At 35.7% G+C, this 71330-nt stretch overlaps 6 protein-coding genes and 2 non-coding genes across 10 annotated transcripts; 2 read left to right on the top strand and 6 right to left on the bottom strand.

Moving 5' to 3' along the window:
• The first annotated feature begins 22510 nt into the window (after positions 1 to 22510).
• On the top strand, positions 22511 to 25755 carry LOC109168563 (protein ABHD17B-like). The gene is made up of 5 exons (XM_019317622.1): positions 22511 to 23120; positions 23985 to 24021; positions 24507 to 24743; positions 24822 to 24869; positions 25025 to 25755. The coding sequence occupies exons 1-5, from the start codon at positions 22816 to 22818 to the stop codon at positions 25430 to 25432; spliced, it is 1035 nt and encodes a 344-aa protein (XP_019173167.1). The 5' UTR covers positions 22511 to 22815; the 3' UTR covers positions 25433 to 25755.
• An 843-nt stretch (positions 25756 to 26598) lies between these two features.
• TRNAD-GUC lies at positions 26599 to 26670 on the top strand. The gene has a single exon. It is a non-coding gene; the product is annotated as a tRNA-Asp (tRNA).
• Positions 26671 to 26732: 62 nt separating this feature from the next.
• Positions 26733 to 26826, bottom strand: TRNAY-GUA. Its single transcript has 2 exons — positions 26790 to 26826; positions 26733 to 26768 (listed from the first exon to the last, which is right to left on the bottom strand). It is a non-coding gene; the product is annotated as a tRNA-Tyr (tRNA).
• A 3378-nt stretch (positions 26827 to 30204) lies between these two features.
• Positions 30205 to 30864, bottom strand: LOC109168439 (putative Delta(7)-sterol-C5(6)-desaturase 2). Its single transcript, XM_019317463.1, has 2 exons — positions 30636 to 30864; positions 30205 to 30500 (listed from the first exon to the last, which is right to left on the bottom strand). Exons 1-2 carry the CDS (start codon positions 30862 to 30864, stop codon positions 30205 to 30207), a joined length of 525 nt encoding a protein of 174 aa, XP_019173008.1.
• Positions 30865 to 38796: 7932 nt separating this feature from the next.
• On the bottom strand, positions 38797 to 40110 carry LOC109168438. The gene is made up of 2 exons (XM_019317462.1): positions 39652 to 40110; positions 38797 to 39438 (listed from the first exon to the last, which is right to left on the bottom strand). Exons 1-2 carry the CDS (start codon positions 40108 to 40110, stop codon positions 38797 to 38799), a joined length of 1101 nt encoding a protein of 366 aa, XP_019173007.1.
• Positions 40111 to 44110: 4000 nt separating this feature from the next.
• Positions 44111 to 53284, bottom strand: LOC109168496 (plastidic glucose transporter 4). 3 transcript variants are annotated; one of them, XR_002052089.1, is made up of 15 exons: positions 53031 to 53284; positions 52423 to 52707; positions 51757 to 51871; positions 51424 to 51491; positions 51049 to 51181; positions 50856 to 50955; positions 50653 to 50765; positions 49778 to 49871; positions 49482 to 49635; positions 48964 to 49110; positions 48801 to 48874; positions 48255 to 48343; positions 48032 to 48146; positions 47361 to 47618; positions 44111 to 44143 (listed from the first exon to the last, which is right to left on the bottom strand). XR_002052089.1 is itself a non-coding variant. In XM_019317527.1 (14 exons), exons 1-14 carry the CDS (start codon positions 53065 to 53067, stop codon positions 47436 to 47438), a joined length of 1698 nt encoding a protein of 565 aa, XP_019173072.1. In that variant the 5' UTR covers positions 53068 to 53279; the 3' UTR covers positions 47203 to 47435. The 3 variants fall into 3 exon arrangements, 2 of the variants coding, with proteins under 2 accessions (XP_019173072.1, XP_019173071.1); XM_019317527.1 differs by lacking the exon at positions 44111 to 44143 and having other exon boundaries at positions 47203 to 47618; positions 52423 to 52698; positions 53031 to 53279; XM_019317526.1 differs by lacking the exon at positions 44111 to 44143 and having other exon boundaries at positions 47203 to 47618; positions 53031 to 53245.
• LOC109168497 lies at positions 45237 to 46643 on the bottom strand. The gene is made up of 2 exons (XM_019317528.1): positions 46104 to 46643; positions 45237 to 45991 (listed from the first exon to the last, which is right to left on the bottom strand). The coding sequence occupies exons 1-2, from the start codon at positions 46596 to 46598 to the stop codon at positions 45353 to 45355; spliced, it is 1134 nt and encodes a 377-aa protein (XP_019173073.1). The 5' UTR covers positions 46599 to 46643; the 3' UTR covers positions 45237 to 45352.
• A 4219-nt stretch (positions 53285 to 57503) lies between the features above and the next one.
• On the bottom strand, positions 57504 to 61530 carry LOC109168495. The gene is made up of 5 exons (XM_019317525.1): positions 60833 to 61530; positions 60528 to 60589; positions 58699 to 60447; positions 58478 to 58607; positions 57504 to 58390 (listed from the first exon to the last, which is right to left on the bottom strand). Exons 1-5 carry the CDS (start codon positions 60987 to 60989, stop codon positions 57717 to 57719), a joined length of 2772 nt encoding a protein of 923 aa, XP_019173070.1. The 5' UTR covers positions 60990 to 61530; the 3' UTR covers positions 57504 to 57716.
• Between the last annotated feature and the right edge of the window lie 9800 nt (positions 61531 to 71330).

Raw genomic sequence — 71330 nt, 5'->3', positions numbered from 1 at the left:
ATTATCTGAAATCTGAAAGGCGATTTAGCTGCATTATTGCTTATATACATCCTTCATACAAATGTGACATCCTATTTTAATTTGTTTTTACTGACAAAACAAGGTTGACTATTAGTTACTAGACTAGACTCGTAGCTTGTGTATTTTGGACTAAATATTTTCCTTAAGGATACTTTTATGGACGTCAAGATAGGCCCTAATCCTCCGGAGAAGTAATATGGCTAGTCAAGACCACCATTGTTAGCTCTAGTTTGATTTGGGACTTGTTCAATCATAGGACGACCACCAATTTAATTCTCAAAACCATTGTTAGCCTGGAGTATTAAGATTTATGGTTAGTCCTGGTTTGATTTCGAACTTGTTCAATGACTCAAAACCCCTGTTAACCCAGAGTATTAAGATTTATAGTTAGCCCTGGTTTGATTCGGGACCTGTTTATAGTTAGCTCTGATTTGATTCGGACCTGTTAAACAATAGGGACGTCAATTTAATTTTCAAAACCCCTGTTAGCTTGGAGTATGAAGATTTATGGTATTGGCGTGGTGATATTAGAGGGATTTACTCAGTTAAAAATGGGTATAGATTTTTATGCCACCCCTTTGGTGGACACCCAGATTTGGAGCCTGGTATGGAAGTGTCATATCCCCTAAGTGAAAGAATTTCGTATGGGAACTCTAAAAGCCATCCTCCCTACTACACTTAATCTGTCTAATAGAGATATGTAGGTGCAGCCATTATGCCCTTTATGGCTTTATGTATAGAGCTACCAAAAACCAAAGCCTCACCAAAGTGCATCCCAAAAATGAGAATTTTGGATCTAACTTTTGTGGCATAATTAGTGCTACTCATCATGGGACAGGACTGTAGATGGCTGGTTAGTGTCAAATCTAATAGAAATTTGAGATTTAGCTTTAATTAGTGACATAATTAGGATTGCAAATGGTGGATTAAATTAAAGTTAAACTTATGCTTATCAACAACTACGGAGTAACTTTTATAATATAATAATTAAGATATATGGTCTACTGATGCAGTAAGAAAAAAAAAAAATTGAAAGTAAAAACTACAATCTCCCCAAAGATCTGTTTCTTGTGAGTTGCTCCAAGAATGTGTCGGAATCAAGATATTGCATTTTGTCAGGAACGAGGAATGAAATCCAATCCCCCGAAAGCAAACAAGACAAATAGAAACCAAGATTTGCATTTTTATCATATTATTACAACTCTTTAATTACCAAGAACAGTACAGTGTTGGTCATTACCAGATCATGTGAAAAGACAAACGCAATGATGAATGTGGAGTTGATGATGTTGTGACTAATTGGTCGGATTTGAATCATTATAAACTCATCTCCTGCAGTCTTCCATTTGTTAGCTCTTGATTTGCACTTAATGACATATATTTATGGACAAATTTGAGAATTTGTACTGTAAAGTAAGCACAAGTCGGTTTCTTCTCATGTTTCTCTCTCCTCCCTCCGCAACTGTACTACCTATTAATCAATTAGAACCTTATCTGTTCTGTACTGCAAAGCTTTTGTATCATAATTCTATATATGTAAGATACTTGTGAATCTGGAATCTCAAATCATCAGATTTTGGCATTTATCAATATCTGAAAATCTAAATGCATGGCGTTTTAGCTGCATTATTGTTTATATATATTCTTCATACAAATGTGCATGCCATCCTAAGAAGTTCGGCAGGAGGGATCGGAGTTTAAAAATCTACTTGATTTTAATATGATTTTACTGGCAAAACAAGGTTGACAATTACTTACTAGACCAGACTCGTGGCTCGTGGCTCGTGTCCTAAAGATACTTTTATGGATGCCAAGCTACCATACTGAAGCTAGCCATAATCCAATTGATGTCCGGAGAAGTATCATGGCTAGTCAAAACATCATTAAGAGTGGTTGCAGGCGTAGGATTGGTAATGGCTCATCCACTTATATTTTGAGATACCCGTGACTTTTGGATAGTGACAATCCAAGGTTGGAATGTTGATTTGATTTGGGACATGTTCAACGATTGGGACGCAAATTTAATTCTCAAAATCCCTATTAGTCCAGAGTATGATAGAACAGGGACGGGTATGAATGAATAGGGACGTCAATTTAATTCTAGTTCGAGTATGATGATTTATGGTATTGGCATGACAAAGTATGAAGATTTATGGTATTGGCATGACGATATTACTGTTAGCCTGGAGTAACGCCCAATTTAATTCTCAAAAGCCCTGTTAGCCCGGAGTATGAAAGAACAGGGACGAGTATGAAGAATAGGGACGCCAATTTTATTCTCAAAATCCCTGTTAGTCCGGAGTAGGAAGTTTTTGGTATTGGCATGACTAAGTATGAAGATTTATGATATTGGCATAACGATATTACTGTTAGCCTAGAGTAACGTCAATTTAATTCTCAAAACCCCTATTAGCCCGGAGTATGAAAGAACAGGGACGAGTATGAAGAATAGGGACGCCAATTTAATTCTTAAAACTCCTGTTAGCGCGAAGTATTGAACCCTTACTAGCCCGGAGTATGGAGATTTATGGTATTAGCATGACGATATTAGAAAGATTTACTCAGTTAGAAATGGATATAGATTTTTACAGAACCCCTGTTAGGACTGACTGTAGATGGCTGGCTAGTGTAAAACCTAATAGAAATTTGAGATTTAGCTTTAATTAGTGACATAATTAGGATAAATGGTGGATTAAAGTCAAACTTATGCTTATCAACAACTACGGAGTAACTTTTATAATATAATTAAGATGGTCTACTATGCAGCAAGAAAAAAAAAAAAAAAAAAAAAAAAACAAAATTGAAAGCAAAAAAAAAAAAAAAAAAATACAATCTCCCCAAAGATCTGTTTCTTGTGAGTTGCTCCAAGAATGTGTAGGAATCAAGATACTGCATTTTGTCAAGAACAGGAATGAATTCCAATCCCCGGAAAGCAAACAAGACAAATAGAAACCATGATTTGCATTTTTACCAGATTATTACAACTTTTTACCAAGAACAGTACTGTTGGTCATTACCGGATCATGTGAAAAAACAAACGCAATAATGAATGTTGAGTTGATGTTGTGACTAATTGGTCGGACTTGAATCATTATAAAGTCATCTCCTGCAGTCTTCCATTTGTTAGCTCTTGAATTGCACTTAATGGCATATATTTATGGACAAAATTTGAAAATTTTAATGCCTATATCAATTATTATGTTGGTCCCGGCCTTCATCAATGGCCGCCCATCCTTGTACTTACCTCTCTTTGGATGGTTTTGTATGCTTGTTTTATTTTAGGGAGTTAATTTATGTTTTCATGTATGTAGGTGTAGCTATCAGTCATGCTAGAGGCAAACACAGATTAGGTGACTAATTAAGTAATTCTTGACTTTTTCAGCCATATATCTTCCATACAACTTTACAATTTTTTTTCTTTTTTTCTTTTTTTATTAATAGTAATTGAAAAAGATTGTTTCGTTGATCTTATTGATTGATTAAAAAGTTGATATGGTAATAAGATATTAGAGCTAATCATTTATGGAACTCTTAAACAGAGCTCTAGGTTGAGCTTTTTCCTAGTAAACGGGCTTGAGCAAAGGTGGTCACTTTGCGATATGGCTTGAGTAATGAAAATCACTTTTTGATATTGTGCAAATCTCAATTTTAAACTATAACAGACTTGTTTCATATCTCTGAATCGAGCTATAGACTCGACATAAGTGTTAGATACGCTGTCATTAATAGCAGGTTGAATTCCATGGTAATCGAGTTCTAAAGTTTCATACAAGTTTTTCCATTAGTAATAAGAATCACATTTGTAGAAATATAGGCAGATATGTCTCCCGCTCGTGTTGTCTAGTTTGATTATTAAGTTTCTTTCCGAGGGACAATAATTAAAGGAAAAATTAATATTTTGGTCCTTCAATTGTTGTTCAATTGTCAATGTATTTTTTAGTTTTCAATTCAACTAATTTGATCTTCGAATTGTTTAAAATTTTGACAATTAAACCTTTTCAGAGACCAAATTGATAAAATTTTAAAAATGTGAAAATCACTATTTTGGCTCCTAAAATGGTTTAATTGATAAAATTTTAAAAAATTTGGAAATCAAATTGGTTGAAATTAAAAATTAGAGATTAAATTAACAATTGGAAAACAATTGAAGTGATCAAAGTGGTGATTAACTCATAATTAAATGAAAACCATCTTTTGGGAAAGCTTCACGATCTCTAAAATGTTGAAAGACCAATTGTATAATTTGCATCATATTAAAAATTTACCTACCAAATCTTCTAACAACTATATAAATGTAACTCAAAAATGGATCTGGATTAATCTCACATATACATGAGAAAATTTATACTCTCTTCATCTCATTTTATGTGTCGGGTCGACGCAGGGTATTTACACGACACAGGGAAGGGCCACCGTAGGGGCTGTTTTGTTCGATGCGAACGGAGACTATTTAGCGGCCTTCAATGCACCGTTGCCAACTTGTTTGACACCTCTTATGGCCGAAGCTTTGGCATGCAAAGAGGCTTTATCGTGGTTGAAAGAGAGAGGGGAGCAGAGTATTGAGTTATACACGGATTGCTTGACATTGCAACATTATCTTGCTACACCAACTGCCGCGTTTCGCTCCTATGTGGGCTATGCTATTGACGGCTGCAGGCAAATTGCCACTTTATTTCAGTTTTGTTCATTTAATTTTATTCCTAGATCAGATAATTATTTAGCTCATGCATTAGCTACTACGGCCTATCAGCAACATTTTGCTATGTATTGGGATAGCCACCCACCAGACATTATATCAGCGTTTTTCTAATGAAGCACCCATATATTTTTCAAAAAAAAAAAATTTATGTGTCCGATTCAATGTTGCAAAAAACGTTAGGTGCCCCCTAGGCGTCAAGGGGGCCTAGGCGCCGATTTTTTATTTTTTATTTTTATTTTTTTAATTAAAAAAAATTTTAAAATTAAAAATTAGTACTAAAATATAAGGTTTCCATAGTTATTTCTTAGAAACTATTTACAAAAGTGGTTGTAAAATTGTTCAAAAGATTGTTTAAACCATCTAAATACATAAAAAAAAAAAAAAAAAAAAAACTAAAATTAAGAGCTAAAGAAGCATTTTTTTGAGAAATTAGTGGACCAAACCGCCTTCGAAAAAATACGCGATTTGAAAAAAAAAATTGTCCAAATCGGACAACCGAGTCAAAAGTTATGCCTTCCGAAAGTTTTCCGACATTTTCAAAAAAAAAAAAATCGCCGAACCGCCGAACCGGCCGGCTAGGCGGCCGACTGCGGAGGAGGCCGCCGAGGCCATTCCTCGCGGCGGCCTCCTACCGCCTAGCGCCTAGGCGCGATTTTTGCAACCTTGGTCTGATTCGATTAACGAGACTTGACTGAAACTATTTTTAATTTAATTTTTTATAACATTAAATTTAATATTATTATACAAAATTTATATATTTAGAAATTACATTAAAAATATTATTAAATACAAAAAGTCAAATTTAAAAATAAGTAAAAAATGCTAAAAAAAATAAATAAATAAAAAATTATTTTGAAGAATGAATAGTAAGTAAAACAGATGAAATGAGACAGAAAAAGTAATAACCAACAAACAAGATGTATAATATAGCTGTTGTGTTTGTCTCATATAAGGATTAGGAATATGAGTTTGTCTCATATAAGGAATAGGAGTGAAAGGGAGATTATATGCCTATAAATATAATCAATGTATCTCATCACCTGGATCACCATCACAAATAATAAGAGAATACTTTCACTCCCGTGGATGTAGGCACATTGCCGAACCACGTAAATCTTGTCTTCTTTATCCTTTACTGCCATTATTATTTTTCTTGTTCTTATTAATCTCAACAAATTGGTATCAGAGCTCTGTTGAGATGACCAGTTCAAGTACAAAATTCGAGGTATCAAAATTTGATGGTACATGGAATTTTGGGTTATGGCAATCTAGGGTAAAGGATTTGTTGGCACAACAGGGTCTTCTGAAAACTTTGAAGGCGGATAAGCCAGCTAATCTGGAAGATGATGATTGGAAGATTTGAAGGAGCGTGCGGCAGGAACCATTCGGTTATGCCTAGACGATGGAATTGTGTATCACGTTATGACCCTGGAAGCCCCAAAAGATATTTGGGATAAATTGGAAACTCAGTTCATGGAAAAATCTCTAACGAACAAACTGTATCTAAAGCAAAGACTTTATGGGCTTAAGATGCTGGAGGGTTCAGACTTGGTGCATCATATTAATGTCTTCAACTAGATAATCTCAGATCTGGCCAGGCTTGATGTCAAGATTGAAGATGAAGACAAGGCGATGATCTTGCTATGTTCATTACCTTTTTCCTTTGAACATCTGGTGACTACTCTAACATACGGGAAAAACACGATTAAATATAGCGAGATCTCTGCGGCCCTGCAGGCTCATAATAAGCGCTTGCAGAGTGTAGGAGATGGATCGTCTGTTGGTGAAAGTTTGTATGCTAAAGAGGGTCAGGATCGTGGAAGGAAGCAAGAAAAGGGTAATTCTGGGAGGAGAAACTCTAGGTCTAAGTCCAGAAATAGCAGGAAAATCCGGTGCTACAAGTGTTATGAGGTTGGGCACATAAAGAGAGATTGTCCAAAGTTGAAAAAACAACAAGAGGCGGCCAAAGTGGTGCATGCTGATGACTCAGATTATAGTGAAGGTGATGTTCTAGCAGTTTCATCGAGTAAGTTGTCAAATGCTTGGATTCTAGACTCAGGATGCTCTTATCATATTACACCTAACAGGGAGTGGTTCACAACCTATAAGTCAGGTACTTTCGGTTCTGTTTTTCTGGGTGATGATAGATGTCATAATATCATAGGTATTGGTGATGTTAACATCCAGATGTATGATGGTATTGTCAGAACTTTGCATGATGTCAGACATATACCGGAATTAACTAAGAACCTGATTTCTCTTGGCAGTTTGCATGCTAATTGTTTTATTCATAAGTCTGAGAGTGATAAGGAAACCATTAAAATTAGTAAGGGTGCTTTAACTGTGATGAAAGGGAAGAGGACCACATGGAACATTTATAGGTTGTTGGGTAATACTGTTGTAGGTGGAGCACATTCTGTTGAGTCTAGTGATGATACTACTAGGTTGTGGCATTTACGTTTGGGACACCTTGGTGAACGTGGTTTGTCTGATTTGCACAAAAGGAATCTGTTAAAAGGAGTTAAATGTTGTAAGCTAGATTTCTGTGAGTTCTGTGTCCTTGGGAAACAGACTAGAGTCAGTTTTTCTACTGGGCAGCATAAAACTAAAGGGATTCTGGATTATGTGCATTCTGATGTTTGGGGACCTACCAGGGAACCTTCAATGGGTGGCTCTCGATATTATGTTACATTTACTGATGATTTTTCTAGGAAAGTCTGGGTGTATTTCTTGAAACATGAATCTGAAGTGTTTGAGAAATTTAAGTTGTGGAAAGCTGAGGTTGAGAACCAGACTGGAAGAAAAATTAAGTACCTGAGGTCTGACAACGGGACGGAATATACTGAGAAAGAATTTCAGAAATTCTGTGCAGAACATGGAATTCAAAGGCACTATACAGTGCGTAAGACACCACAACAGAATGGTGTTGCTGAGCGGCTGAATAGAACCATTGCTGAGAGAGCAAGGTGTCTCAGATTGAATGCTGGGCTCTCTAAGTGTTTTTGGGCAGAAGCAATGAACATGGCATGTTACTTGGTCAATAGATCACCACGGACATCACTTGGTGGCAAGGTTCCTGAGGAGGTTTGGTTAGGTAATCCTGTAAGTTTTGATCACTTACGAGTTTTTGGTTGTCCTAGCTATGTTCTTATTCCAGGTGATGAGAGGTCAAAGTCAGATCCCAAGTCGAAGAAGTGCATCTTTTTGGGTTACAAGAAAGGTGTAAAAGGATATAAGTTTTGGGATCCTGCAACCAAAAAGGTGGTGATTAGCAGAGATGCAGTGTTTGATGAGAATTTCATGTTCCAGCCAAAGAAAGAAGATACACTAGTTGATGGTTCTAGCACAGTAGAAGTGGATATGGATCGTGTACCTTTGAGTGAGAAAGTAGTTAATCCACCTACGATTGAGACTCGAGAAGTTGTAGATTCTACATCTGCAGCAGGTTCGAGTTCAGAAAATTTACAAGATTACGGTTTGGCTAGAGATAGACCGAGACGCACCAATGTCAAACCACCTAGTAGGTATGGGTTTGAGGATATGGTTTCTTTTGCACTTCTTGTTTCTAATAATGATCCAGTTACCTTTCAAGAGGCTATTTCTATTCAGGAGAAAGATAAATGGATGGCAGGTATGATTGAGGAGATGGAGTCTTTACATCATAATCATACTTGGGAGTTAGCTCAACTTCCTCAAGGAAAGAAGGCTATAGGGTGCAAGTGGGTCTATAGGAAGAAGCCACCAGTATCAGAAAAAGAAGGGGAAAAGTTTAAGGCTAGGTTAGTTGCGAAGGGGTTTTCTCAACAGAAGGGGATAGATTATGATGAGGTTTTCTCTCCTCTTGTTAGACATACTTCTATCAGATTACTACTTGCTTTGGTAGCCATTTGGGATTTGCATTTGGAACAAATGGATGTGAAAACTGCTTTTCTACATGGTGATCTAGATGAGCAAATTTACATGAAGCAACCTGAAGGGTTTGTTAAACCCGGAGGTGAGCATCTGGTTTGTCGACTCAAGAGGTCTTTGTATGGGCTGAAACAGGCTCCACGGCAGTGGTACAAACGGTTCGATGCTTACATGATTCAAATTGGCTATACACGTTGTGAGTATGATTGTTGTGTCTATGTTAAAAGCCTTGGTGATGGTTCTTTTATTTTTCTGTTAATGTATGTGGATGATATGTTGATCGCTGCTAAGAGTATGAATGATATTACTGCATTGAAAGTTTTGTTGGGTCAGAAATTTGATATGAAAGACTTAGGAGTTGCACAGTAAATTCTTGGCATGGAAATTCACAGGGATAGAGGTGCAAGAAAGTTGTGGCTAACTCAACAAAGTTATATAGAGAAAATTCTTGACAGGTTTGGGATGAGTAAGTCTAAACCGGTTAGTACCCCTTTGGCTAATCATTTTAAACTCTCATCCAGTCAGTGTCCCCAGACAGTTAGTGAGATTGAAAATATGGCAAAGGTTCCTTATGCTAGTGCAGTTGGCTGTTTAATGTATGCAATGGTTTGTACTCGACCTGATTTGGCTCATGCTGTTAGCCAAGTTAGTAAGTACATGTCTAAACCTGGGAAGCAGCATTGGGAAGCAGTTAAATGGATTTTCCGGTACTTAAGGGGCACTATGGAGCATGGTATTGTATTTGGAAGTCAACAGAATGAGCATGTACTCATGGGATATGTGGATTCTGATTATGCTGGTGACATGGATAATAGACGTTCTACAACAGGGTATGTTTTTACTCTTGGGGGTGGTCCTATTTGCTGGAGATCATCAGTTCAGTCTATTGTAGCTTTGTCTACAACTGAAGCAGAATACATGGCTGTGACTGAGGCAGCTAAAGAGGCTTTGTGGCTTTCAGGTTTGATTAAGGAGTTGGGTATTGAGCAAGATGGAGTTCAATTACACTGTGACAATCAAAGTGCCATTTTCTTAGCTAATAATCAAGTATACCATGCCAGAACCAAACATATTGATGTAAGGTTTCATAAGGTCAGAGAGTTGGTTGTTTCTGGTGAGATTTTGTTGCAGAAAATTCATACAAGTGAGAATGCAGCAGACATGTTGACAAAGGCAGTTACTAGTGACAAGTTCAAACATTGTTTGGACTTGTTGGGTGTTTCCAGATATTAAATGAACATGGTGGTCCTAATCCAGGGAGACTATGAGATGAGTTTTTTCTCCTAAAGGGCTTATTTGCGAAGGTGGAGATGATTAGATAAGTATTTTCTCCTGAAGGGCTTATTCGCCAAGGTGGAGATTTGTTGAGTTATCTTTTCTCCTAGAGAGCATATTCGCCTTTGTCTTATATAAGGATTAGGAATATGAGTTTGTCTCATATAAGGAATAGGAGTGAAAGGGAGATTATATGCTTATAAATATAATCAATGTATCTCATCACCTGGATCACCATCACAAATAATAAGAGAATACTTTCACTCCCGTAGATGTAGGCACATTGCCGAACCACGTAAATCTTGTCTTCTTTATCCTTTACTGTCATTATTATTTTTCTTGTTCTTATTAATCTCAACAATAGCAGTCTCAACATTGGGAAAAAGGGTCAAATAGGCCCTCGAACTTTAGCTTAAAAGTCAATTAGGTCCCTAAACTTTTTAAAGGTGTAATTACACCCATTAACAATTCATTTAAGTGCAATGAAGCCCAAAAACAAATTAATGACCTGCTATCACAGGTCATTAGGGTTCAGGCCACCTTCCGACGAATTTTCCGGCAAAAAAAAAAAAAGTGACCGGCGAAATTTTCGACAAAAGATGTGACCGGGAAAATTTTCAGCAAATCTGGGTCAGTTGCTGGTTACATTTTTTTTGTCGAAAAATTCGCCGGAAGGTGGCCTGAACCCTAATGACCTGTGATCGCAGGTCATTAACTTGTTTTTAGGCTTCATTGCACCTAAATGAATTGTTGATGGGTGTAATTACACCTTTAAAAAGTTTAGGGGCCTAATTGACTTCTAAGCTAAAGTTCAAGGGCCTATTTGACCCTTTTCCCCTCAACATTTGGTCATATTTGTTGAATCAGTTACCCTAATTTATATCATCTAAGTTAGTTTTTAATCCCGGGACAGTTAAGATGCCGTCACGCTTGAAAATTGGAAGTATGCCCAAGAAGAACCAAACAGACGGCCCTTGTTCACTCCTTCCAATTGCTCTTTTTCTCTGTCTCTTCTATCCTCCTCTCTGCATTTTAGGCATTTCCACTTTATTTTTCGCTCCATAATCATACACTTCTCGAGTCTGGAAAAAGGGGAACTCAGAAAATCCATGGCGGAAGACAAACCGGCCTAGATCTCAATTCTCCACTTCTTAAGCTCTTGTGGGGGTTCAGGAATCGTACGCTTTACTGATTTGTAGAGACGGTTAAGTTTGGATCCGAGAAATGGCGACTCTGCAAAAATTCAAGCTCTTAGCGACGCAGTGTGCCGTAGCGGGAAGCCCGACCCGGAGCCCATCTGCGAGCCCGGTAATCCACCTCCGTCGCCGGAAGACTCTTCGTATGCTGCTCAGCCGCGGCGGAGGGAGCGGTAGCGGACGGAGGCTTCCGCCGCGGGATAATTGCTCGCCGGATCAGCTCGCGGAACGCCGAGATTCTCCGGAGAAGCGGGCGAGCCACAAGCATAAGCTCAGGGACTTGTTCGTGTCGTCGCCTCCGTCGTTCGAAGAGCGGTCGTCTACAAATGCAGGAGGACAGGGGCTCCCTCCGGCGGCGAATCGCGCCGGTGGAGGCTCCGTCATTCGGAGATTCGGGGACCGCTCGCCTCGACCGTTGTCGGCGACGATACGTCAACGGTTACTTAGGCGAGCTTGGCGACCGGTGCTGGTGGCCATACCTGAGTAATTTTTTATAATTTTTTTTTGGAATTGTACGGATAACCATAGATTATAATTAAAATAAATAAATACGGAGTAAGTTTTTCGAATCCGTACTTGTTCTGTATAAGATTATAAGTTAATTAATTTTATTTAAGAAATTTTTGAAGTATTATTTGTGCCAAAATTATTGCCTCAACTTTTGTATTATTATTAGCCCGAAAGGGATAATCTAATAGATGTACCATGATTCTAATATTAGGAAATCACAAATTTGATTATTGATAATACCCTCCTGATCAAGTTTGTTGTGTAAAGTTTTTTTGGTGCGGTGTGATTGATTTGAATTTAGTTAAATTCAATTTCAAGCTGATTTGTTAAATAATTAAGACAAATTTAAAACGTTTTTAACTTGTGACCCGTCAAGTTGCACACGAGTCATTATGTGTATATATGCATATATATACATCAAACTCGGGCTCTATTTGAGCCAATTGAGTTATAAGTTATATAATCTTATGAATAAATAAATACATGCACAAACACATATAGTTGTATAATTGCTGGGTGTTTGAATAACCAATTGAAAAAAGAGATTGGTTGCAAGTAGTTGTAACAAATGTGTGTAAAATTCATACTTGAAACATTGGATTGCAGACTTTTTGATTTGTTGTGAAAGGGAAAGGGCAGACGGTGTAGGGCTGACTTTAGGCAGAAATTAAATCAACTACTACCAGTACCAGTTAGTATCACTTATCACTAAAACCCATGTTCTTCATTAGTCACTTGTCAATACCAAATACACAATAGGAAAATACTTTCTGTAGTCCCATTTTATATTCACAACTTATACTCCCACTCATATATTTTTGATGAAGATATTTTTCTGTGAACCCACATGATGAAAATAACTCATCCTTGTTTGTCACCTCAGGATGTATAAGGGAGTATAATTTGGGAGTACGCATAGTAGAACTCCACTCCATAATAGTTTTTTATAACTCCGATATCCTAATTTAGTCAGACTATATTTTAAACTGTAAGAATACGTTCCTTAAATTCATGAGAAGATAAATCGAAAACCTCAACTTGAGAAGCCTAACTCTAAATTGTCTTTGTTGTGGGGTTCGACTCCCATCCTATTACTATAAGCGAGCCTAAAATGTAGCACCCCAATCACTAAATCGCTGCCCTGGAGAAAAATTAAACCTAATTTTGCAACAATTTTATGTCCTTTTTAAATATAACATTAGTTAAATATTAATCCGGACAGAGTTCTTATATATATATATATATATATATATATATATATATATATATATATATTCTTTTAAACTAAACACAACTCATGTAAAATATACATTGTACAATAGACATGACTTAACTATATTATAGACCAAGAAGAGAGAATCCCAAGTCTACCATGGAAACAAGCCAAGAAAAGAATGATACTCAGTTAGGTGTTTTGAGCTACAATATATACGATTACTAGTATTTCTTGGATCATTCATCTATCTTTAACTAATACATGTACTTGAATGCTTTGCTTTGCAGTAATGCAGGGGGTGTGGTGTGGGGCTGATTAAAAAAAGGTACCATCCAGCAGCAGCTGGGGAATATGGCCCACAACCCCACCTACAAATTAAAGAAACCAAAAGCTGCTTAGTATTTTAAATCTAAAAGCTATTAACCCCGAAAGAGTATTCGAGTGAGTAAAATATGATTATCGTTTTTAAATGTTATAAGATTGATTATTGTCAATATTCTCTTGGTTTAGTCTATTGGACAATTAGTATAATTTATCTCTTCTGAGTTTACTTAATGTGCATTCTTGAATAATAGCGGTGAATTTGTCTTGAAAAAAAAGAAAGAAAAAAAAATCTAAGAGCTTTATGTCTCATATTTCCATGCTTTTTGACGAAGACTGTGTGTGGGGGCTGTTGTCCTATATTTCACTTTACCATTTTGGCACTTCCTCCCTCACGGGCCAAAACTTTGCAACAACAACATGTGGATAATGGGCTGCTTCTTTCTGTTTTTATATATTTGGGAATATATTCTTTGCCTCCACATTTCAGCCCATGGACCAAAAATCAATTTTATTTTTCTTTACTTCTGTACTTATACTTTATCCATAGAGGTATTAGGAAAAAAAATTACAATATTTTGATTTATGAGAAAGCTTGCAACTACTTTTTAAATGTGCGTTTTGAATGAAACTTATATTGTGACCTTAGCTAATAAAAGATGTAAATCAGTCTACGTTGCTCATAGTAGAGTCGAACTTAGAACTTTTGTTGTTATCAAAGCAATTGGCCGATCAACTCGGTTGGGAAAAAAGGTTACAATACTTGTAAGCAGAAATCGTGGTTCTTGTCGATAGCACAAAGTTTTTGTTGAATAATATGTAACGGTAATTTTGAAGGGAATTTTTACAATGCTGATCCACACGCATTGTACTTAATTAGTATATTATGTAAGTGTCTTTAGTTGTACCAGATATTATTCGCACAAATGTTGATAGTACCCGATACAATAAGGTATACCTAGATAGTTATACCAAGTATAACTCGACATCTAAAAGAAAACTTAAATTTAAATATTGTGTATTATTATATAGTAAATTAATGAGTTAATTTCACCGGAGGTTCCTTGTCTTTGGTGGCAATTCCAAATTTAGTCTCAGACTATCATTTTTGCCATTTTACATCCCAGACTATCGTTTTTTGGACACTTTTAGTCATTCTCATGATTTTTCTATTTTTAGTAAGGGCATTTTTGTCTCTTCATATTTTTCTTTTGTTATTTTTTCGATTTCAACCATTTTAATTGGTTTAGGACTTTACTATAACTTGATTGAAAAATATGATTACTAAAAATCAGAGGTTATCTAAAGTTCTAAACCAATTAAACTGGTTGAAATCGGAAAAATAACAAAAGAAAAATATGAAAAGACAAAAATATCCTTACTAAAAATAGAAAAATCATGAGAAGGACTAAAAGTGTCCAAAAAAATAATAATCTGGGATGTAAAATGACAAAAATGATAGTCTGAGACTAAATTTAGAATTGTCACCAAAGACAAAGGACCTCGGGTGGAATTAACTCTAAATTAATTTGTAAAATATAATAATGTGCACTTTTTGTATGATATAATCTTTAAAAACTATTATTTGAGAATTGTAAACTTCATTAGGCAAACCAATTATGAATGGTTATGTCCCATATATCTAATCAAAAGTCTATTATTGAAGTTGTTACCTCAGTTTGACTTCAAGGCCAATGAAAAAGATTATTCATGCATAATGCATAACACATCTTTGCCATATCTATTGGGACTTAACTAATTAATAACATATATTTGGCATGTCTGTTGGGACTTGAGCTTGTAGATTTATTAGTAATTTACTTGATGAAAAAAAAAATTTGAAATTTATAATGAAAGTCGACAAAGTTAGTAAAGCTAACAGTTATTGAAAGTTTTGCAAATTATATTTTTTTATTTAAATATAAAATATTATCAATTTATTTTAATTAGGCAATGTTGCTAAACTTGGTTAAATAATGTGGCCTCTAATTATTGAAGTGTGCAATTTTAATTCAAATATAAAAATAAAAGTGATATGTTTTTAGGAATATAAAATTAAAATTTGATTGATTTAAACTTGACGACTAAAAGGTGATGTTTTACTATGAGTTATAATCCATAATAAAGAACTGATGAGAATGTATTTATACTATATATGAGTTATATATGTTGTGATGATAAATAGTAAGTGAACTGATGCGGTGCTCTATAGTTAGTTGTTGCATGCGGTTAAGTTGGTCCATCGAGTGGTGGGTTAATGTGTTACATAGTTTCGGTAGCCTATAACAAAATATCTTGTAGGCTTTAGTTGGTCAATTATCTTTATTACAAACTTGGGAAAGTTGCCCAACCAACTTGTTGCTTCCAAAGCACTAACATAATATTTGAGAAAGTCAATTTTGAATTTGGGACACTAAACCTAATTACTATTCTTGATTATTTAGCCGATTAGATCACTCAATAATCCTATCAATGAAATTAACACCACACTAAGGGGCAAAGTACTGACCATATTGGTTTTTCTATACGAACGGAGGTTCGAACTTCCAATCTCTTTTAAGGGATGGGAGTGCACAGAGACTTACGTCAATCGATTGACTCATAATTGGTTAAGTTCAATCAACATTAATTAGCATATGTCCATCCACTTCAAGATTAGTTGGCCATGGGCAAAGGGTTCCATGTTGCAAGAGCAACATTAGGTTAATGTATAGGTAGTGAAGGGAAAAGTGGTGGTGATAAAGAGGCATAAGCACATGAGAAGAAATGGGAGGTGGGTTGGGTGGGTCATTATGGGACTTTAAACAAAAATTTGGAAGCTTGCACAATAAAGTGATTACCCCTCTTGACTACATGCTTTTCTTAGGTACCCTTTTGAAATATAGCCTAACTTGCCCCACCCCAATTGCACTTTCTCTAGTTTATGGTGGTCCATCACTCTTCCAACTTCCATCATTGTACACCCCCCCTCTTCCTCTTGCCCCTACGCCCTTTGTCAATCCTTTAATCTTTAATTAATTGTGTATACAAAATCGTATATATAAAAATAACGGATTATTATTTAATCATCTCGAATTATTAACGAGTTGATCTATTAATAACTCAAAACATATTAAAATTAAGTACTAATTCATTATTTTTATGTCTTGTTTCGTGTTACATTAACAGAACATGTTGCAAATTAGCATGATTATATATAATGACCCGTTAAAATTTGTGTCTTAACGGGTCAATCCACTTTAACCATTTAAAAATTCATTTATTGGAAACTAAATTTTTGTACTAATTAGATATATAGCAACTCATTATGACATTTTAAGTCTATCTAGCTCTTCAAGTGTTTGAGATTTCTCAAAATATGTTAATTTTTGCTAATTCTGTTGACCTTGTCTTGATTTGTGTAATATTCTTCTTTCTTGTTTGTTTCTTTCTCCCACCTAATTCTTAAGAAAAGGCTTATGTCTTTAGTTAAAAGTGTAACCCTATTTCTCTCCACTGCACCTACTTCCTTTGTGATTAATCAATAATTTATGATAAAATATTAAAATGTTATTAATACATAAAGTTTTGTATCAATTTTTTTATTCTTTAATGTAGTTTACAATATATTTCATCACTTCTTAGTTTACAAATTACAAATTTTGTATTGTTAAAGAGTGATGATAAACCTTTAAATTTAGAATTCAAACATAATAAAATAAAATAATATCAAATTATTATATGATATATTCAAATATATAGTATAAAATTTTATGTATGTAATATTTCATCTAACAACTACATCGTCATTAAGGGTAAGCAAGGATTCACCAAATCTACTCCCATTCCATCTGCATCAACTTAAAGTTGATGGGATATAGATTCATTTAATGAAAATATGTCACTAGTAGATTCGTTGTGAATTTGTGTTATCAAAATCCACTATATCCAATCTGCTCCCCTAATTCGTCATATATGTGTGTGTGTTTTTATTTATACTTAAAATCCGTCATCCTATCTGCATCTATCCATTATTAACTTATTAGATTGGATTGGATCGACACCGACCTCTAACAGATGTGAATGTGGATGAAATTTTTAAAATCCACCTATAATACGAATCATATGTATATTTACCTCAAATTCACTCCACAGTCACCCTTAATCGTCATAATTCAATTTATTCCCATTACATGTGAGTGTGGTATATATAACTAGATTTTAAGTTATAACATAAGATTTTTCTAATGTGTCAATCAATGTACATTAGTGCATTATTTTGCATGTATAACAACGAAATGGTATGCATGATTATTTTAAGTATTGTAGAAGCAAGTATTGACAATATATAATACAATTCAAATAAGATATATGATTATATATATATTTTTTAAAAAATATCGATGTCGAACCAACACCATATAAATTCTTTATAATTTAATAATAAGTCAAGGTTCTTTTTGTAAGATAAAAATGGGGTTTGAATATTACAGTTGCTAATTTCCTTAGAAGATTAGCAGTCTTGCCACTTTAATGAAACCAATAATGAGAGCTAAATAATATGAATTGAGATGGAATCACTTTGGTCCATCTAGCTTTTTCATGTCTCATCACATCATCGGATAGTCACATATGTAAACATCTTTTTCCAAAAATCAAAGAAAAATAATTCACTATGCTTTCATTTCGATTTCCACTCATATTATTAATTACTTATATTAATTAAACAACCAATCTCCACATCAATACAAATCAATTTTTAAGGAAAAATAATATTCAAAGTTAGTTAGATTTTGTCTAATTGACATTATATTTTTTATTTGAGTCGATCAATTATGAGTAACTTAGATTGATTTCTCTTTGCATTTCTAGTCATTTATTGGTTAGGGTTACAATTCAAAAGGTAAGCTTTATCCAAAACGCACTTCATGTAGTGGTTGTGAACTTTCCTGTAGATCAAAGGAGAAATAAATTAAAGTTAGTCAGATGTTGCATATTGGCCTTCTTGACTTGAGCTGGTTAGCTACAAATAACTTAGGTTGATTTATTACTTCATTATTATTTTTTACCGACTAGAATTACAAGGCTGTCAAAGCGATTTTACCTACCTAGAACATACTTTAGATTAATAGGAGTGAACTTTTCTGTAAAACAAATCAGAAATAAAATACTAAAACATGTTTACTTTATTTGCTTGTCTTACAACAGTACAAATCACCATATACTATTTACTTTAGTAATTTATAGTAGTTGAGATTCCACATATATGGTTTGTGAATGATTAATTATTGATCCCACATCCTTTCAAATAAAAAAAAAATATATATATATATTGATCCCACATCAATTACTTCTAGAAAATTTAATTCACATCCCACTTTTGCATACATGTTATTTAATGTAACATCACTCTCAATAATGTTACACTTTGTTTAATGTAACATGGTGAGATAAAATGAGCGTAAGCATCATTGTTCTCTTTTCATATACTTTACTTTATATATAAATATACTTTTTAAAAGTTTTTAAGGTGTTGATCGACACCGATATCTCTTACATTGAGTACAACACAAAAAATGCATGTAACAAGGCTTAACTTTTGAGATTATCTTCACAATGTCTCCATTGCAACTGGTACTATTCTCAACTTTTTGAGTTGTACCTAATGCAAAGGGCACAAATGTAAGGGCATCCTCAATAGTGGAGATTTTGGTATAGTTTTTAAAAAATTTTGTAGATGTGATTAGAAAAGAGAAAATAGAAATTGAGGAAAAAAAAGAAAAGAAAAAACAATAAAAATAAAAAAAGTTAATTTACGCACCTAGGCTGGCGCGAGATTTGCGCCTCACATGCGTGAGGCGCATCTCTCCCTTCACGCATGGAACCCACGCAACCTACAAAAATCCAAGTTCTTGCAGACACACCCAAATAATCTCTCTCTTCACTCTCTCTCTTCCAACAAAGTAACTCCACCTCAAATACCTTGTAAAATCTCCTTAATGGGGTTGCTCTAAGCTAAAATTAGAGTTCCCAGTGAAAGATACGTGAATTCCATGCATTGATTGACCAATTTAGTTGTGTCATGTGTCAGACTGATTAAAGTTGATGAAATATTGAGATGACACTTTACATGAAGTATGTTGACTCGTTAAGTTACAAAACTTTTAATCAAGGTCGGAAGAGGTTGGGGATGATGCATATGCTCTTACATAACTAAAATTATTATTCAAATCAATAATATATTGAGTTAAATCAAAATCTAAATCTTGGTGCATAGTTCAAATTTTAATTGTGATAATGTATAACTTTAAGCGTAAGCAAATAATGTTTATATAAGTAAATTCGAGTAGAAACAATATAAAATAGTGATAAGTAAGAGGATAGTAATGAATGTAATCATAGTAATGAATAAATATGTAAATATATAATTGTGAGAATGTGGTTATAGTGATTTATAGCCAAATATATGACCGAAATTTTGTTTTCATTATAAAAATGTTTTCAGTTTTTAAAATGAAAAATTGTGCTAGTAAACATGTTTTATATTTTCTATTTTCCAATTCTCTAGTTAGTAAATGGATCCTTGAAGTTTTGGGACAAGTGACTCCTTTAATATATCCCGACTTGTAGAGAGCTTGTTAACCAAAAACTTCCAGCCGATTATAGCCCTGTTTAATAACATAGTTAGATTATCAGCCAATTTTGACTTGTTTGACCATTATTAGATATTGGACTTCGTTAAATAGCCAATACAAGTGTTTGATTAATTAACTTTTTGTAACAGTTTATTGCTCCAAAATGCTAAAATTCAAAAAGTTATTCAAAGTAACTTTTTTTCGATTAACTTTTTGATAAGATGAATTGTACACTTAAAGGTCATTTTGCATGTAACTAACTATCAACTAACAGTCAAACCCGTTAAGTTGGTTATTCTTCCAACTTTTCACCTCTATGACCAGTTGAGCTGCCCATGCGGATTTTATTATTATTATTATTATTATTATTATTATTATTATTATTGTTATTATTATTATTATTATTATTTGGGTTATTAGTTATTACATAACAACTAGTGGACAATGAGGGTTATGAGATTTGAATTTATTATAGTTTAATTTATTTTAAGTGATAATGTTATATCATGGATTTAATTAATGTAATTATAGTAGTTGTTGTTAGCACTATTATAAACGAATTAGTATTTGTCCCGTGCAATGCACGAAAAATATATTATAAAAATATATTATATATGAGGTTATTTATATATAAAAATTTTGTTATTTAATAATTATGTGTGAATTGCTATGATAAAATTATGAGTATAAATATATTTACAATTAAAATAAGAATTGGTATTTAAGATGGGTGATTACTACAAATCTTAAATTATATTAAAATTTTAGTATATAGTATTTAATATTATAAATTTTTAAGAATTGAACTTAATAAACTACAATAGTAATTGAATTACAATTTTTAGAATCACCACGGATCAAAATTTTTAGACCTTTGAGATTTCTAGAAATTTTTAGGTCTAAAAATTTTGATCCGTGGTGACTCTGAAAATTGTAATTCAATTACTATTGTAGTTTACTAAGTTCTTGAAAATTTGTAATATTAAATACTATGTACTAAATTTTTAAGATTGACCTCATTAGAATAATCTCAATTGAAGTTTGTTTGTGAGTTTTTGGATGGATTGGATGAGGCAAGAGAGATGAAAATGAATTAAGGTTAATTTGAATTTTTATGCACTATGTAATAAATATATAAATAAATCTTAACTATAATATAACCATATGATTTGGTGAACAATTATTGTTACAATAATTGCTCACCAAACCATATGGCTATATTATAGTTAATAATAATAGGGATAAAGTACAAATAAGCCACTGAACTATTTGAGAAACAGCAATTAAGCCATCCAACTCAAAAAATCCTCAAATAAGCCATTGAACCCGGAAAAAAAGAGCAAATAAGCCATTGGACCCTGAAAAAAAGATCAATTAACATTTTTTACAGGTTAACTCCAGGTTTTTGCTGATTGGATTGCCAAATGTTTATTTTATTTACGTTTATTATTATTATTTTTTATTAATATTATCCACTTGGATAGTATTATATTTTAAAATAATTATAATCAAAATAATTTTGTCTTGTCGAGATTTGACTTGTTTATTTATTATTTTTTTTCACTAGATCTTTTGTTAAGAAAAAATAATAATAAATAAATAAATTAGATGTAGACAATACAAAACTACTTTGATTATAATTACTTTAAAATATATTACTATGTAGATGAATTATAATAATAAAAAAATGTAAATAAAATAAACATTTGGCAATACAGTCAGCAAAAACCTAAAGTTAACCTGTTAAAAATGTTAATTGCTCTTTTTTTCCGAGTTCAATGACTTATTTGTGGGTTGTTTGAGTTCGATGGCTTAATTACTTTTTCCCAAATAGTTCAGTGGCTTATTTGTACTTTATCCCATAATAATATATTAAATAGGTATAACATGTTTTCAAAAAAAAAAAAAAAAAAAAAAAAAAAAAAGAAGGTATAACATAGTTAATGGCTAATATATAAATGTAGTTGATATTTTATCATAATTCAGTTACTAGTCTTGCTCTATATTATTTATAATAATCAATTTTAACTTATATTTAGATCGATTTTATGTTTTCATTATCAATCCATCAATATAAATCAAATTTTTACTCAACCCTTTTTGACAGGTTTAGTCATTCATGACAGATTATTATGTGGACCATGATCTACATGGTATTATATAGATCATAATAAAAAGCACTGTTGTAAAAATCGACCAAGGCGTTAGGTGTCCGCGTCCAAAAATTAGTTGAGCGTCTAGGCGGCGAAATTAGCTTAGTCGGTCGATTTCTTCCGATTTCGTCTGATATTGTCTAATCCAGTCATTCGTAGTCTAGTTTGATATTTTGAATCTTTGTATGATTGAAGTATTTGAGTATTTTTATTTTTTAATATTATTTTGATGTTATGACTTATGAATTATCATTATTTAATTTATTTAGATGTGTTATTAGATTGAATGTTGAAAATAACCTCATTAAAATTGTCAAACTGAAAGTCTCCCACCATTTTTTTTGCGTTCGCCTAGCATCGCCTAGTCCGTCTAGGTATTAGCGCTGCCGGACGCTCGACTAGCACCTACTGTAACCATAACAAAAAGTATATTTTTAATATATCAAAGAGATGTTTCATTCTTTATCAGTCAATACTCAATATCACAAGATAGATTTACCCAAGAGCGTCGAGGTTGGTTACAAAGAATTGATGAATAATTAAGCATATTAATAACAAATTCTTTCCAAAGACTCTCGTCCTAAAACAGTCGCCGTCAGTGGAGACAAAACACATACTAAACAACACAAAAATCTGAAAGTCCAACGTTCCATAATCCCCTCTTCTTATTCATTTTCGCCAGAATTATCACTCCGAAATCCTTCTTTTCACGCGCACCTCTTCCCTCTTTCACTCCCCACGCGCCGCCTCCGCTCCGCCGTCTTTAGTTTTTGGATAAGGGTGGGAAAGGAGATCTGAAGAAAGTGAAGATAAGAAGGAAATAAAAAAAAAAAAGTTTGGGACTTTACTCGCCCCCTTTATTATGACTTAGCTCAATGATACTGTTTGAGAACGAAACCAAATGGGCGGAGTGACGTCATCCATCGCCGCTAAGTTCGCCTTCTTCCCACCGAGCCCTCCGTCGTACACGGTGGTCGCCGACGAGTCCTGCGCCGGGAAGCTTAGCATACCGGAGGTTCCCGCGAGGGATACTGTCGACGTTTTGAAGCTGCGGACTCGAAAGGGCAACGAAATCGTGGCCGTCCATGTGAAGCATCCAAAGGCGTCGGCTACTATGCTCTACTCTCACGGTAATGCCGCCGATTTGGGGCAGATGTTTGAGCTCTTCGTGGAGCTGAGCCTCCGGCTGCGTATCAATCTCATGGGGTAAACTTCTTAAATTTTGGATTGAATTTAGATATTTTTCGAATTTATCAGTCTTTTGATTGAAGCTTTCCGTTTATGTATCTGTGAATTTAATGGCTTTCAGTACTCCTATTCGCGGTTTTAGGAAACATTAGATTCTGTTATATGTTTAGAAGATTCTATTCAGTACTATTGCCCACAAAAGGCAAAATCCCTTGCCCCCGCCCAGACAGGACTGTGGAGGAGTAATTGAGTAAACCCATAAGTCATTAGTGGGAGTGGGAGGACCGCCTGGTGTCCACAAGGGTGAAATTAAAGATTATTGAATCTTTTGATGGTTAGAGCAAAAAGATTCAACCTTTTTCACTTTGGGTGACATTTGAAGTGTTCCTCCAAGAGCCCAGCAAAGTTTCCTCTTGTTGTCACAGTTGGATGGCACGAAAAAGGCATAAATGCGAAGCCTGGAAATTTTCTTCCAGAGCATTGATTAGGTTATATAAACATGATTTTGATCTGTCTTAGGGGCAGCTTCACTATAACTTGCATCTTCCCGGTCATTTGAAGGAACATACTATCACATTCGAATTATCAGTTATAATTGGCTGATTCTCGTTGTTGTTGTCAGTTTGGTAGTGAAGGATTTGTTAATTTGTCAGTTCTTTCTTTGTTGGAGCGGGAGAGAAGGAAAAGGGGAATAGAATACCTTTCTGTAGCACACCTTATGTCTGACTGGTGCATGAAATTTGCGTTTTGAATTTGTTATTCTGTGCGTGAGATAACATTGAACACTAACCATGTATAAATCTTGAAATGAAATAATCAAATTGCTGCTTCTTTTCTGAACAAGTTTGTTTTCTGATTTGTTTATATCTTATTTCCTTTTAGGTATGATTACTCTGGATATGGACGATCAACTGGAAAGGTTAGATGTATACTTCCTTTTGAAATATATAGTAGCTTATATAATTTTATCAAAACGGAGATAATCCCCCCTCCCTTTCTCCCTCTATAACTGAATTGAATTGACCCTGTTTTTGGTTGATGGGGTTGAGGGGCAAGGTGGGGATTAAGAAAGTAGGATCGGGATCGATAAATAGATCTGGTCTAGAAATACTTGCAAAGATACTATGATAGCAACATCTGACTTGACATTGTAGTACAACCTAAGACACGTTAAGATCAAGACACGTTGAGATCGAGGCATAGGTGCACAACATTCCACCTATAGAAGGGACTTTAGGACACACTTACGAGTCTTGACCTATAAACGCGTTTTAATAATAGAACTTGCACATGTTCAGAGAATGCTAAAGCGTCCTCACATTTCATGGCTATATTCTCCTTTGTTTTTGTTATATTCCCGTTGTCAAAAACATAACAGTCGTCATTTTTTTTTTTCTGGGACAGCCGTCTGAATGTAACACGTACGCCGACATTGATGCAGTTTATAAGTGCCTAAAAGAGCAGTATGGTGTCAAAGATGAACAGTTAATACTGTATGGCCAGTCTGTCGGCAGTGGCCCCACCATTGATCTCGCATCACGTGTGCAGAATTTGAGAGGGGTTGTTTTGCACAGTCCAATCTTATCTGGGCTACGAGTGTTGTACCCTGTTAAAAGGACATATTGGTTTGACATTTACAAGGTAAAAAAGACTCTACGTACTTCATTTTTCCTGTACTTTTGCCCTCTGGGACTTACTTGATTCTGTTATTTATTTCAGAATATCGACAAAATCAGTTTGGTGAGCTGTCTTGTTCTCGTCATTCATGTAAGTTTGCTGTGCCATTTTCTTTCCTATAACCCCTTTGGCCGAGGAATAGTGCCTAATTAGTTATCTTGCTTTCCGAAAAGTCTCGTTATCCATGCTTCCCAGGATCCCGTGTCGTTTAAACAATTAATGGAAGTTCGGGTTTCTGTATTTAGGGAACAGCAGATGAAGTTGTTGATTGCTCCCATGGAAAGCAGCTTTGGGAGCTTTGCAAGGAAAAGTACGATCCTTTATGGATAAACGGAGGCGGGCACTGCAATCTTGAACTTTACACCGAGTACATCAAACACCTGAAGAAGTTCGTTTTGAGTCTAGGCAAATCAAAACCACCCGCAAATGGATCTCAAAAGCCAGCACCGGACTCTGAAAACCAGAGTAAACCAGCCGAAAATGGTCCTCCTGCAGCGGATAGATTCGATTTGCACGCTGACGTCCCGGAAATTTCTAGAAACAGTTTGGACAGTCGGCTCGAGAAGTCTAAGAAGTCGAATAAACCCGAGAAATCTAGGATGAGCACAGACCGCGTGGACAGATTTAGGAGAAGAAAGGGCTTAGTCTGGTGATTTAGTTTAATACTCGAAGCTGAGAAGGCTAAGGTAAAGATGATGTCCCCGAATTTGCATTAGCGGATCATATCTAACTGCAGGCGTCGGATTTAGTGCGAGTATAATAGCGTCTATCGTTGCATCAAGTGGACCCTCACGAAGCAAAACGGAGATCAAAATAAGAAGTTGGCATCCCCTTTTCTTGTACAATCAACTGTCATTTTTACATGAAAAGTTCTGTAGTAGTTTTCTGTCTTGCTTGTTACTTCCTTGTACATTAACAACATCAAATTTGTAAGTTGGAACCCTTAATAGCAGCTCTCATTGTACCACTATGCCTATTTGATGATGGTTGTAACATCTGTGTTTTTTTACAGGCTTCAGTGCCTCATTTGGCCACCCTTTCATCACTGGCAGGACTTGTTAATATGGTCCATCCGACCGGACCCACCCTCTCTCGGGCTGAAATATTTAACTTCAACTAGGTTGGTTGGATAATTGGTTTGGTAACTAAAATATTCTAAGTTTGATTCTCTGTAGGGTTGATGTATTGATCTTCTTGGTTTGAGCAAATCAGCTTGGTCTCAAGTTGAAAATTTTAACATCACTTTAGTCAATGCAACTTCAATTAAGTTGGTTGGACAATTAGTTTGGTAACTAAAATATTCTAGGTTTGAATCTCTGTAGGAGCAATCTATTGATCTTTTTGGTTTGAGTTGGTCAGCTTGGTCTTCTTGATTTGAGCCAGTTAGCTATGAATAACCTAAGTTGGCTTACTTGTAATCTACTAATCTTTTGTCGACTAGGATCAAAATGCATGTTTCACCCAAAGCACACATTAGTGGTTGTGGGCTTCCGTGTAAATCAAAGTATTCACATTAATATTAGTTTTGTGTTTCTAAAATAATAAATTAAGTATAATCATCTTTATGTATAGACCAATAATGTGTTAACTGCATGCATATAATATGTGCTTTTAATTTATTTACAGACATATAATTTAATAACTGAAACTACATAATATGTTAATTATAGATATATATTTTTAGATCAAGATCACAATGTGAGGCAGTATATAATTGATATCTCTGACGCTGTTCTGCTTGATATATCCCGCATCATTGTCTAGTATGGTTGGCTCTTTACGTGTTATATATTGTTTTGTAAAACAATGTATCGCTGAAGTCGTTGTAGTATAGTGGTGAGTATTCCCGCCTGTCACGCGGGTGACCCGGGTTCGATCCCCGGCAACGGTGTAATGTTTTGAACAATTTTTGGTTTTAAATTTTCTTGCGTTTCAGATAAACAAACAAAAAATTCTGACCTGCCGGATTCGAACCAGCGACCTAAGGATTTCAGCACGCATATACTCAAACTACAGTCCTCCGCTCTACCAACTGAGCTAAGGTCGGATACATTGTCGATGCCCCAATAAGATTATTAATTCACATATGAAATAGGACTAAGACAAGTAATTTTATTGTGGTTAGAGACTGGAGCTAAACATGACTGCAGTTTGATTCCGTAAAAAATTATATCATGGACCTGGTTCATAAAAATAATACTAATACTATAAATTGTTCATAAAATTACAGTAATATTTTAGGTTCATAAAAATAGCACAAATTTATCAATTACTCCGTATTACTTAAATATATTAATTTTTATTTCTTTTTGTATAAATAAGATCTATAAAAATAACTACTTTAAGATCTTTAAAGCCACACCTATATTCATATATATATTTTTTATAGAGTTAATGCCATGTAGAGTCCTCTGAGTATAGTGGTTTTGCCACGTTTTGTCCTAAGCTTTCAAATTGACCACTATGATCCTTCGACTTTCAAATTGTTACCATTCGTGGTCTAAGTTAACCACCCATAGTCCTTCAACTTTCAAAACTTAACCAGTCATGGTCCTCCTAGAATTGAAGGACCATGGGTCGTTAAAATTTAATAGTTGAAGTACCATGGATTATTAACTTGGACCACAGAGGGTAAAAATTTGAAAGTCGAAGGACCACGGGTGGTCAATTTGAAAATTTATGACTAAATGCGACAAAATCACTATACTCGGAAGACCCCAGATGATATTAGCTCTTTTTTTTTTTTTATATAATATTTCTACAATTCTATGATAAACCTACAAGAGTTTATGAACATGCAATAGTACATAATTTATGAACTCATAATAGTAATTAAATGTAGTGATTTTGTGATGATGACTTTGTGATGGTGACTTTTTTTTTTTATCCAAATGAATATATTCAATAATATTTTAAATATTTGCTCAAAAAATATTAATATTATTTAAACTAAATTTTTAGGTAAACTTAATAGATTATTGGTTCAGATATATTTTTAATTATGTTATATATGCATATAAATTTAGTTTTGATATCAAATGTAAAAATCTTACATATATTAGATTTAAAAGTAAAAATTATATTTATTTCATTTAAATCAAGTATACCCAAAAATATTTTAAAAATAAGGTCTAAAAATTACTCAAAATTACACTTATGTTAATTTTATAATGTTAGTCTAAAAAAATAAATTAAAAAAATGAGTGTTAGTAAACAAGTTTTCTAAACAGAAACATAGAATGCAAAATTAGAAATAGAAAATAGAGAACAATTTCTTGAAATAAACAGATTTTTAGTTTGTATTTTACCTTCTCCATTATGAGTAATATACAATCCTTCACCACTTCTCACATATAAATTAGAGTCAATTCCATAATAAGGTGAAATTTTTAAAATTTTACCTAGATTATGTAGAAAATGAGTCGTGGCATTGAAACCTACATAAAGCATGGTATCTTAATCTTCATTTATTACAAGAGCTTGCAAAGGTTCTTTGGTTTGATAAGAGTGATCAAACCAATTCTAACACTTTAAAGTAGTGTTATTTTGTTTTCCACATATTTAACTAGTCACAACATAGTTTCTTTATTGTGGACATTTAAGAGTTTGGGCCACCACGACATTTCTTGAAGGTGTAATTTTCTTCTATTTGTAAACTTTGAGGTTGGCTTTGATTGGCCGCATAAATAGATCTTCTTCCTTTTGAGTTAAAGTGACCACTTTTATCTCTTCCACATTCATGTCGTAATAAACTTGTTCATGGTTAATTGATTGTTCACTATTTCTTGCTTAAGTTATATCTCTTGCTCATAATTCTACAAGGTAAATTGCTAATATGATAGATATGGTGATTTGGTAAGGATTGCCATATGAAAGTCCTTGTATTTTGCATCGAGACCTCTTGCCAGCTGAAACTCTTTGACAATTTCATCTAGACATTTTGAGTTAATACTGATTTGGTCTCTCGACTATTAGGATTTAACCATTTTGGTCATCGACTTTTAAAATTGTCCAATTACATCCACGACTATGCAATTTCTCACCGAGTTGGTCCTCAACCCAAACTTCCGTTTGATAGACGTTAAAACTAAGGATAAAAATATAATTTCATTGTCTTTGCCTTCTCGGGTGTCTATTTTCTTCTCAGTTGTTCGCTTAGGTTATAGAACAAAGAAAGAAAAAATCCCCAATTCCTAAAAGTTAACCCTAATCGCAAATTATATGACCTAAATGTTGAGAATTCGTCTGAATTTCAACCCAAAATCATAACCCTACAACAGTCTTCTACATAAAGTCAAGTTGGTCACTGTTATTTGTAATGAGTTCAAGTGTGAATTTCAAGTTTGGGCCTGCACTGCAGTCACAAGGGGAGTGGAACAACATCAAAAGGCCGGCCGGGACATCTGCTGATGAAGGCCAAAGGAAAACAAAAGGTATTAGGGCTACCAAACAAGAGAATCATCATGAAGAGAAAGTACTCCACAAGATCAAATATGAAATCTAAGTTTAGTAATATTGAAAAAGACCTAATTTCTTTAGAATGAATAGTGGATGACCTATGTTTTGGATTGTTGGATAGTATGTTGGCTTAGAATGCACTTTTATTTTTTTATTTTATTTTATTTTATTTTTTGCCTATGATGCCAAGCATGACAAGCTATATATTGTGGGCCAGTGGCAAACTTGTGAAAGCTACATATGATCATTTTGTAAAGCCAAATTTGTGGTAATTAATGTGCATTCTGCCAAACTCAGCTATATTTATAGTTTTTTATTCTGCTTTCACTTGGTTTTGCCAAACTTGACCATTTTGTGTATGCTTTGCAATGCTTGACAGTTAACAATACAAACAAATTCAACACATACTAAAGCCATATTCATTACTCCATTTCAAATGCAACAAATTACACCATCCAGCCAAAACAAATAGCTCCGAATTGAAACAAATATCAAAAGATTGAAGTAGTTTAAGTGGTAAGAACATTCGTTGTTAATCATGAGGTCAATAGTTTAAATTTCATTTCAAACAAAAGAAATTATAATATTTTATATAAAAATAAATAAATAAATAAATTATGAGTCTAGCCATAGACCGACCCAGAGTAAGCCCGACATAGATTATCCTGGACCGGTCCTGATCAATGCTAATCTAAGCACTGGTTCAATCCGGACCCTGCACGAGATCGGCCTAGGCTTGAGATTTGGTCACCTCTCAGGGTACCTACAGATGGATGTAAGTTGTCATCACTGATAATAAACTCTAAATTGAAATCTCTAACATTACATCAATTTTTGTTTTTATGAAGTGCAAAGCTAAAGAGCAATAGAATTTACATGCATAGAACACAAGCAAAAAGAAATCTAACTGAAGCACTGATAGTAAGAAAAAGAAAGCAAACTCAACTGCAGCTAGCTATGTGTATCATCACATCATCTTGAACTCCTCATCATCAGTGGGCTTGTGAAGGGTTCCAAGCATCCAGTCCATCCATATCGTGTAGTGCCCGTAGTTATGGCGATACGTGGTGTGATGAACGGTGTGATACGCAGCGCCCATGATCGGCCACACTTTGCCATCGATGCAGTCATGAATGTTTGCAGTCCACACGCCTTCAACGAACAACAGGATTATGTGTGTCATGAGGTGCGTGGGTACGAGGAAGAGAGCAATTACATGCGGCACTGCCTGCAGTATCCCATCTAGTGGGTTGAATGCTAATCCTAGAAAAACACAGGCAAATGAGATGGTATTGTCAGACCAAAAGAACAAGCTCTGATACCATGTTAGAAAAGACTGAATCCAATCAATTAGCTAAGAAAGACAAAACCCTGGTAACAAACAAACAAACAAATAACCAAGATGGCGTTTAGGGAAGTAAACATGGCGTTTCAAGTAGTAAATGTAGAAGCACCAAAGAAAACCGGAGAGCAAATAGAGTAGGGTTCCGCCAATGTAACAGCGGAGGCAGCCCTGCAGGAAGTGAGGGAGGCCGCCCCACACACTTTCCGGCAAGAACGCCCCTAGCACAACCCGGTTGTAAAACGATGTCTCCTCCACGAACAGCTTCAAGTAGTCATCATCCATGGCGGTGGTTGACCGGAGAAGATTGAGACGGACGGGACAAAACAAGTGCAATGGTGAAGACCACGATCGAGGCTGTCTGGTTATGATTCGTCAGTATGTTTTTGTTGCGTGCCTAGGATGATAAGTTCTGCTGCATTTGAGATTACACAAGTCTAATGATCAACAAGTGTTACTTTTCTATGAATACGTACGATGAATGAAACATTATATTTTGAATCACGGACTCTTAATAGCCGTAGCGGTTTTTTGGACCAAAACAACAAAAGTTAGAGCAGATAGCATGTGCAGTTGTTTAAAAAAAAACATCTAATCCAAGAGCGCTCAGCACGCAATATTGGCATGTGCACATTTTTCTAAAACAATATATGCAGTATTATATTTTTATGTATGTATATATATACATACACTTATATTCAAATGCGGCCGGCGCCTTAACATGCGGTCGGTGCGGCCGCTTAAAAAGACACCAATAGTGTTAGAAAAATGCACAAATACACCACAAAACGCACAACGCATCCAAAAAATGCATCATACCTCTCCACACTTAATTGTGCAATTTCGCGCACTGTGTGGTACTTTTATGCATACCTAATGGTGAGTTTTTGTGATGCGTACCTAATGTGTATTTTTTTTGTGCATTTCCTAACATTGTTGGTCCATATTTACATAAGTATTGGTGCAGCTACACTGACCCCGCGTTAAGGCACAAGCGCACTTGAACTAAGGTCTATACACATATATATAAATGTTAGACTAAAATATCACATGCATCACTATAATATGTGATAATAGGATCGACTAACCTCCAGCCATAGTTCTTGATGCGGTTGAGCGATCCGGACTGCTGCAGAGATAACGAGTATTTTGTCTCTCACTTTACTCAACTCTCTCTAGATGGTGTATGAGGTATGTAATGTGAGCAGTGAGAGGACTAGTGACCTTATATAACCACTGGTCATCATTGTGGTTGATTATCTTTAGGTCTCCTAAACCCTAACTAGACTCCTAATCATAATGGTAGTCTAGCTGCTATTAGGTTATTAGTGTTGCACCACATATCAAATAATGAATATTATCATAACTTATCCTAATGTTATAATAATAGTAACGGATAAACGTTACATTCTCCCACTTGGTGCAAGCACTACCACTCAATAACAGAAAAACACCAACCATAATGATATGTTCTCATTAGCGCGAGTAGTATCCATTATGATCAAATGCAAACTGCCATTGAGCACTTAATTAGGAAACAAAACCCAATGAAATAAACCCTATGTTTATTCCAAGTCCCTGAAGTACATTTTCTCATCAATATAAAGCAAATGAAGGTGTACACACTTAATTGAGAAAATGTCTGAATGCCAAAGAATTTTATTAAAACTGAATGTATATATACAAATTACAAATTGGGCGAAAGTCTCATTTTCTGAATCAGATCCTTGAACTTAAATGGTGGCATGCCTTTAGTCAAGGGATCTGCTAACATCAACTCAGTATGAATGTGTTCAATAAATACAACTTTATTTTTTACACGCTCCCTAATTGCTAAGAACTTGATGTCGATGTGCTTAGTTCGACTTCCACTTTTGTCGTTCTTAGCTAGGAAGACTGCAGCTGAGTTGTCACAGTAGACTTTCAATGGCTTAGATATAGAATCCATAATTCTAAGCCCAGAGATAAAATTCTTTAGCCAAACACCCTGTGAAGTAGCCTCGAAACAGGAAACGAACTCGGCTTCCATGGTAGAAGTAGCTATTAAGGACTGTTTAACACTTCTCCATGAGATAGCCCCACTGGCCATAATAAAGGCGCACCCTGAAGTTGATTTCGAGAATCAACACAGCCAGCGAAGTCCGCGTCTGAATAACCGACAACATCTAAGTTGTCCGTCTGCCTAAACCCAAGCTTGTAACCTTTGGTTCCTTTGAGATACCTTAGAACCTTCTTTACAGCTCTCCAATGGTCTAACCCTGGATTGTGTTGGTAACACCCTAGCATTCCAACCGCAAAAGCAATATCCGGCCTCGTACAGACTTGAATATATCCAAGACATCCAACTGCTGCAGCATAAGGGATGTTCTCCATGGATTCCTTCTCCAAATCATTTTCGAACATTGGTCCAAACTGAATCTATCCCCCTTAGATATGGGAGCAGCGTTCGGTGAACAATTTTGCATATGAAATCTCTCTAAAATTTTGTTTATATAGGTTTCTTGAGATAAACCCAGTATACCCGGGACCTATCTCTCTGAATTTTAATGCCAATAACATAAGAGGCATCACCCATATCATTCATATCAAAGTTCTTAGAAAGAAATTGTTTCACATCACGAAGCACCCCCTTACCATTGGTGGCAAGTAAGATGTCATCCACATATAAAACAAGAAAGCAAATTTTACTCCCACTCACCTTCTAGTATATACAGTTATCTGAGGGATTTTCAACAAATCCAAATGAAGAAATTACCCCATCGAATTTGATATACCATTGATGGGAGGCTCGTTTTAAACCGTATATGAATTTCTTAAGCTTACATACTAAATGCTCACCACCCCTAGAAGAGAAATCTTCAGGTTGTTTCATATAAACCTCCTCTTCTAGATCACCATTTAGGAAAGCGGTTTTCACATCCATTTGTTGTAACTCAAGATTGAAATGTGCAACTAATGCCAGAATGACCCGAAGTGAATCTTTCTTTGATACAGGAGAAAATGTCTCCTTGTAATCGATTCCTTCTTTTTGAGTAAATCCCTTGGCAACAAGCCGGACCTTGTATCTCTCAATGTTGCCTAATGAGTTTCTTTTAGTCTTAAAAACCCATTTACAGCCAATGGCCTTGGCCCCATTATGCAACTCAACAAGATCCCAAACTCCATTGTCCTTCATGGAATTCATTTCATCCTTCATGGCTTCTAACCATAAGTCAGACTGTGCACAATTTGTGGCTTGAGAGAATGTTTCAGGATCATTTTCAGCCCCTATGTCAGATTCTTATAGATACGAAACATAATAACTAGGAACTGCTGATCGCCTTATCCGAGTAGACCGTCTTAAGGTTGGACCCTCATCACCTTGTACAGGTTGCGGGGCAACTACCTCTTCAGGAACTGGTGGCAGTTCTTGAATTGGTTCAGTCTGCATCGGCTCAGAATCTTGCTGTATATCCTAAGTTGGTTCAACCATTGGTTCGAAATCTAGTTCAGGCAGTTGCTGTAAGTCCTGAACTGGTTCTTCCAAAGGTTTATCCTCAACAGTTTGTGGAATCTCAACGGTAGGTGGTATATCTGCAGGCAGAACTAAAGGAGCACTGTGGATAAGTACAACCCCACCAGATGACATAGAAGGTCGAGAGTCAGTATGATCGAAGGAAGGAACTAAGTCCTTAAACCGATCACTCCCACTAATCGAGTCATCTTCAAGAAATTTAGCATTCCTTGATTCCACTATCCTAGTAGTATGAGATGGACAATAGAACCTATAACCCTTAGAGGACTGTGCATATCCAATAAAGAAAACACTAATTGTCCTTGGGTCAAGTTTCTTCTCGTGTGGGTTATATATCCTCACCTCAGACGGACATCCCCAAACACGCATATGTTGCAAACCCGGTTTCCAACCTTTGAATAACTCAAACGGTATCTTAGGGACAGCCTTGGTTGTAACACGGTTTAATATATACGTTGCCGTCTTAAGTGCTTCATCCCACAACGACTTCGGAAGCTTAGAGTTGCTAAGCATACTCCACACCATATCCAAAAGGGTCCGGTTTCTTCTTTCAGCTACACCATTTTGGTCCGGAGAACCAGGCATGGTGTATTGGGCAACAATCTCATGCTCTTGAAGAAACTTAGCAAAGGGACCAGGTGCTTTTCCATTCTCAGTATATCTACCATAGTATTCACCCACCCCTATCAGGCCTAACTATGTGTATTTTCCTGTTACATTGGTTTTCAACTTCAGCTTTAAATGATTTAAAGGCATCCAATGCTTCATGTTTATGATGAAGTAAATACACATAAGAAAATCTTGAGAAGTCATCAATAAAGGTGATGAAATATTTCTGACCAGGTATTGTCATATCATGACAACATATCTCAGTATGAAAAATTTCCAACAACGTTGAACTTCTATTGGCACCTTTCTTTGACTTGTTTGTCTGCTTACCCTTAATGCAGTCAATACAAGTCTCAAAGTCAATATAGTCTAGAGTAGAAAGTACTCCATCCTTTACCAACCTTTTAATACGCTCAAGGGAGATATGACCTAATCTCCGATGCCACAACATTGAGGAATTGTCGTTAATACTACATCGTTTGGTGCCGTTTTGAACATGTAAAGAATTGTAAACTGAATCATTCTTTAATTTAAGACGGAAAAGACCATCAGACAATGTACCAGTACCAACACAAGTAGAATAATGAAATAACTTGAAATCATTGGCATTAAATTCAAAAGAATATCCGAAGGGTACAAGTCTAGATACTGAAACTAAGTTCCTAGAAAAACTAGGAACGTAAAAAGTCTTTTCTAACGTCAATACAAAGCCATTGTCCAAAACTAAATTGCAAACTCCGACAACTTTTACTGGTGACGCAATCTTGTTTCCAGAGAAGATGCTACACTCAGTTCCCATTGGCTGTCTCAGTTTTGTCATATCCTGCAAAGAGTTTGCAATGTGGATTGTTGAACCAGAGTCAACCCACTAGGAATTAGTATTAACTTCTGACATGTTAGATTCGAAACAAACAAAAGAAGATGAAATGTTACCTTTTTGGGACATCCATTTCTGAAACTTGATACAATCTTTCTTCATGTGTCCCTTCTTTTTGCAAAAGAAACACTTTTGTATCTTCTTAATGTCTGCTTTAGGGGTTAGTTTTCCCTTAGCAGCCATGGTAAGTTCCTTAGGCTTTCCAGACTTTCTTTTAGGCCTTGTTGTGGCCATTAAAGCACTTTTCCCTAGCTCAGTTACAAGCCGTGTTTCCTCTTGAGTACACATGGTAATCAATTCATTGATAGATATGTGTATTATAGGCAATTTTAAATGCATTATAGTCCTGAGATAGGGTATTTAGTGCAAAGTGCACCACAAAGGCATCTGGAAGAATAATCTTCAACTTCTTCAATTGAGCCGCAATGTCCCTGAGCTGTATGATGTGTTTCCGCGTTCCCTTGACAGTGGAAAGACGCATATTGATAAACTGCATTATCAGGGTACTTGCCTGAGATTTGTTCGCGTCAACAAATTGATCATTGATGGCCTTGAGTAATGGCTTAATGTCCTCAATATCATCGACGAGACCACGAATCTCTCTGACAATTTTGGACTTAATGAGGAATAAGCCCAAGCGATTGGCTGTTGCCCATCGCTCGTATAACGTTTTTTGTTCCTCAGTGCTTTCCGCAGTAAGCTCAGCAGGCTTCTCATTGCGAAGAGCATAATCAAACCCTAATATTCCTAAATTCAATAAAACAACGTCTTTCCACTCTTTGTGATTATCATAATTAAGGATATGAATATCAATTGTTATTGATTGAGTGATTGGAAGAGTGACTGTAAAAAGAAAATTGAAGCTTGGTTAGAATTTAATTTTTTTTGTTTGTTTCTTAATGCGGAATAAACCAAATTTCCAGCAGCCCAGACAATTTAATTGCGAACAAATATTTAAATATGTATCTCAATTATACAAAGTATACAACATATTCAAAAAAATATATGCAATTAAAAAGAACTAGGCAGAGATTATTTATGGCGACTGATACCAACTGTTAGACTAAAATATCACATGCATCACTATAATATGTTATAATAGGATCGACTAACCTCCAGCCATAGTTCTTGATGCGGTTGAGCGATCCGGACTGCTGCAGAGATAACGAGTATTTCGTCTCCCACTTTACTCAACTCTCTCTAGATGGTGTTTGAGGTATGTAATGTGAGCAGTGAGAGGACTAGTGACCTTATATAACCACTGGCCATCATTGTGGTTGATTGTCTTTAGGTCTCCTAAACCCTAACTAGACTCCTAATCATAATGGTAGTCTAGCTATTAGGTTATTAGTGTTGCACCACATATCAAATACTGAATATTATCATAACTTATCATAATGTTATAATAATAGTAACGGATAAACGTTACAATAAATGCATACATTGTCCAGAAAGAAATAACTGAGTTAATTAGCATGATTCTCGTATCTGAATGTCACAAGTTTAACTCTTATCAATATCATATTGGTTGAGCCTATCGCACAGAATTTCCTAGTGCGATTTACCTCTATGGACTATTATACATTATTGATTTACCTTTTATGTGGTTTTTGAATTATTTTTAGAGATGACAATGGGTCAGGGTGGGTCGAGGAGTGCTACATGTATCACTTGACCCACCTTATATTTTCTCTACCCACCCCACCCCACCAGGTGCGGATGCCCACTTCGGGTACCTACCTAGGGATGGCAATGGGTCGGGAGTGGGTTGGGAAAAGCTACATCCATCACCTGACCCAACTTATATTTTCTCCACCGACCGGGATGAGAGGGCCTACTACGGGTACCCACCACTTATCATCTTATTATTTTCTCAAAAAATAATATTTAAATTACCTATATATAATAAAATAATAAAATTCATTAGTTATACTAAAATATAAAATAATATAAATATTCAAATATAATAACTAAATTGTTAAAAAAAAAAAAAACTAAATTGTTAATAGCCAAGCACCCTGTGCTCAGATGGCATGTAGTAAAAACTAAAAAGTATGTATGAATAGATACTACAATGTAATAGAGTCAGTAGCTTTCAAAAAAAAATATTAATTTTCAAAAATAAACTTAGTAGTATGTTTAGATATAAAAATAGTAAGAAATTATCCAAAGTTATTGAAACTTTTATAAATAACTATATACTAGTACTACTTATTTTACTATTCTATATATATACACACATATGGTGGGTAGTAGGTGGAGTGGGGTTCTAGACGGGTTTTGTACATAGAACCCGAATCCAAGCGGGTTTACTATTTTAAGACCCACCCCAATCCACCACCCACTACTACGCAAAAAAAAAAAAAAAAAAAAAAAAAAAAAAAAAAACCTCGACCCATGCGGGGTGAATATCCACAAGACGGATTGAAATTATCATCCCTAATTATTATACATAATTTATTCAGTACACACTCAGATAGTGATTTGTGGATTTTTCTCGTAATCACGTCACCCTAATAATAATTATTATTATTAAAAAAAATACATACATTCAAAAGTTCTATGATGTATGTCTCGTGCTAATGCAGGCTTGGTGGGGGTGGTTTAATAGTGGTTTATGGAATCTTGTGAGCAAATCTATCTTCCTCACATGACATAACTTTGTGGTTTTGTCAATTCCTACTTGAATTGCCCTGATCTACTTTGTAATTAACACTGCATGCTAATTAGTAATTTAATGTTAACAATGTTACGTTCACACACAGTCAAAATGATTAATGATTAAACTAGTAACAATTTGTAATACATACCTATTTAAATGTGAAAAATGAAAACTGTCCTCATGCATGTTGTATGTCCTGATTTTATTGAAATAAAAAGAAGTCAACTCAAATAAAATATCTTCATCATGATTTACTTTTTATTTGAATCAATCAGAGTATGCAATGCAATGTCAAGGAGTAAAAGAAATTGATATATATGGACATACACTAAGTTACAAAGTAAAACTCGTTTCACACGTGACTTTTTATTGTCCAAGTTAAATCATAATTAACACGCTGTGTAAGTATGGAGCTAAGTAAAAAATAGTAGAATTTGAAAATATATGTAGTATTACTCAGAGAAGTAAAAAAATAATAATAATAATAATAATAATAAGTAAAAAATAGAAATATGTACTCAGTATATCTAGAAAAGAAAAAAAATTCTTGTGTTATTAGATTTGGAGTTTTGGAGCAAGGCGCAACAATGCCCCGGAGGTATTGGGCAAGAATTTCCTAGCAAACAGGAAACAAATTCTTGTGTTATTCCCGTTATACACACACTCCTCTCCTCCAAATCGAATGTTATCCAACACATCCAGGTTTACATCAATCCATCCCAATCCCCTCGGATGCGGCCCGCCGAGAGACCAGTCAACCCAGGTGACGCTGCGATTCGAGGTCGCGTCCGGCCACAGAATGTTCACCAACGTCGGCAAGTAATGCTCGTCGCTGTAACACATGTGCGGAATGCAATGGTCGCGGAAGACGGGGTAATATATCTGGTCGGACACGATTTTCGCGGCGAGGTCGCGGCGGATCTCGAACCACTGGGAGCCTTTCCGCCACTGCTGGACGGTGATGGTGGGGGCCATGCGGGGGTTGTAGCGGCCGCGGGCGGCTTTGCTAGGATCGTCGTAGGATTGCAGGAAGCTTAGGGTTGAGGCCATGAGATAGTTGTAGGTTGTGGTGAAGTTGAAGAGAGGAATGCATGAATCGGAGAGCAGCACGAATCTCTGGTTGGAGAGATCGAGTAGGGCGTTTGCTAGGAGTCTTCTTTCTGCGTCGATCATCGATATACTTCCCCAAGACACAGCCTGCATGCATGCAATATCTCAATTACACAGGTTTGATGATTCAATTAAAAAAAAAAAAAAAAAAGTGTAATATGGGTAAGTACACTGTTGAAAATTATGGAAATTATGAAATTTCTGCTTGCTATTTCTGACGACTTTTTGCGATCACTTTCAGGTGATCGGAAAAAGTGATCGCAAATTTCATAATTTCCAGCAGTGGTAGTACGTTCTAACCTGGCTGGGGATTCTTCTACCGAAGAAGACAGAGGTTTCTGGGAAAGAATGATTATAAGAAGGGTGTGCGTGGATATATATGGAGAAAAGATGTTGATGGCCCTGGAAGAACTTCTCCCAGAAAGGTGCAAGCGGAAGGGGTCCTGGGGTCAAGAACATAAACGCCACCTTTGCAACATCCTTAAATGTTTTTGCCGCTGATGACGACGATAGGGCGGCGGCTAACCGTAGCAGCTCGTCATCCGTCATGTTGTGCGGCTCCAAGGGCGGAGGAGGAGGAGGATCGGAGGAGTTTGTGGGTGGTGATGATGAGAGTGAGGAAGTGGAGACGACGGAAAAAATGGAGGGGAATGAGAAGGTGTTGAAGCGGTATGAAGTGATGATGATACCCACTGATAAGCCAAACAGGAAGGGAAGAAGAAATCTATGCACAAATATGGAAAGAGATTTGGACGCCATTATTGGCTATAGAGATTGCTACGCATGAACCGGACATAGAGATTGCTAAAGAGAGATAAATATATAAATTCTTTCCTTTCCATGCATGGAAAATTAAACTTGAAGCGTAAGCTATGGAAGCCAGGCTACTATACGCTGCATGCATGTGTGCCTGCATTTTTCAGTAGCTTCCTAGCTAATTTATAAACCATCCAGTTGAAGTTGACAAATAATATATATATATATATATATATATATATATATATATAATTCAGTTCCCATGCGACTGGTGCAAGGACGGAGCCAAATAAGGCTATGGACTCGTAACGAGAAATGGCTAGAACTCTTTGTGTATTTTTTTATTCTCTTTTAGCAACTTGACTTGCCCCCACCCCCTCCCCCCTACATTCTCCGAAGGGTCCCTTTTATAGTGGGTCACCCTCGTTAATTTAAATGTGTACATCAAATTTCCATAAAGTGGCCTTATTACACCTAGGGACCGTTGAACTGTCGTTACTGGACTTTCCAACAACCTGTTTGACCAGGCCATGAAGGGGGCTCCTAAATGCCAACGGCTATATATCTTGCCGAGCCGGCTCCTTGCTCGTGCCGACTTCCTACTCGCGCTAACTCCCTGCTCGTGCCGACCTTCTGGACTTTTCCCACGGCCATCTCTTGGGCGCCTTTCTGGTCTTTTAATGGGCCCACTCTTTTATTTCATCCCGCCTCTTCCCTTCTTCGGGCCCTAGGCCCATTGGGTCCGTACCCATCAGGTAATTTTTGCATCTAGGTCAAATTTAAGGTGCGTGTTTTTTTTGTATAAGATGCGTGGTTTGTGTGCTTAAGGTGAGTAGTTGTTGAAACTTAAGGTTCGTTAACCTGAAGCTGTGCGTGGTTTTCCTTCTTAAGATGCATGAGTTGTTTGAAACTTAAAGTGCACCATTTTAAAACCTTAGGTGCGTAGTTTGTGTACTTAAGGTGTGTCGGCCTAAAGCTTTAGATGCGTGTGGTTTGTATTTGCTTAAGGTGCGTGATTTGCGGTTTGTATTTGCTTAAGGTTGTGCGTCACAGGAAGTCCCTATATAGTCATTGTTATTGTTTGGTTAACAGGTTTCTAGAGCACTACCAATTATAAAATAAGGGTTTCATTTTTGTTTATATTGGTGCTTTAATTTGGATGTCTTTTTTTTTTTTTTTTTTTTTTTTTTTTTTTTTTTTTACTATTATAAGGGAATGGGATACCCCCACATATACAAACTACCTTTTTTTTGTTTATATTGGTGCTTTAATTTGGATGTCTTTTTTTCTATTATAAGGGAATGGGATACCCCCACATATACAAACTACTTTTTTTTTTTTTTGTTTATATTGGTGCTTTAATTTGGATGTTTTTTTTTTTTCTATTATAAGGGGATGGGATACCCACATATACAAACTATTACATCAAATATCACCATAATCGCCTCCATCGAGGCTAGAACCCACCAAGGGAGCAACTTGGTACCATTAGACCACAAGGTCCTTGGTAATTTGGATGTCTTTATATTAGAATAAATTGTCTTGATTTTTTGTTCTTGTATTTTTAAAACATTTATTCCCATTATAGGATCATACTTCCATTGGTAATCATTCCAATTCCACCTTACTGCCAAACATGCAAAATACTTTCACAAAAATGGTAAAACTCATTACTATTACCAATTCAAGTATTTGATTCTCATTCCAATTCTGATTTTTATGTGCGAACCAAACACACCCAAAACGGCAAAACTCATTACCATTACGAAGTATTTGATTCACATTCTGATTCTGATTCTGATTTTCATGTGCGAACCAAACACACCCAAAACGGCAAAACTCATTACCATTACGAAGTATTTGATTCACATTCTGATTCTGATTTTCATGTGCGAACCAAACACACCCTTATTGATGCACTCACCATGCATAATCAAACTCAACCCAAATAGCCTAAGGTCTTTGTTACATCTCATAGGCATAGACATACCCAAGGGCCCAAACACAATTATTGTGGCTCTGTTTGGCAAACCTAGCTGAAAAGCTATAAGTTAGGAGCTGAAAGCTGAAAAGGAGTTGAAAGCTGAAAAGCTATAAGCTCGGAGCTGAAAACTGAAGAACTGTTAAGATAGTTGTTATAATTGAAAATGTTTGGTAAACTTAGCTTTTTGATAAGCTGATAAATGTAAAAAAGACTAAAAATGACATCTTCATAAATTTTAAATTAGTTTGTTTACATTTTAAAATTTAACATTTTGTCTTTAAAAAAAACATTTTGAAATAAAACTATTAGCATAATCATGATCTAGCATCTCATAATGAAATAACAATATTGTTGTAAATCTAATAATAATAATAATAATAATAATAATAATAATAATAATAATAATAATAATAATAATAATATTTACGGTGAAAGTTGCGGATAAAAGAAATTAAAAGAGAAAAGGGTTTTAATTGGAAAGGGTAAATTATGTCATTTCTATAAAATAATAAGGAAAAAGATGAAAAAAAAAAAAAGTTAGGAAGCTAGGAGCTTATTTTGAAACGTTACATATGGTAGCGATTCAAAATAAGTTTTTATTTTAAGCCATGAGCCTATTTTGAGAACATTACCAAATAGAGCTTATAATTTATTAGTAACTTAAAATAAGTTATAAGGTTCTAAATAAGTTCTGCCAAACTTTTTGAATACGTTACTATTATTATTATTATTATTAGTATTATTATATCCAAGTTATGTTGAGTTTTTGACATCCTAGATTCCTAGGGGGCGGGTATTACGCTGCACCTTCGCCTAGAATTTAGGGAAGCTACCGCTACCTCACTCCATCTCGTCTTACATCCATCATGTTCCCCCTTCTCTTCTTTATGCCTATGGATGTTTGCCAGGATTAACTTTAACATCGTGTTTGATTAGGATGATAGAATTAGTGATAAGGAAATGAATTATAATTTTGTATAAGAATAATGAAAGAATAAAATAGAAATTTAAATTACAAAAAGAAGTGATATAAAAATTAAATGTAATAATAATAATAATAATAATAATAATAATTTTTTTATTTTTTTTTGCTGTTGAATTCTAATTCATAGGAGGCAACTTTGAATTTTAATTTAATAAATAAAAAATATTATAATTCCATTCCTCTAACTAAATAATGTAGTTTTCATGACTGCTAAATAACATTAGAATAGAATTATAATTACTGATTTACTGCCAACAAAGTACATTGTAAAAGGGTGTTTCTTTGGAATGGTCAGCTTTAACTCTAAAGTTGACTTTGACTTTAGACTGGTCAGCTTTAACTTTAAAGTTGACTTTGACTTTTCTTTCTTTTTTTTAAAAAAAAAAAACCCTTTTCTTTCTTTCTTTCTTTTTTCTTTTCTTTTTTTTTTTTTAAATATTCCTTCTTTACAATGTAGTATTTGTTTTAATTTTTGCGGCTAAACACTCAATGTCTCTACCATAGTCTGATTTTGTGATCTTTTATTTGGAATGATAACAAAAACGCCATATGTTCTATATTCCTATACTTTTCTTTCTTCTTCTTTTAATATTCAATTTAGATTTACAAAAATGATAGCGCGAAAATTGAAACAAGAATCGGACAACAAAATGCTACAAATAAGTGTCTTGATTGTCGGCGAGCGTTAAGAGCATCCCTATTTGTGATTTTTTCACAGTTTTTTTAGGAGAACATGACTTATGTGGATGAGAGAAAAGGAGGAGATAAAAGTTTGTGTCTTCCTACAAGAATGGTTTTTTTGTGGGGCCCGTCAGAAGAGAGAAAAGGGAAAAGAGAAGCGCACTCACGTGCGTGGCATGCAGTGCACACGCCTGCTATTGCGTCCGCTGCTTTGTTTTTTTTTTTTTTTTTTTCACGTTGCTTTTAAATTTTTTTTTTTCTTTTTCATTATTCTCTCTCCCTTTCCCCATCTTTCTCAATTGGCACTTCAAAAAAAAAAAAAAAAAAAAAAAAAAAAAAAAAAAACTACAATCAACCACTCTTGTTGTCAATAGCAGTGGATGGCAATAATTTTTAGTACCCATTTATATGTGAAAAATGAAAATCTTTCCCGTGTTGTATGTCTTGATTTTATTGAAACAAAGAGAATTCAGGATCAAATAAAATTTTAGGAGTGTGATTTACTCTATATTTTGATCAATTAATTAAAGTATGTAATGCAATGTCAATGAATAAATAATTGAGTAAAAAGTATAAATATGTACTCACAGTATATATCTAAAGAGGAAAAAAAAAAAATGTGTCCTAAAAGGAGTACGTGATTGATTGGATAAAGCATAATTTTCGTATTTGAAAATTATAGGAGGATGTGAGTATGTGACAATACTATTTGAACGGTGCAATTTAACAAAGGCTACTGCCTGAGGATTTGAACAATGCAATTTAACAAAAGCTACTACCCGAGGATTTGAATAATGCAATTTCACAAAGGCTACTACCGAGGATTTGAACAGTACAATTTAACAAAGGCTACTGCCTGAGGATTTAAACAATGCAATTTAACAAAGGCTACTACCTGAGGATTTAAACAGTACAATTTAACAAAGGATACTATTCGAAGGTGTGCAAGTTCCACCCATTTGACCACCTATTATGTGACAAATTCTACTCTCTTTTTTTTTTTTTTTTTTTTTTTTTTTTTTTTTTTTTTTGTGACAAGGGAAACACGTACAATAGCTTGCCTCTATCTATATTAAGTATGTAAATCCCAACTTGTGACTTTAATGATAGAAGAGCACAAAAAAAGTAATCCAATTTAGAAAACATGTAGAACATGGATCGATCTATTGCTTTGAACACATGCAAAGTACATGGATTGATTAAAAACTATAGATTTCATTGTAACTAGGGAAATATATTAGAAAATTTTCAAGGTGCCAACTATTGACACTATGTTAATTTTATTCAGTACAACTGATGTACTCAATATGTACTGTTGTACTAAACATAAATTAAAATGAGAAAAATACTACATATACTCTTTCACAAATCTTTGATGCAGATACTTTTTCTATAATTACATGATGAAAATATCATATTCTTATTTGTCAGTTAAAGTGAGGGAATAAAATTTGGGAGTCCATATACCAGAACTCTTAAAATGGTGTCAATTGATACAATAGAAATTTTCGAGTACCTGATGTTATACTATGTTAAGCAATACAAGTAATTACGTTCGGAGTTTTGGACTGTATATAGAAGGAAGAAAGAAAGGATTAAGCTAGCAGCGATGGAGCAAGGCGCAACAATGGGCCGGAGGTATTGGGCAAGAATTTCCTAGCAAACAGGAAACAGATTCTTGTGGGATTCCCGCTATACACACACTCTTTTCCTCCAAATCGAATCTTATCCAACACTTCCAGTTTTACATCAATCCATCCGAATTTCCTCGGATGCGAGCCGGCGCGAGACCAGTCAACCCAGGTGACGCTGCGATTCGAGGTCGCGTCCGGCCACAGAATGTTCACCAACGTCGGCAAGTAATGCTCGTCGCTGTAACACGGCGGAAGGCAATGGTCGCGGAAGACGGCGTAATATTTCTTGTCGGACACGATTTTCGCCGCGAGATCCCGGCGAATCTCGAACCACTGGGAGCCTTTCCGCCACTGCTGGACGGTGATGGCGGGGGACATGCGGCGGCTGTAGCGGCCGCGGCCGGGTTTGCGGGGATCGTCGTAGGATTGCAGGAAGCTTAGGGTTGAGGCCATGAGATAGTGGTAGGTTGTGGTGAAGTTGAAGAGAGGAATGCATGAATCGGAGAGCAGCACGAATCTTTGGTTGGAGAGATCGAGTAGGGCGTTGGCTAAGAGTCTTCTTTCTGCTTCGATCATCGATATAGTTCCCCAAAACACAGCCTGCATGCATGAATAATGCATCCATCATTATTATACACTTATAGTGGCACAGACAATTTTAGCGTCTTTCTTATGAATCAAAAAGAGTTTAATATGGGTAAGTAGTGCTAACCTTGCTGGGGATTCTTCTGCCGTAGAAGACAGAGGTATCTGGAAAAGATTGATTATAAGAAGGGTGTGTGTGGATATATATGGAGAAAAGATGTTGATGACCCTCGAAGAACTTCTCCCACAAAGGCGCAAGCGGTAGAGGACCTGGTGTCAAGAACATAAACGCCACCTTTGCTACATCCTTAAATGTTTTCGCCGCTGACGACGATGTGGCGGCGGCTAACCGTAGCAGCTCGTCATCCGTCATGTTGTGCGGCTCCAGAGACTTCTTTTCGTCTAGTTTCTTAGTAGCATTTAAGGGCAGCAGCGGAGGAGGAGGACTTTGTGGCAATGACAATGACGACCGAGTTGAAATGGGAAAAATGGAGGCCGGAACGGTGAAGGGGAATGATGAGAAGTTGTTGAGGCGGTATGAAGTGGAGATGATACCGACGGATAAGCCAATCATGAAGAGAAGAAAGCTATGCACAAATATGGAAAGAGATTTGGACGCCATTGTTAGATAGAGATGAGATGAATGGTTTGATGTAATATTGCGCTACATAAGTTTGCTATATTTACATGGAGCGGGAGCTAAAGCTAGGCTGCGTTGCATTTTTCGATTTTCAGTGGCTGCCTGCCAAACTACATACCACAGTTAACCTACTTACGGTGGGAATTGAACCGTAGTTGAGTAAGTTGAGAACTAGCATCTCATCTAGACCGTCCAATTTTGGAAATTGTCTTCGAAGATTCTGCAGGTCAAGGTCATGGCGTTATCACCGGCATAATTGTAATTGGATATCACCCTAACTACACGGACTGCCAAAAGTTTTACTAATTTATTATTATTATTTAGGTAATGACTAATTACAAGTGGTGATGCTGATATGCCCACTCTTGGACTACCTCACTCCATCTCTGTCTTACATTCATTTGCCAGAATTTTTTCAAGGGGTGTTTCTTTGGAATAGTCGGCTTTGACTTCAAAATTGACTTTGAAGTGCTCTTGGGGCTACAATCTAGTGTCGCAAATTACGCATGATTTGGAAAACTATGTTTTATTTAATACGGAGTACTCAATCTAGTCTAAGATTATTTAAAAAAAAAAAAATTTGATAACCGGAAAATTGAAACAAGAATCGGACAGCAAAATGCCACAGCCCACAGATCAGTGTCGTCCAGCGTTACGACAATCTGTCAAGAGTTATAGATACGAGACGCTAATTACAAGCAGGAATAAACACAACTGCAAAATGGTTGGGGTTAAACACTTACCGGAAAGCTTTCACTAATCCAATCCCTCCTCCACTCCACCACTTCCTTGCAGCTCTCTCTTAACTTATTCTTTCATTCAAACGGCAGGACTAAGAGCACGCTCAATCTCCTCAAGTGATCGACCCTTGGTCTCAACCACATTAGCACCTATGTACATTACTGCAAGAATACATGCGGTTGCAAACCCCAGGTACACCGTGCTGATTCCAAATTTATTAACAATGCTCAGGAAGTAGAGCCCAATCGCAAAATTTAATATCTGTCAAACAACACAATATCGAATGAGTTTGAAACCAAAACTTGCATTTATCATTCGAGCTTTACTTTTCCCTATTCTACCAAAATCAACTAACTAGTTAATCAATGTGTGAGTTGAGATATTTTGTGAAAGATAAATGTTAACACAATGATGTCAAATTTGACTTTTTTCCTTCCTGTATGTTTGCACCTACATAGAATATTTTGCCGCAAAAGTAACGGAATCCCAAAACAATGCTCAGATGCTTGTAAATTTTAGCATTAAACTATGTCTCATTAAGAATGACAATGAGACAATCTGTTTGTGGGTTAATTAAATCCTCTAGGTGATTGGGTCCTGAGCTAAAGGGGAGAAAGCAAATGAAGCTGCAAATTAAAATTTACACAAAAGTACAATATATTCAATTGACTTACCCAATGCGTTCCCAAGGACAATGCCATTGCTTTCGCCCTAATTCTAGAGGCAAATATTTCGGGAAGTAAAAGAGCAGGCACAGGACCAGCGCCAAGAGAAAAGGATAACACATAACTGCATTATTGAAAACAATCATATATCACAGACAGACCAGGCCTCTTAACTAATGAAAAATAGTGCTTTTGAGCATAAAGATGAACTCTGTGGAAGGGAAATACTTACAGAACAGTACCAACGACAGCAAGTGTGCCAGAATATGGTGCCAATGCCTTCCATGTAAACGACAGGGAAAGCAATAGCATTGATGCAGCCTTCAGAAAGAAAATTTCAAGTACATAGAAAACTAAATGAGCGAAAAAAAACTCAGAAAATATATAAAACTTATGCAAGAAAGAGAAGTGCTAAAAGGTTTGCTAAGTTCACCATAATTTACTGCATGTATTATACAGACAATTATCAGAGAACAAGCACAACCACAGAGATCATGTCATTTTGTTATAGTGTGTTAAGAACAGAGCAATTATTATTTCAACAGCCAAAGTCAATTTACTCTCAACAATTAGAGCCTTAGGTAGCCAACAAACAGAATATCAACTTCCAAAAGAAGTCACCACTAGGTTAACCCAAATAGATAGTGCTGCTATAATTGCCTTTGACAGCTATAGTAAAAGGCTCTGACTGAAAATTACTCTGAGCATTTTAAGTCCAATTCTTTCCAGGAAAAAAAAAATGACAATATTCTGAATGTTCTAAATGTGAAAACATTACCATTCCAGAAAAGCTTGTAAGCAAAAGACTCTTTCTTCCCATCTTATCCATCAAAGAGGATGCAACAATTGTGCCTGGAAGGAAATTAAACTTTGCCCAATGAATCATGCTAACTACAAAGATCTGTTTTGAAATATCTCCTTTAAAACTTCAGAAGACTAACCAAACACATTGGATGCTCCAACCAAAGCACTCGCTGCAACATCGGATGTAATTCCAGCACTTCGAAACACAGAAGTAGAATAGTATACAACAGCATTAATCCCAGCCAACTGTTGGAAGAAAAACAATGCTGCACCAACACTGACAACTGCACATATACAAAGCACTTAGAAAATTACTGGCAGTGCAGAGAAGGTCAATGAAGAAGCCATGCTTATAAGTTATAAAGATGGATGTTAAATAGTGTTATCAAGCCATGAACCACAATTTTAGATTAAAAAAAATATGCATATTCATATAAAATGCACAAATGCAAAGATGCAATATATATTCAGTTTTTCACTTCGACCTATCAAAATACAACTCCATCCATGCTACTAGCAACAAGGCAATGCATATTACAAGCCTCATACTTCAACATAAATGATCACAAGAGCAGTATTAAAAAGATGTGTATGAGAACACCAGTCATCCATAAGCATAAGACTGTTATCCTACAGCTTGATGAAAAACAAATACCTTTCCAATAACGCCTACTAAAAAGATCAAACCACCCAGCTTCTGGTTCTGAAGAGCCTTGAGCGGCTGTATTGAAATCATTCATTATCTCAGCAACCCTTTCTTTTCCATAAAGTCTTCTTATTGCTGTTTCGGCTTCAGTGATTTTTCCTTGCTGCAATAGAAAGGTGCCTAATTTAGTATAACTATGAGCTAGCTAATGATTATTAAATGATCACATAGGAAATGAATACAGCATGCTGAAGATCATATAAAAGTCTGACATTATGCATGGCCTAATATCTAGCAAAGAAAACCTGATAAAGCCACCGGGGACTTTCAGGAGAAAAGGCCATTCCAAGTGCAAGTAAAACAGATGGAATAATAGCAATACCAAACATTGTCCTCCACCTGCAAATGAGAAAAGAGCAAGGGATAAATAAGCATGAGTAAGAGAAAATTGTATTGTGCTAATAACTCAGAGGATAAGCAACTGATATCCCAAGCATAACACAAATTTTTCCAGACAGTCAGGAATTACCAGTTCAATGCCTTATTAGGAATGAAGTGAGAATGAGTTATTTCTTCATATCTTCAGAAGGATCCAAGGAATAGGTGGAATTTTTAAATAAGATTAAATATCAACTATTGAAACTGGTTGATGCATGATAAATTCCAAATCTGACAATTTTGAAGGGAAGAGATGTACACATGACATAACATCTTCTTTCTGATGCTACTAGTCAAAGTAAGACGTCAGGCAAGCAATTAATACCTTTCCCTGGTCTGTCACAATGGCAACAAAGGTGTCTAATTTGACGTCTGAACTTCTGATAAGCAAAAACGCAAGGGAAAAAGCATCTTTTAAGGCAGTTAATATTATATTGCTCCTGAGTAAGTGCTAAGATCTTCCAGCTAGAACAACAGTTATCATTTAGATAACCAACTTTGGCAACTTACAAATCTTCTAGAAACTTTGCTAATGACATTTCAAAATAAATTGATTTTTGGGATCTTGGTGATATGTTAGATCAAGAGCCTATGACATATTTAGTTGCTAAAAAATTAAATGGAGAAACACATCCCCAACTAGATTGTGGAGTAAAACAGTGTACTTGAGTTGTGTAGTTGAAATCAAGTTGAGCTGAGTTTATTATGATGTATTCTTCTAAGCATATCAAAGAAGAATTACCACAAAGGATTTCCAGCTAAAGGCAATCCTGCAACAAGTGCTGCAAGAATCCCAACACAAATAAACAACTGGTTGACAGATCCAAGTGTACCACGGATTTCAGTTGGTGAGATCTACAAACAGAGCATTTGTCAGTTGAATAATGATATGAATTTTTAAAAATAAATCAAATTCATATGCATGAAGAGGTTGAGGTTTTACACCTCAGATATATAAAGAGGAACAATAGCAGAAGAGATGCCAACTCCTATTCCAACAAGTAAGCGGCCAATGATCATTGTTTCAACACTCTGAGCTGTGGCACTAGAAAATTTTAAGACCATAATGAGGCACTGAAACTAATGCCAAGAATAAGGCTTGTATATAATCACCATTCATTAATGCTAAGGAAAATACCATAGAAAAGCACCAATTGTTAGCGGAATTGCATCCAAAATAAATGACTTTGTTCTGCCAAATTTATCGGCCAATGTTCCCCCAGTAAATGAACCTACAGTGGCACCAGCAAGAGTTGAACTAACAATCCATCCTGTCAAGAACATGACAAACAAATATTTTGTTACCCTTGCTTGTAGCAAATCTAACATTCGAAAAGCCTATGAAGGTTAATCATTCTCCTAAAAAATCTAAATACTGCATATTCTGGAGAAGGTAGTATAAGGGATCAGAGTGAACAATAAATGAGCCCTGTCCAGGTTGAAGTTTAGTATGAAACATTTGTGACTGAACAGTGAACTTATTTTCATAAGCCACTTGATCAAGAAGACTTGCCTTGTACCACAGTATTCTCAACAATACCAAGATCCTGGGCCACATACTCCAAAGCACCATTCACCACACTGCACCATGCAGATAAGAGAGTTTTTAGAAGAAAGGGGGAAGAAAAAAAAAAAAAAAAAAAAAGAGGAAACAAGCAAATCTAAGATACTATTAACTTTTGTGATGTTTTGCTGCATTACCATCAAACTGATCGAGTTATAGAACCAAAAGGCATTATCATTATCATATATGCATTATATGTACATGAAGACATCTAAGAGAAGACAGTAACAAATGTGATGATGTAGATACAAATAAACAGTAAAGGAATAATAAGGGTGATACCCTAGATGATATCCAAACAGAATTGCTGCCAAACAAGCAACACCAACATATGGCAACACTGAACCTGATGATTTCCCATTCCCTTTGAGGGGTGCAACTGCTTCAATATCTCCTTCTGTTATTCAGGATCATAGATTATAAGCAACTTTAACATTGACATGTTAAAAACAAAAATACAGTACTTTATTAACTCAAAAAGTATATGATCATCTTAGGAGCAATTTGGTAAGCCATTTGGAAAGTAAAGCAAAACAAGGGCAACAAACAATGTGCAAGGCTCTCACATCAAAAGTAAAGCCAGTGCACCAAAATTTACTTCTTATTGGCAATCATGGAGTCACCCAAATAGTTATTGCTCTAGATTGAATTTCTGGCATTAACATGGGTAATTTAAAAATAAGATGTGAAGAAACAATCATAGGATATGCAAGTATATGGTCCTCCTCTCAGATTTCCCATCTGAAGAAATTTTTTTTTTTTATAAAAAAAAAAATAAAGGTAGTGATATCATCAATGCATACACTAATCATCATAATTCGACTGAGGAAGTTAAGCTAGTGACCTTGAGACATATCAGAATTGGTCACTATAAAAAGTAGATCAAGGAAATTTCACCACTAATTTTGTTGAGTAAATCAATTTACAATAGAGGGATCAATCACAAACCAGAAGCGCTAGCTCTGATCGACCTGGGCTTGGCCGACTCCCCAAACAGACTCGGTACCCTTGCTCGAGGGCGGCCTAGCTCGATTCCCATGGAAGCCGAGCCGAGCTTTAATCCGAAACAACCACTCCTCTCTGTCATGCGGAGATTGCTACAGGCCAAAATCCTCCTACTATTGACGTTTTTAGATCTTTCAAAACCTCGACGGCGAGTCTGAAGCCCAAATCCAGTGTCGGCTCTGACTGCATACGTTGAAGCTTGCATCTTCAGAGTCTCACCTGTCAACGGTAGTAAATACATTACCAAAACGTCAACAAAGCAGTAAAAAAAAAAAAAAAAAAACAAAAAGCAAATATTAAAGGTAGCGTAAGAACAAACAATACATCCTCCAAGGCTCCAATGATCCTACTCAGAGACAACATGCAACACCTCATTTACAAGCACAAGTTATAGTACAGATTTTTTAACAACATCAACGGAAAATCGGCACAAATTCGAAACAAAATGAAACGGTGAAAGAAAAAAAAAAAGATCCAAACGGAGAAGCGACGAAATTGGAGATTTAAACACGCAGTACTGGAATTTAAGTGAATCTGTGAGCGGAATATACCTAGCGGAGAGTTGATGACGACGACAGAACTCAACATCCAAACGCGATTGGAGCTTCGTGCTAATGAGCTCTTGAGCTTGAACTGCTCTGCTTATGTGTCGGCTAATTGTGAGAAGAATAAACAGCTGAGAGAGTGGCTTTGGACGGTCCGTCGGAGTCGGAACAAAATTTGAAAATTCTGAAACAGAAATCAGAAAGAAAAATGGAGTGATGCTTCAACTCTGTTTCAGTTCATTATTTTCTTACTCGCTATATTTTTCTTTTTCTTTTTCTTTTTTTAATAGTGAATTACCAGTACCAGTAATTAACATTTAACCGAGAGTAATTTCCAAAATAGTAATTTGACTATGACATTTTTTTAAATTAGTCCTTAGATTTTTAGTTTTTTCAAAATAGTTTTTGACTTTTAAATTTTAAGTAAAAGTGGTCCCCTGTTAGATATGGTGTTAAAATAAAGGGTAAAATTAAAAATTTAGAGTTTGCACTCCAATTTAAAATAATATGTGATTCTTTTAGCTGTCTATGTACATATTTCTTCAAATTAAGTTTTTGTTCTCTTAAATCTGGAATCAAAATGTGGGATAATCAACTAAAAGGCCAAAAAAGTTCATTTTCAATTTCATCCACAAATTTTCCAGGGCAAGGATTTATGGCCTTGTAACAAATCAATTAAAATCTATGATGTTACACAAGAGCAAATTTATTATGTATGTATTCTCGACTAATGATTGCGAGCTTTCCTTGTAACAAAAAATATGTATAATATTACATCCTGCATATTATCATAATCATTACATTTTTAATCATTAAATATTGTTCAAAAGAATTAGGCATGATTACGATTCATTTCAAATCCTCATATAATGTAGGAAGTAAAGGTGTGTTTGGTTCACACATGGGAATCAAAATCGAAATGGGTATCAAATACTTGATAATGGTAATGGATTTTAGTTGAAGTATTTTGCATGTTTGGTAGTAGAGTGGAATGAGAATGTCTAGGCTAAGGATGAATAATGGAATGAAACCCTTATAAAATAAGGGAATGAATTTTTCTATTAATTGGGTATTCCAGACTTACAGTAATATTTTAAAAACCAGTCAACCAAATAATAATAATTACTTTCATACTCATACCTGAGTGTTAAACCTGCCAACCAAACACACCCTAAATCTTAATTATAATTATATATATACAAAGTTTTATCCAATTTCAAAAACAACCATTAACTATATATAAATATAAGTTTTATCCAATTTCAAAAACAACAATTAACTGGAATGGAAATATTATAAAATCTTATTATGAAAAAAAAAAAAAAAAAGAAAGGAAATAAAAATGCAAAGACTAATGAGCCCCTAATCAAGATGGCGTGAAAAAAAGAAAAAATAAATTCAAAAATACACCAAAAAACAAGAGCCATAGATCCAATCAAAATCAAAGGTCAGATTTCGACCACAGACCACATGTAGAAACATGAGATCCTTTGTCTATATATATATATATATATATATATATATATAGGCTTCGAATCTGGTGCAACCCCTATAATAATGCTACAAATCTTTATAAACATGGAAATAAATGAAATGGAAAGTAATAAATATAGTGCTTAAGGACAAAAACACTCATGCTTCATCTAAAATCAGTATAACATGGGATCCAAGTGGTAATCAATCTGAATCTTCTAAAAATTAAAATCAATGATCAGGGAGTGTGCTCACGGGCTCGGCTGACTAGGGGTGTGCACCGGATTCAAAAAATAAATAAATAAATAAATAAATAAATAAATATATATATATATATATATATATATATATTAAGTATACATAACATAATATAATGTATTTCTATATATATATTAGTATATATTAATTGCTATTATCATAATCATAATCATGTATTAATTACATAGTATTTTTTTTTGAGCAAATTACATAGTATATATTACTATGTATATTTAATTAAATTACTATATTAATCGTTATTTTTATATATGTGTATATATTAATTAATTTTCTATATAAAGATGTGCTAGTATAAGTAATAGTTATTACAGGATAATAATTAACTATTAACTATATATTAATATAGTAATAGACTAATATTTATTAATTTACTAAATGTAGATATATGTATATGCGTGTGTTAGTTTTTTTTTTTTTTTTTTTTTTTTTGTGAGAATACATGTATATGCGCTAGTTTGTAGAGATTTATAATATTTAAAATTTTGTAGCAACAATCAACACCGAGTATTAGTAGTACCCTATACAATCATATATTGTTTTTGAAAGCAATATAATTATATATTGTTATTATTTGGAACAATCATAACCAAATTTATTTATCTAAGAATGATCTTGGTAAGAATCGAACTCATGATGTATCCTTTCAGACATATTTGGTATAAATTTTTAATATAACGTTATAACTTTAACGTCACTGCGTTCCAAATGTTACACAAAGGCACAAAGGCATGTATAGTGCCGTCCAACTTTGAAACCTTCGATCGAAACAAGAAAGCCTCCTTTTTACGACAGCTTTTGATTTTAGGATTTTTGTTTATCGTTTTTGCTTTCGATAAGCTCTGCTGCGTAGGATGCGCCATTATGCCAACGTTAACCTTCCAACCTGAAGCTGTAGGAGGAGCCCAATAGCAGTACGAATGGGTCCCGCACCTTTTTCTTCTTTTTCCGGTCAGGTTCAACCCTATTTAAAGTAAGGAATTAAGGATGTGCTGAAGTAACCTAACAAGTTAGTCAGAACATTAATTTAATATGATTAATATTATTTAAAGTTAAATCCTCAATTTCATGGGTTCTTCACGTCCCGGTCTGACATAGAGTTTGAAAAGATGTAAATGAAAGTCAATTTGGATGTAGTACGGGCATAATTAAGGTCTAACAAAAAAAAAAGATTTATTCAATACTTATAATGTTACAATTTCAACTCTCAACAAAAATGACCTATTAATTTTCTTAATTTGAATCGGTCGACGAAATTTATTCATGGCATATATTGGAGATAGTTACGGTGAATTTCTCTAGTCATACTAAAAAACAGTAGTTCGCACGTGCTTAGCTCAGCGTTTTTTTTTTAGTATCTGTTGCCAATAACCTCTTCTGAAGCTCAAACTCACAATCTGCCGTATAGGAGTCTAACCCGGGTGCCATCTGTAAGGTGCTTGGCAGCTTAGCGATTTAGTATGTAATATTTGGGAGAGGAAAAAAAAAGTAATGATGGGGCCCCACGGTGTCGAGATTTTCTAAACGTTTGAAAAGAAAAGGGGAAGGAAGGGGGGACGGCATCATCAAACGTTCGAAAACTCCCTGCTTTCTTTCATTAGACCGTTGCGACATCAATTTCCATATCCTCTCTGCTCTCTCGACCGAAAACTCAAACGTTGGGGGAGCTAGACAAGGAACAAACATCCAAACATGGGGGGGACCAACGAATCTGTGTCGCTATTGTCCGCTCTCGACCCCAAGTCTCTGCTGTTATCGCAGTTTTCCAGCGCCGATCAGCCGCAGTTTCTGCAGCTGACGACGGAGGGGTTTCTTCTCGAGCGAGGGCCGCGGTACAAGGCGTACGCCGATCTCCGAGAGTCGAAGCTCAGAATGAAACACATGAAGCCGCCCGTTTCCGAGGAGGAGGAGGAGGAGTTGATCTTGACTCCTCCGAAGAAACAGGTGAAATTTCAGGGGAGTATGGCCACGCCGCCTCGGAGATCAAAGGGGGCGGGGGCGGGGGCGTCTGTTTTGACCCAGTCAGTGCCGGATTTCTCGTACGCGTTGAGGAAGGAGAACCGGAAGCCGCCGCCGACGCCGCTGCCGCCGGTGATGGAGAAGTCGGTGACGCCTCCTCCGCCCGGGATGAAAAGTGGGAGGTTTGTTGGGGGCGTGGGGAGTAAATCGTTGAACTCAGGGGATAAGAGGAGTGGAGGGTTGATGACGACTAGGAAGAGTTATGCTAATTTGGAGGAGTTTAAGGGGTTGGCTTCTGCTGCTAGGAACGCCATTAATGGAGGAGACATTAGGGCTGGGAATGGAAGAAGGGGTGGCAAGACTGTTTTAGGCTACAGACAGCTCTGAATCTTGAAAAAAAAATGGTTTTTCTGTGATTCTTTTTCCTTGTGAGGTTTTGATTTTTTGATTTTTTTTTGATTACCTCAGAAAATGGTTCTTCTATACAAATTTCCATTATGTATAGATCAGAGGATTTGCTTTTCTGGATATTCAATATTGAATTGCTTAATAAATTCCCAGTTTTCACTTTTATGGATTTAAATGTGATGTGTATGGGAAATTTGTCATACTATTGACTTGATAATTACAAGATTATTGAATTTCTTGGTTTGAGTCGATCAGCTGTGGACAATACAACTTAAATTGATTTATCTCTTTGTTTATCATCATTATAATGGCTGAGGATTTTTCTCGTGACTCAAAAAAATGCCCACTATGAAGAAGAATGGCTTAATGAAAATTGAAAAAGGCAAATTCATGAAAGCACAGGTTTTATGATGCAAATTCTATGAATACAAATTCTACTAAAACTGATATCAGATACAAAGTCAGTCACTACAGTGCTCCATTTGTACAAACATTCATGCTAAAGATTTGATGAAGAAGAAGAAGAGGGATCCCTTGGAATGTTGATTTTGGAACCCTCATTACTTGAAACCTGGTTTACACTACAGTACAGAGGTCCATCACAACTTCATCTACCAAACTCTGGAGTATCTGTCGATCGATTTCACCGCCATTTTCAAACACTTCAACCTCAAAATCAGTCCATTTTCCCAAAGAATGACTCATGTCCCATTCTATTTTATCATCATGAATCAACCCCGTCATTGCCATCCACCGTTTCACCTCCCCGAGTATCTCAAACACTAGCATCTCTGTGTTCATGCAAGCCGGTAGCTTTGTCCATGCCCTGAAACCAGATTTGGAATATCGACTGACCTTCGTGTCTACAACCTCTAAAACGCAATCAAAGATGAACTGTTTAAGTTGGCTTCCATGTTTGGCATTCTCGAGGCCAAGTAGGTCACGAAACCTCATCAACATAACACTCGCCAGCGTTTCAAGTTCCTCGAGAACAAATTGGGTTACAGAAAAACCTGTGTCTAGAAGTCCAAGTACTAGTTCAGCATTTAAAAGTATCTCCTTTGAATACTCAAGCTTGCTTCCTCTCAAGTCACCGTTAAAAAGGTTGATCTTTTGTAAAACTGCAGAAATGTTGTTAAAAAGTTCACTGGCCAATGTTCTATAGCACTTCCCCGTGGCCAAAGAGGTTGCAGAGTCCAGAAATTCATCACAGGAATACAAAGAATCAGCAATCAATTTATCCCCTGAAACTGAAAACACGGGATACATACAACAGTTAGAACTCAAAAGTACGAGGCTATTCAATAGATACATAGAATAGAAATATGGGTTTATACTTGAGTTTCCATCCAGACTGCTCGAGATGTAACTGTTATTCGAAAATGAACCTTCGAGAACGGATCCCGGGCTGAAGTGATTAATATCCTGGTTGTATCCAGCTGGGGTTGTGGCTGATTTTGCCGTGGCCTGAGCATATTTATCAAAGTAGAAACGAAATCTCAAATATATTTGTAAAAGTGCATGACTAAATAGTAATGAATTATAGAGTAATGCTAACCTGAAACTTCATTGGGGTATAGTCATGATGAGAGATATCAGTTTTCCCGTTAGATCTTACAATAAAATCATCCTCGGGAAATTGTCTCTCTGCTGTTAAAGCAGATATTAGCTCCTGAAGAATGACAGCAGTAGTTTTTCTTGATCCTTCGGCCAACTCGACTTCTTGACAAGTCAGCTCTTTCAGTTTCTGTTCCAGAATCGCGCCAAGTGTGTCCCCTCTCAAACCAAACGGTGGTTCCTCTGAGCAAATGCTGCCATTATTTTCCTTCAATACCAATTTCCCCGGGGTCCTATCAGAACATGAGTTAGCCTGGAACCTTCTTCCAATAGCTTCTCCTTGCACCCCCGCCTTCTGCTTCACTGGCGATTTAAAAGTGAATGAAACGATATCATTGGCCTTCTGTCTCGAGCCATTTTCGCCAGTTTCTTGTGGATATGGCGACTTCCTATCAGTATAAGCCCAGTTCTTGGAGCTACCACTTAGTCCTTTTCCTAAATTAAAATTTGTGAACTCCGAACTCTCACCTTGTCTAGTTACATTTACAGACCTTCTCTTACGCACTGGAGAAAGGGACTCGGTTCTCCTATTACAAAATCTTCTTTCTGATTCAAAAGCACAACTATCTGATTTGGTTGGCACCCTCATTCGAGCACTTCCATTTAAGGCTTTGTTCAGCGCAACAAAATTTTTTGTCTCGTTGACAGAATTCGCTGCTGATGTGACTCTATTGCTCTGCAAACTGCTTGACCTTTCCCTTTGAGGAACTCTATCTCTCCCGGGAAACATTTGATTTGGCTTTTGAGATGAACTATGGCTCAGTTGGCACTCTTGGCTAGTCAACTTCTGTGGCATTTGGCCTCTGGTAACGGGATTCTTCTCGAATCTACCTCCTGAAGAACATAATTCTTCTTCTACAGCAGAAGAATACAATGGCCCCTGATGAGCCCATTCCTTTTGTTCCTGGGAATAAAATACGGGCACTCTTGGCATGCTTCTTTCTGAATCTTGACAATGTTCGATGCAATTTGAAACAGGCGAAGGAATTATAAATGGTTGTTCTTCTTGGCTCGGTATGGAGTCCAAGATGTCAAGCGAATGGCCACAATGTTTACACGATGTTCCCTTGAGTGGATTGGCAGTGCCCGAATAGTAACTAGAGAATTCAGAATTGCAATTGCCCGGTGTTGAACTTATCGGGTGCTCCTGCAAAACTGCTGGAGGTCGAGGCAGGGCATATTTCCCCCTACTCTTCTGCATCCCGGGCTCCAGAATCTTGGTAGCAACACCAATCAACCGAGATGCATTTCTCCCAGCAACATTCCTAGGACTTTTCAGCGGAGTAGCCAGCTTCCGGTGATGCTGCTTCCTAGACCGCGACAGCATACTCTTTATCTGCAATGCCTCAGCACCAAACCTAGTCACCGGGCGCCTCTCACTCAGCCCCGTTTTCTGAAGCTTCTGAGGCCTTAATTCTTGCTTTGCCCCCATTTTCACAAAGCTTTGCTCTTCATCCCCAAACCTACCTGTATCACAACCAAACTTCTCCTCCTTATTACCTGTAGAAGATTCATTAAATGAAACCTTCTTTGGCTTCTCCTTTGGAACTGCTGGCATTGAATCCAGCCCCATGAGCCTAGCAACCAAACCCGGAGATCGCATTTCATGCTTCTTTTCGGAATAAACACTACACCCTTTGCTATTACTCTTAATAATATTAGGAAAGCCCCCACTGTTCTCATCAGCAATCTATCCATTCACACACAAAAACAAGCCCATTAGACTCCAAGCAAGTTAAAAATGCTCAATTTTGTTGAAAGATTCCATACCAATCTATGCTTTGGCTGTTTCTCATCTCCCCCAAACTTCTTAGAGCCTTGCTTTAAACGAACTAACACAACGAATGCAACACATGAAAAGATTAAAAGATAGCCTTTTTACTCAGTACTAGAAAAGAACACACAGCCACACAGGCATCTAGTTATCATAGATATGGAAATGCAGCACAAAAAGAAAGCTTTTTGACTCAGTCCCACAAATGAAAACTATCATAGACATAGTAAAACAACATGATTTGTTTTCCCTAAGGTTAAAACAGGAAACACAGGGAACAGAAAATGGGGAAAGAACTGACCTGGTGGGAGCAGTTTCTTGGAAAATAGTTTCTTCTTGGCAAACCTGCGGTTCCAATCAAACAACTGAAAGAAGATGCCCACACAGCCCCCACTTCTTTGAGGCTTCTTCTCTGTTATAGCCAATGATGAAGCTGTTATCCCCCCACTTTCACTCATTTCTTCAACAATGCTCCCAAGAAATTCTTGAATACCTCTCAAGCTCCTTCAGTTATTCACCTAGGAGGAACCTTATCTCTTCTACCCAGCATCTCATTTCCATTTCTTGGCCCAGAAAGACATCATTTTTGGTCAGTGCATTTGGCCAAAGCTGCTTCCAAAGTAGGAAAAAAAGGTCACTGAGAAAACACGCTAATAATCCTCTGAAATTCCATGATCCTCTCCCCACTAAAGGCTGAGAAGAAAGACACAGTACGGAGGGGGTCTCTGCTTTCGCGCAATGTGCGTGTAGTTGAAGCGCACACAGCTCACAGGTGAAACTGACAAAAGGGTATGAGAGAAAAGAGGAAAAGGGAGTAATTGATTACTCCGTTACAGTTCCGTAATATCAAATCACAGCAATCAAAAGAGAATAATCATGGGGAATTTTTACAAGCTGTAATTTTTTCTTTTCTTTTTCTGTTTTTTTTTTTTTTTCTTTTGGGGGGTTTGAGGATTTCGAAAAAGTGAATGTGAAGTCTTGACGATGAAGGGGTTTGTTCTTCCTCTACTCGCTAGTCGCTACCTGCTTGCTAACTCTGCCCCTTGTAACTAGCAGTCATAGCTGCTCAGTGGCCCTCCTTGAAAACGGCCGCTCTTCTTTTTTCATTTCCTTTTTTTTTTTTTGAAAAATACTACCTGTATTCTCATTTCATGCTCACTACTTTTACTCCTACACTTAAAATATTGATGTACACAATTTACCAGGCTTACATGAAAAAAATAACATATCAGAGCTCGCCACATCAGGCAGTAAAATTTGAGAATACATGTGGTAAAATTCTTATTTTTTGAGTGAAGTATGAAAGATAGTTACTATTCAAGAATGTAACTCTAGCCGATAAAGAATTAGGGAAATAAATCAATCTAAATTACACATAATTAGTTAGCTCAAACCTAACGTCATGTGTTTATAGAGTATGACGGCCTTCGTCTTGTGATTCTAGTCAACCAAGAATCATTTGAAAATAAATTATGTTAGGTTATTCATAACTGACCAAAAGGTCAATAAATCTGAAAATCAAATTTAAACATTACGATTGCTAAGTTAACGACCTGACTGATTTAATTAGAATTACCTCTAATTGCTGAATTATATTAACTCTTAATAAAGTGGTCGAATGAATAAAACGTGATTCTCGTATCTGAATGGGCATAAGTTGAATCTAATATTAATGTTGGAAATGAGTTGTAGGTGGCTAGTCTAAGCCCCACAAGGTATGGTCCATGTAACATTATGCATCCCTAGCCATGGGCATCATTGCAGGAATGGTCAAAATGGCAGAAGAAGGCAGCGGCACAAACAAACAAACCTCTAAAATTATTTTTTTCTCGCACAGCTTCGTTTAGTCTACGTCTGTCTGCTAACTTGCGCTGTCGTGATATGGTGGAGGGCTGGAGCGCATGTTGGTAAAGGTGACGCGGGAGTTACACGCGCGAGGGGATGGGAGGGGAGTCGAATGCGTTCGCGGTTCGCACGGAGCCAAACGGCGGCGAGTATGGGCGGGCGAGTAGGTTGTGGCGGAGCGTGGGGCTTTGGAAGTGGAAGTGGAGTTGAGACACGTGAGCGTTTCGTACCTTGAAATGGTTGATGGGACCAAGAAAATTGTTAGGTGTTTACTGCCAACGAAGCATTTCACAGACACACCATGAAACCAGTAATATCATCCAACGGTAATTCTACTTATTATAAATGCATTGTAAATACTGAAATATGATTCTTGTACATTCTTACAAATATTTTTTTAATCAAATTTATTTCACATATGTCTTGTTTGATAATATAATTAATTTATTAATTAATTTTAACTTATTTAATCAAACATTAGTTGTTTGACTTTGTTAAATAACTACACTGTTTGATTAATTATTTTTTTACCAAATATTCTCAGTCTTTTTATTTAATTTGCAAGTTATTATATTATAACATAATAACATAATTTTAATCGTGCACACCTTCTCATAATGTTTACAGATTTTCCTTTCAATTCTAGTTGACTAGTTGATGAACATGTAAACCGACCAAAAAAGAAATAATCATAATAATAAATTATTATTGTTATTATTCTTATTTTTAGTGTCAATAATAGAGGTGGAAATGTGGAATTATGTTGGATAGCATTAACACTAATGCCATTAATGTTTGTATAACAACAATTTACCTAGTATAATTGACATTATAATAATGGCAAAATCTCACATTCTTGAATTCTTAAAATTATAATCCAAACAAAATTTCTAATCTTTTTGAATAATACTTAACATGAAATTTCTACATACGTATTAATGCCTCCATAAAGTAATTATAGTGAGATTAAATAACAATTCATGCCAAAAACTTTGTAGTAAAATAATATAATTGTGGCTCTCCTAAATGAGAGCTCAGAAGCCACTCCAGTGGGAGCATTATTACATTGTTACAGAGTCAATAGTCAATTAAAAAAATTATAATTCATTTTTTCTTTTTTGAGAATTTGATTTGATTACCCAAGTCAAAACCCTAATAAAGATTGATGATGATTTGTTAGAATGTTGACCTTAGTTTACATGTCAATGTCGTATCAGCAGACATTATGCTTAATACGTCCAAAACATAACAAGCAACTGGATCGGATATAAATTGTCTTACTGAAATACTTTCTATATTTTAAAAGCAATTTTTCTGTCTTATCAATTTGTTTTAACCATAAAAATTAGTAAATAATAAAAATTTTGGAGGGTTTCGAAAATACTACTCCGTATAAAAAAAATTCCCCAGTGGATATAATAGGAAACTATAGAAAATAAAACAAGTGGGACTAGATTCCACTAGAATATGCAATTTTAGTTTCATAAAGAAATAGGATCTGACATCTCAAAATACTATTACAGCTCGTTTGGTTCGCTGGAAAATATTTAAAGGGAAATGGAATTGAAATTTCATGGAAAATAAATTCCAAGAAAACAGATTCCATTGTTTGGTTGGTGGAAAAGAAATTACTGGGAATATAAATTCCATTGTTTGGTTGAGTTTGGAAGGGTAAGGAATACTGAGTATAATGACAAATATAACCCTACACAATAATAATAATATAATAATAATAAGAGTAATTAATAAAGAATGGTGAGGGTAAAATTGTCATATTAATTTTCCATGGAAAAGGTTTTCCATGGAAAAGGTTTTCCATGGAAAACAAAATACCTAGCATAAGCTAGGAATTTGTTTTCCTTGTTCTTAAGGAAAACTTTTTCCAATGGAAAAAATTTTCCATCCAACCAAACAACATAAAACATCATTTTCCTTCACTTTTAGGAAAACATTTTCCATGGAAAATGTTTTCCATCCAACCAAACACCCCCTAATTGCCTCAAAAAGGGTGTGCAACGGTAGACATGATTTTCATATTAAAAGTTACGACTAAGGGGGCGTTTGGTTCAGGTTATATAACATAACCAAGGGAATGTGACATTCCAAAGCTCACATTTCTCTGTTTGGTTCATATTATCTCAGGGAATCTAACATTCCCATGGAATGTCACATTCCCTCCACATAGGATTTTGAAGGGAATGTGATTCCCTTCAATTTCTAAGGTTATGTAAGATAACCTTGGTTATGTTAATTTATTATACACACACACACACACACACACACACACACACACACACACATATATATATATATATATATATATATATATATATAATTATTTTTGTAATTATATATTTTTTATTTTTATTATGTTAGGTTAGCATATAAAATAATTTTGTTTCTCAAGTTCAAGATTTTAGTTAATATTTTAAAATCATGTAATTATATATGATACCGTTATCTTATTTATTTATATTAATTTTTAAATTTATTAAAATATATGAAAATATGTTAATGATATTATAGTGTGTGGATAAAAGATAACCCTAAACCAAACATGATTATATTACATACCCCAATTTTAACCAAACACAGTAATCTAACATTCCCAGTAATCTAACATTCCCAGCAATCTAACATTCCGTAAGATAATCTGACATTCCGTGAACCAAACGACCCCTAAAAGGAAATAATGGTGGCTTATAAGGGCTTTATGTAATTATGTAATTATGTAATTATGCAAATTTTAGTTAGTTATTTAGGATTACAAGTCATGTTGATGCCTTCCTTTGTAATAAAACAAGTCATGTTGATGGGTATGATTTGACAAAATAATAGTGAGAACACAAGATGCTGATCTAATCAAGTATTTTGATGTTAAGACTCACTATTTATATTCGTTACAAGCGTTGTTATCTAGTTATTAAAATAAATCAAAATGTAGTTAGTGTTCAAATACAAGGGAATATATGATCCAATTTACCATTTACTTCCCTTCATCATCATACATTCATACTAAAACCACAGTTTATGACATGTTCAACACACACACACATCTTGACTTGTCACGTGTCTCAAGTAGAGTTATTTGATCGTTTTCTCTTGTAGAATGTGTTATTATATTCAACAACTCAGTAATTAAGAAAATGATCAAATAGATCCATGAACTTTATATGGAAAAAAAAATCGTAACTTATCTAAATTTTAAAAATTTACAATAAAACATTTTAACTCGTCGCTTTGATGCAATTATTTGATAAATTTAATCTCAAATTAATGTCATTACTCAATAGAATGAACCATATACTATAAATCCAATACCAAACATACTTATTCTCTGTCTATAAAATAGAAAATTATAGGCTGATTATACTTTAAAAAAAAAAAAAAAAACAATTATTGATGTATCAAAAAATACGGAGTAATATATATAAAACGGAAGACAAGTTGATGTACCGTTTTGTACGCATTAGAGGGTATTGTCCAATTAAAAAACAAACGAACAACAAAGGCAAATTATGCCGTGAGCACGTGCCCACTGCCCACCATGTACATGGTGTGCACGAATCTATATACATAATTTTTATACTGTAGATTTATATTTTCTATACTGTAGATTTATAATTTCTAGAATCTTGGTGAGATAAAATGTATACTTTAGATTCCAATTGTTGAACCATATTTTCACAAATCAGTGCAGTACAGAAATTATAAATTTACTGTATTTAAATTATGGATCCTACGATTTTAGAAATTATGAATTTAAAGTATAAATTTTAGCTTATCAAAAATTTAAAAATTATAAATCTATATTATAAAAATTATAAATATAAATTCGTGCGCACCATGCAAGATGGGCACGTGCTAACAACATAACTATTGAACAACAAAGGCCGGACTAAGCCCACTATAAGGGTTTGTTAAATGGGCCAAGAAAGCCCTTTAGACCTCATAGCAATCAGTATGGCAAATTATACTATGAGGCTATGAGCCACGGCAAATAGGCCTGAGCATCGGTCGGATTCGGACGGATCAGATGTCTAATCCGTCCATCCGATCGGATTTCGGATTTCTTTTGTACCCCCTTATTCGTTTATTTTTTTGGACAGATCCTATCGGAATGCATAGGTTCGGATTTTGGATATCCGTTGTCGAATTTCGGATTGAAATCGGATATAATAAATTAAAATAAAACAAATTCTAAATTCTAAAAATTCTAAAATAGATAAAAGTAATACTGAGTTTCATTACCATAGCGTAGCAACTAGCAAAACATACTACTATACAACTATAACAGTTTCAAACTAAGTTAATAATTACATATTTTCGAATTTCAATGATTATACAAAAAATCATAGACTTGAGCTGTCAGCACCGGTACTCTTCAGTTCTTCTTTCAGCAATTCAGCAAAATCAACATTAATCTAGTCATCTAGATAATCTACACTTCTTCCTGCTAGTATTCAAACTTAAAATGATATTAGTGTTTAGAGTTTAGAAAACAGACAATCAGACATTTAGAGTAACAATACTAAGCAATTATTCACTACGCTAAGTGGCTCAGAGTGCATTTTTCCATATCAAGTAAGAATGTGGGCAAATTGCTCTGAATGTGTTATATTAACACATTGGCAACATACCAACTCCATTCCATTTATTAAGACAATAGTGGAAGCTTTCATCATAGCCACCAAATAAAACAAATACATTCAAACTAAAAACAGAGCAAGGAAGAGTTATACCATAATTCCAGAGTGCAGAGAAATGGGCAAAATTGGGCTCAACTCATCTAATGGCAGCAACAAATCAATAACAGAAAGTTGCCAAGCCACTTAGAGGCTAAACACAACTTGCAACAACATGAGTACATAACAGAATATCAAACTCAGTAAAGAAATGAACACATTGTAAACTGATATTAAAAACATTACAGTGATTGTAGGCAACATTGATGGTATAGTAGATGAAGCTCCAGTGGGCAATCCTGCAAAAGTGAAAAACATAATAAGTAAGAAAGAAAGTGAAAAGGAAATAAACTTAGTAGCATAAAAAAAAGTAACTAAGAAAGTGATAAGTGTTACCTTTCTCTAATCTTTCAACCTCCTCCAGGTTCTCCTCAACTTGGATTGGCTGATTAGGTGCCCTCAACCAATCTTGAGTACATATTAGTGCTTCCACTATTTTAGGAGTCAAGGAACTCCTAAATGGATCAAGTACCCTTCCAGATGTACTAAAACAACTCTCAGAAGCAACTGTGGAGATAGGAACTGCAAGGACATCTCTAGCCATTTTGGAGAGAATAGGAAATCTCTCACTATGGCTCTTCCACCACTTTAACACATCAAATGGGACAGATTCATCATCCTCCACAAGACTTTCACTTAAGTATACTTGCAGCTCAGTTTGCTTACTGCTTCCACTACTTTCCAATCTCTTTTTTCTAAGTTGGCTCTTCAAAGATGACTGAGGCCTACCAACTATACAAGTAGTAGCCTGGTTAGCCTCAGACTGGACTGCTTGAGTAGAGGATGCTGTCTGGGTAGAACTGAGAGAGTATGTAGCTGTATAGTCATCATATAAAGCAGCCATTGCAGATTGGACCTTGGTAAAACAAGCTTTACCTTTCTCTTCTCCATACAACTGGACAAATTGATGAGGCATGTACTCCAACTTATCTCTGGGATCCAAAATATTGGCAAAAAAAATGATAGAGTTCATTTTTTCTGGATCCCCCCAATATTTGTCAAACTTGTTCCTCATTTGTGTCCCCATTGCCTAAAACAGAAAAAAAAAAAAACAATTTATTAGTTAACAGAATTACAGGAAATACAAAAAACAATAAGCAAACAAATTGAAAGATAAATGAGATTACCTTTTCAGTCCCTTGCTCAGAGTTCACCATAGCTTCAAGCATGCAACTAAGATCAGAGATCTCAGAGAAGAATGTGTTAGATGTGACATAAAGTGAACCAGAGATCCTCACTGTCATATCATAAAATGCTTTCAACAGCTTCACTAAGCTTTCCAATGAACACCAATCCAAGAAGGTAGGAGCACTCCCCAAGTCAGCAGAATAAGAGGGGTCATTTCTCTCATATGCATCAAACACTACTTGATATTGAATTGCAGTGTTGAGCATAATGTAGGTGCTGTTCCACCTTGTAGGGACATCAAGATGCAAAGCTGATTTAGCTTCCACACCAAACAATTCAGCAAACTCTCTGAACTTTGTCAGCCTAGCTGGTGAGATCCTAACCCATCTTACTGCATCCCTCACCCTCTTAACTGACTCATCTGCAAACTTCAACCCATCTTGGACCACTAAATTGAGGATATGGGCTATGCACCTCATGTGCATGTACTGAACCTTAACAGAAGAAGAACCCCAAGATAACAGTTTACTCTTAAAAAACCCATAGCTGTGTCATTAGAGGAGGCATTATCCACTGTTACAGTAAACACATTCTTAATTCCCCACTCTAATAAACAACTCTCTAGGGCTTTTGCAATGTACTCCCCCTTATGAGAAGAAACTGGGACAAAGGATATAATTTTTTTTTGAAGCTTCCACTGGTCATCTAAAAAATGTGCAGTAATGCACATATAGTTGATTCTCTGGACAGAAGTCCATGTATCTGTTGTTAGACTAACCCTTTGAGTTCCCACTCTAAACAACTTCTTAAGGTTTAGCCTCTCATCAAGAAATATTTGGTAGATGTCCCTAAAAATGGTCCACCTAGAAGGGATAAGAAACCTAGGACAAGCAACCAGAATAAACCTCTTGAACCCCTGGCCCTCTACAAACCTAAAAGGGAGCTCATCTATGATTATCATCTCACAAAGGGCCCTCCTAATGGCATCTTGATTAAATACCCATGTCCCCAAAACACCCACAGGAGCCTCTGTTCCACCCTCAGAAGTGGACAGAGTGTTGAATGTGAGTAGAGATTGCCTTATATCCTTTGAATGGGGATTTTTAAGACAATTGCCCATATGATTTCTTAATGATGATGTGCCATGTTTTTTAGTTTCACAAAAATACTCTTTTGCACAGTAAAGGCATTTGCCTTTAAGCACTTTCTGAGTTTCAGGATCTTTGATCTGTTCAAAGTGCTCCCACACTATGGATCTAGACTCTATTTCCTTCCTCTTCTTAACAGCAGGAACTTTAGGAGTGGCCATAGGCTGTTGAGCACTTGTCTTAATGCCTGGGGTTTGTACTCCTTGTTCATCCACTGTTGAAGATGGAAGAGGTCCAGTTCCACTTCCACTTATATTTTGATTGCTCTCCATCTATAAAGATTTATGGATGAGCAAATAGGATTCAAATTTCACACAAGCACACATAAGGCCATACACTGTCACAGTGATATGTATTCCATAATCAGGATTCATGATTCATGAACTCCTCATTTTATGGAGTCCTGATTTTAGGAATTAATTACATATAAGTATATAACACATTAACAAATTCATTTCATAATCAGGAGTCATGATTCATGAATCATGAACTCATCATTTTATGGAAATAGCCACAAATTAGGGCTTAACACTTCCACAGTTCAAGTATTCAACAACATTCAACAGTATTACAATTTACAAATTCAGTATGCTTCCAACATGGACATCATAAATTCATAAGCACAAATTCATAATATCAATTACAAATTCAGTAGGCTTCCACAGTTCCACACTTCCACCACCACCATACATTTTGAAATAACAAATTTAAGGGTCCTTTAACCATAAACTTACAAACACATATCAGAATAAGCACAAATTCATCACATATCAGAATAAGCACAAATTCATCACGTATGTGGAAACCCCTTAAAATTAGGGTTCAATTACAAATTAGGGTGCATGCAACATCATAGAACTAGAACAGAACAGACAAACTCACAAACGTGCAACAGGAAAATAAGAAAAATATGACAGAGTTACATTTTACTTGTTTTCTCAAAGGTTCCCTCTGAGATCTAGGGCTTCAAGGCATCAAACTTCCACTTCCACTGCCGTCCGGCTTCTTCCTTCTTGCCGTCTTTCCAGTTTGCACAGAGCCACAGACACTTCCACAAGATTCCCGTCGAACTGTCGAAGACTCGAAGCCTCGAAGGAGTCGAAGGGGAGTTCAGAACCACAGATACTCTCAGACTCTCAGTTGAGACTCAGAGTTCAGACTTCAGAGAATCAGAGATTCACCGGAGAAGGAGATTAAGGAAGAAGATTAGATGAGAATGACTGAAGATCGGATGGGGATGGCTAGAGGAGAGTAGGAGACTAAGGAGATTTCGAGAAGAAGCTCTGGGGAGTGGGGAGTGGCCAAGTGGAGAATGAGAGAATGGCAAACCCTAGGTCTACGCAACGTTTTATACTTAGGCCATATTTCGGATCTTGGACGGGTTCGGATGGGATATTTCCTAACCCTACCCGTCCGTCTTTAATTGCCACGTTGCTTGGGGTCGGTTCGGATATGACCCGAACCCGTCGGATTGCATCTCCATTCGGTGCGAGTTGGTTCGGGTCGGGCGGGTTCTTCGGGTATTTCGGGTCTTGCACAGCCCTAACGGCAAATTATATCGTGCACCGCGGTGCATAATCAATTATGCATCGTGCATCAAAACGATGTCGTTTTGTTTAATGAAAAGAAACGGCATCCGTTTCACGTCGTTCTGCACCCTTCCGCAAAAAGTAACTCTGCTATTCAGTTTCATTTGTATACACTGCAGTTTCAGTTCAACACAATTACACATCTACAATTTCATTTCGATATAACTACAGTTTCATTCGATATTTATAGACTCAAATATGTGAAAATGTTATTTAATTTTATTTTATATACACTATAGTTTCATTAAAACACAACTACATGATCATTTCGATATAATTACAACTTAATTGTACAATATACACTCAAATATGTGAAATGTTATGCAGTTTCATTTTATATATAC

The sequence above is a fragment of the Ipomoea nil genome, unplaced genomic scaffold (assembly GCF_001879475.1).
Source record: "Ipomoea nil cultivar Tokyo-kokei standard unplaced genomic scaffold, Asagao_1.1 scaffold3199, whole genome shotgun sequence".
Lineage (NCBI taxonomy): Eukaryota > Viridiplantae > Streptophyta > Magnoliopsida > Solanales > Convolvulaceae > Ipomoea > Ipomoea nil.
The sequence above is the reverse complement of the archived record's forward strand: the minus strand, read 5'-3'. Positions and strand labels throughout refer to the sequence as shown.

What these genes read in the sequence shown, in the direction of transcription:
- LOC109168497 (XM_019317528.1), bottom strand. Translation starts at nt 46,598, where the DNA reads ATGGCGTCCAAATCTCTTTCCATATTTGTGCATAGCTTTCTTCTCTTC. An exon ending in GCAGAAGAATCCCCAGCAAG is followed by an intron (nt 45,992 to 46,103) that starts GTTAGCACTACT and finishes TCATGCATGCAG; the next exon opens with GCTGTGTTTTGGGGAACTAT.
- LOC109168495 (XM_019317525.1), bottom strand. Translation starts at nt 60,989, where the DNA reads ATGAGTGAAAGTGGGGGGATAACAGCTTCATCATTGGCTATAACAGAG. An exon ending in AACAGCCAAAGCATAGATTG is followed by an intron (nt 60,448 to 60,527) that starts GTATGGAATCTT and finishes GTGAATGGATAG; the next exon opens with ATTGCTGATGAGAACAGTGG. An exon ending in ATACCCCAATGAAGTTTCAG is followed by an intron (nt 58,608 to 58,698) that starts GTTAGCATTACT and finishes AAATATGCTCAG; the next exon opens with GCCACGGCAAAATCAGCCAC.
- LOC109168438 (XM_019317462.1), bottom strand. Translation starts at nt 40,110, where the DNA reads ATGGCGTCCAAATCTCTTTCCATATTTGTGCATAGATTTCTTCTTCCC. An exon ending in GTAGAAGAATCCCCAGCCAG is followed by an intron (nt 39,439 to 39,651) that starts GTTAGAACGTAC and finishes GCATGCATGCAG; the next exon opens with GCTGTGTCTTGGGGAAGTAT.
- LOC109168439 (XM_019317463.1), bottom strand. Translation starts at nt 30,864, where the DNA reads ATGGATGATGACTACTTGAAGCTGTTCGTGGAGGAGACATCGTTTTAC. An exon ending in CTTCCCTAAACGCCATCTTG is followed by an intron (nt 30,501 to 30,635) that starts GTTATTTGTTTG and finishes GTGTTTTTCTAG; the next exon opens with GATTAGCATTCAACCCACTA.
- LOC109168496 (XM_019317526.1), bottom strand. Translation starts at nt 53,067, where the DNA reads ATGTTGAGTTCTGTCGTCGTCATCAACTCTCCGCTAG. An exon ending in TGAGAATACTGTGGTACAAG is followed by an intron (nt 51,182 to 51,423) that starts GCAAGTCTTCTT and finishes TGTTCTTGACAG; the next exon opens with GATGGATTGTTAGTTCAACT. An exon ending in TAGTAGGCGTTATTGGAAAG is followed by an intron (nt 49,111 to 49,481) that starts GTATTTGTTTTT and finishes GTATATGTGCAG; the next exon opens with TTGTCAGTGTTGGTGCAGCA.
- LOC109168563 (XM_019317622.1), top strand. Translation starts at nt 22,816, where the DNA reads ATGGGCGGAGTGACGTCATCCATCGCCGCTAAGTTCGCCTTCTTCCCA. An exon ending in CTGCGTATCAATCTCATGGG is followed by an intron (nt 23,121 to 23,984) that starts GTAAACTTCTTA and finishes ATTTCCTTTTAG; the next exon opens with GTATGATTACTCTGGATATG. An exon ending in GTCTTGTTCTCGTCATTCAT is followed by an intron (nt 24,870 to 25,024) that starts GTAAGTTTGCTG and finishes TTCTGTATTTAG; the next exon opens with GGAACAGCAGATGAAGTTGT.